This window comes from Lissotriton helveticus, chromosome 6 (assembly GCF_964261635.1).
Source record: "Lissotriton helveticus chromosome 6, aLisHel1.1, whole genome shotgun sequence".
Classification (NCBI taxonomy): domain Eukaryota; kingdom Metazoa; phylum Chordata; class Amphibia; order Caudata; family Salamandridae; genus Lissotriton; species Lissotriton helveticus.
Window position 1 is genome coordinate 662,651,951 of NC_136067.1, and position 72,089 is coordinate 662,724,039.

At 44.7% G+C, this 72,089-nt stretch overlaps 1 pseudogene; it reads left to right on the top strand.

Moving 5' to 3' along the window:
• The first annotated feature begins 13,981 nt into the window (after positions 1-13,981).
• On the top strand, positions 13,982-21,102 carry LOC144762438 (uroplakin-1b pseudogene; annotated as a pseudogene).
• Positions 21,103-72,089: the final 50,987 nt, after the last annotated feature.

Genomic DNA, 72,089 nt, shown 5'->3' on the forward strand with positions numbered 1-72,089 from the left:
CAGCCCACAGATCTCGATCTCCGTTGAAAGCCATGGGCATGGCATTCCTGTCGCTTTGATCTGCTTCAGGATTGGAAACAATGGGGCATATTATCACGAAAGGGCGTTACATTATCGCCGCTTTTATCGGCAGGAAACTGCCGATCAAGAGGCGATAATGTGCCTGATAATATGCTCTATGGAATTCCAATCGAAGCCCATGTTAGATGTCTTCGCATCTAACATGGGCTTCGATTGGAATTCATAGAGCATATTATCAAGCACATTATCGCCTCTTTTTCCTGCCGATAAAAGCAGCTATAATGTAACGCCCTTTCTTGATAATATGCCCCAATGTTTTTTGTGATCTCCACCCCTGTGTCTTGGACCTCCAGGTAGGTACTTGAGACATCTTGGTCAGTTTAAAAAATGTAAATCTGTATTTGTAAAGCACAAACAACTCACCCTTACAGGCCACAAGGTGCTGTGGGCCATCGTGGAAATTTAAGTGTGCTACTGCCCAGAGTCACATGGTGCTGAGCTGAGCTGCCGCTGGAGATGGGATTGAACTATGAACCCTGTGCTCCGACGTCAGCTGCCCTGGCCGCTGCAGCACACCTCTCCATAGTGTCATTGGAAGTTGTTTACACATATAGATTTCGTACCTGCAGAGTCCACTGCTGTTCTGTTATGGCATTTATTCCATCTCTAGAAGGGCTTGTTTTTTTCTTAAAATATCTCCGAAGCTCAGCTTGCTCCTGTTTAGCCAAAAATGTCTACTCCCAAGCATTACATTTCTCCACATACCATCTGCTCATACTGTTTATTTAGGAAACACAATTTAGATTTAGATCTTCCCTTGTTTTTTCTCGTTCTTTTCGACAGGCTTTTTGGAGTCTGCAAATCTTCTGGCTGTTATATGTGGCTTTTCTAAATTCTGTGAGAAGCTGGCAGTTGTTCTATAAGAGTAGGGATTATTCCCAAACTCATGGGGGCAGATTTATGTCGGACTTGCGGCACTTTTGCGCCGCCGTTGCGTCACTTCTGTGACGCAGCGTCGGCATAAACCCTGCGCCACATTGCGACATACTTACATCGTGACGCATCTTTGGAGATGCGTCACGGTGCAAGGCCCTGCGCCACATGAAACCTGCATCAGGTTTCATGTGGGCGTTTCCACGCAGAGGGGGGCGTTCCGTCGCAGGAACGCCCCTGAAAAGTGACTCAGTAAAATCTACAAGATTTCACTGAGTCACTTTCCCAACGCTGATGCGTCAAAACCCTGCGCCTGCTTGAAGCAGGCGTAAGGCTTGACGCACCACGTTAGAGATAGGGCAAGTTGGAACAGTGCTGGAGTTGCGTGCAGCACGCAGCACAACTTCAGCACGCAGCACAACTTCACGCCCTAGATGCGACACGCATCTGTTCATTCCTGCGCCATGGTGCGCCGCATTGTAAATGCGGCGCATCATGGGTGGCGCAGGGATGAACTTGAGTGCCGTATCTTTCCTGGCGCATCTCTGCCGATTTGCAGAGATGCGTCAGGCAACATAAATCTGCCCCTTGGTGTATTTCAATGAGGATTAGGGCCCACTATAGAAGCCCAGGTTAGATGTCCTGCACATCTAACCTGGGCTTCTATTGGAATTCTATAACGCATATTAGCAAGCCCATTATCGCCATTTTAGCGGCAGTTTCCTGCCGCTAAAACGGCGATAACTTTAACGTGGTTCTTGCTAATATGCCCCTCAGTTCTTCATCAAAAACTATACTCATCGGCAAGCCAAATTTTCACGTTGAAAACCTGTGTCCACACCAATTGTCTATAAAAACTCAAAATAATAGAAAAAAACTGTACTGCAGAACCGTGTGAGAAAGCAGCAGACACTTTGGAATGTATTCAGCCGTGTGATTTCCAATTTCAGGCTATGAGTGCAGATTCAAGCCAAAAGAAAAGCCAACAAATAAACACAACCGAAAAGCTGGCCGACAGCCTCTTGGGCTGCACAGATCAAAACATAAGTCGCTTATTTAATATAAAACTTTGAACAGTATAAAGCAAATTCCGCTATCTAAACATTTTTATTTTTTACAAGAAACACTCAGGAGACATAAACATATATTAGACTAGGAATTAGCAAAGGTATGCCAGGAGTATTCACAAAAACAGTCAAGTGGTTGGTTTCGAAGGTGGGAACTTACATGCAAGAGGTACATTATTAGCCACAAATGTTTGCTAGAAAAACCTTCCAAGACTGAAATTACTCTTTTTGTCAGAATGCACATATTGAAAAAAAGAAAAAAACATTTGAGTGGGTGAAATTAACCTGCATGTGGTTCTGTGCACCTGCAAATGAACATAAACTGAGCCCAGTAAGTTAGTCTGCTTCATTGTATCAAATTGAGAGCACCCAACTCCACTTTACAAGTAATAAACCAGAAATATAACTCAGCTATTTAAATTCTTTCAGTGGCTTCAACTCCTTACCCCAAACAGATGTAGGAAAAAAGTGTGATAACTTGCAATCAGTAATATTCCCAGAAATCATTAAAAATGCCCAGAGTGCATTAATGGAGATTAACTTCCTTTATCTTTTGTTTTTCCTTATGACGTGCCTTCTTCAAAATGCGGACTCTTACACTTTTGACATGGGTTATGCGTTATATATTATTTATCTATCAATTTGGATATTTGCGTTTGACTACAGCATGCAATTTGTTTGAAAGAAAACTAGTCACTGCAATTTCATTGTTATGTTCTGTAGCATATCTGAGATATTTGATTATAGTGCGTAGGGGCCCCGCATTACACATTTCTTACCCTCATATGAACAGCGTGCCATTTTTGCTTTTCATAATTAAAGGCTGAATCATGAATGCCAGCTTAAATTAAAATATTAAAAATATTAACTGGCTACGTGAGGCATGTTACCGACCATGAGCTGAACCATAGCCACTTTCACTAACTTTAGCAGTGGCATTCCTACACCAGCACCCATTCGGGTGGCACAAACATAAAGGTAAATCTATATGTACATTACATGTCTCTATCTATCAAAATATACCCATGCCACCAAAACAAAACCAAAAAACTGAAAACACGTTAAAGTGCTTTCTGAACCCATCCGTCTTTCCCATCACCTTCAAAAGCAGCTAAAAGAAATAAGCACACATCTAACCATGATATTGTGGATACTAACACCACGTACACAAAACAAATGGTACAGTGAAAAATGATACTCACTGGGTACAAATGCAGCCATGAACCTTGAATAACATCATGCTTATATGTGACAGAGCAAATTTATCAGAAAATAATATAAACAACCAATGTGTTCCCAAAAGAACATTGGGGTCTATTAGCAAGAAATAGCGATATTTATCGCTAAACGTGGTTAGCAACTTTTTTTTTATTGCTGGCTATCGCTGGATATTTTAGCGGAGAAAGCATGCCATTAGCAACGTTTTTCTCCATTGTGCTAAAATATCCAACGATAGCGGCGAAATGCAACAATATCGCTGGAAATCCAGCGATATTCTCGCATCGACGCCAATGGAGGCTTAATCTGATAATCCACCCCCCATTGACTATACAGTTAAGTCAACTTTTTAGCAGGCATTAGTTTATAGCGATAATTGCTTTGCCTGCCTTGCTAATTGGCGATAGATGTGTTAGCGACTGTTTCAGTCGCTAACAGTTTGGGTACGCACACTTTGCATGTCATTAGCGATAAATATCGCTGACATGCTAAGCAGTCCCCAAACCTGTAGCTATCGCCTAAAAGCTGTCACTAACTGCTGTTAGTGACAGCTTGCTAATAGGGCGATAAAAATATCGCCGCTTTAGCGGGAAAAAGTCTTGCTAAAGCGGCAATATTGCCCATGCTAATATGCCCCATTGTGCCTAGAAAGTGTCTCTGTGCAGAGAAAGTGTAAATGTAAATGTAAATGTAAATGTGCATGTATTTATATAGCGCAAATCACTGATTTCACACAGTATCTAAGCGCTTGCTTAGGGAACCCGTCCTGGTATTCCCCTGTGAGATACCCCGGCAGGGTATCCACAAGGTGAAAGCCAGGCATCCCGCCGCGAGGGGCCGTAGTGGAGATTAAGCAAGCTATTGCCCAGAGTCGCAGAGTGTGACCCCGTGAGTCGAGTAGGCACCAGAGCGAGAATTGTCAAGTCCGTGGAATTTTTTTTTTTTTGAGCCCGAGACCCGCCAAGGCGGGGAATCGGACCCTGGTCCACGGCTGATCTCTGCTTCCAGGTCTGCCGCCTCTAACCACTGTGCCACGCTTCTCCACAGACTCACAGGAATCTTGCAGTATAGCCCTCAACCTATAAAATCTCCAGAATGTAATGTAAGGTGAATCACACTGAAGTCAATAGAACTAGATATTTTACTGAAGGGCAACGCCGACCAAAACAAAGAACACTGCAAAGTAAGTGCACAGTGTCCCGAAATATATTTTAAATAAATATGTCATGCTTTTCTTTAAAGCTCTAAAATCAGCCCAGTGTAGAGACACTCCTACTCATTTAAACTGATCCTGCTGGGGATGATAGCAAAAAGGAAGTTCTGAAAAAAACAACAGTGGCTTTGGTTGGCATGAACAAACCCAATGGTCCCGCTAGTCAAATTTATCCACAGTTATCACTGTGAAACTTCATCAAGAGATCTAACAAGGTTCCATATTTATTCCATTGATGAAGTTTGCACCAAAGTGTACCTCTGTCCACCCTGTTGAAAACCACTTGGCAGTCAACTAAGCAGCAGCATAGGCCACCTACCGACTTCATTGACTTCCTTGCAACTCCCAACAGCATGAAACAGTGGCCCATCATTGAATGCTTCAGTCTGAAGCCTCCTAGTTCCACAGAGATGAGTCCATTGCCAAAAGCCTAGGCAGCCAGATGCTTTAATAATGTCTGCACAAAGAGTTTAGAATGGATAGCAAAAAGGGTAATCAGACAATAATTATCATGCTGATCCTTTTTGCCTTTTTTGTAAATGGGCTTCAATATGGCTCATTTCCATGAATCTGGGAGAATGCCTGTACAAGTTACCCACTAGAAAAACCCACTGAAAATGAGTCTCAATTTTCGGATATCTTTCTTGAATATTACAGATGGTAGCCCATCCGGACTACCAGAGATTTTCTTATAACTAATTATTCCGGACAGCATTTCTCCTGTCCAAGTGCTCGCAATATGCTCCTGCCTCCATTTCAGAGCTGACCCGGACCGCTTACAAAGTTTCAGAGTTTCGCCCACTGAATAAAGAATAGATACAAGTATATCAGTCTTCTTTGTCTATCTGGGCCTCCAAGGATGATGGAGATGAGAGAGTTACAGAGCTCATAAGTCGCCAGAAATGCTTACTAATATTATCGGCAATGGAAGCTAGTATTAACTCACAATTCACTGTATAAAACTCTCTCTTTTTATGGGCACATTAGTTTCAGTAGACAATTTTCAAGACCACCATAGCTGTTCTTAGGCAGGTAACACATAGATTTAACTTAAATCATCGATGACTCATGTTTACAACTCTTCTATGGCAATCATCACCAAACCATTTGGACCCTTTATTTCTTCCACCACTTGTTAAATGAGGCCCCCCTTTGCTTAAAATGGGCTTATTGTTGTTTCAATAACCTGTCATACCAACTCAATACATCTCAACCGACTTCTAGGTCTAAATGCTCAAATTGGAAAAAGAGCCGGGAGTGCATCTTCAGTGATTAAAACACATGTTCTGTTATAATATACTACCTCTAAGGATAGAGAGGCATTTGGACCAGGCAGAAACGCATCTTTAAACTCCAAAAATGAGGGCAAGATGGTCTCTCGGCCCCATGTCAAGAACTGTAAAGTTATTCACCCTCTGAAATTGGTGCATTGCGATCAACACATAATCAATCGGCAGACTGCTATTACCATAATCATAGGTTATCGCAGTGGGAATATTATCATTACACTGACTGTTCAGGTTGATCACATTCAATTGCACTGAACAGGAGAAGACCTTTGCCTCTCGTTCCCTGGGACTTTTCAAGACAATGAAGTCAGGGATGTTTAATGCAAGCCACAATTGTTTCATAGGCATATCAAACTCTTTAAAAAGCTGATCCTTCATTAAAATCCCCCATATCATCTACAAAGCATCTGGATAAGCACAAGAAAACGTTTTCACATCATTGACCAAATTCAACAGTTCACACTCAGACAGGAGTCGAGGTGAGGTAATATAAACGTTGAGACAAATCATTTGTTTTAAGCCCTCAACATTCGTAAACTAATCAATTAGGCAAGCAAGTACCTATGCACAACTAGTTTGGAGCTTTGTTGCCTTCCACCCACAGCGGACAGATACGAAGATTAACAATCCATCAACTGCTCTACCTCTAAACAAAGTCTTATCATTTTGGGATATGGCAATGAACCCCCTCCCAGTACAGGGCACTCCAACAACTAGATTTCCTGTAGGAACAGTATAGGATAATTCATTAAAACCTCTCTATAATTTTCCATTTCTAAAAATGATTTAAACGTATGTATGTTCCATACCAGGACACATCCTGACAGTAGATGGCCATCCTCCTACCAATCAATTTCTTCAGCACCTCCACCACTCCAAGGTGGATGTGGCAATCATGAATATATTTAGGAGAATGACCCTCCCCTCTCCAGGGCATTACCCCTGACGATCATGGCTGCTTTTCCTCCTAATCTCATCAAAGTCCAAGGGGTAAAACTGATTTTGTTTCCTCAAGTCTAGGGCGCTTTCCTGAAGGTGAGATAGTCCTGGGTCAGTTGTAGGTGTGCGGGGAGGGAGTTCCATGTCTTGGCTGCCAGGTAGGAGAACGATCTTCCTCCGGTGATGGTTCTGCGAATCCGAGGGACGGTGGCGAGGGCGAGGCTGGTGGAGTCGAGCTGGCGGGTGGGAGTGTAGAACGACAGGCGGGCGTTGAGGTATTCGGGGCCCGAGTCGTGGAGCGCTTTGTGTGCGTGGGTGAGCAGCCTGAACGTGATCCTCTTGCTGACGGGGAGCCAGTGCAGGTTTCTCAGGTGGGTAGATATGTGGCTGTGGCCAGGGATGTCGAGGATGAGTCGTGCGGAGGCGTTCTGTATGCGTTGAAGGCCTAGCAAGGGAAACCTGATTATGTTTTAATCCTCCATGTATGCATAAAAATGGGGTTATCTTCGTGCAATAGCCCTCTCCTAGTTTACCAGCAGTTTCATGCATTGCTTCACTTACTGCAAAAAGACTAGTGCCATTTGCTGGCAAAGCTGACTCAGAAGATTGCACTATATTTTCAACTCCTCAAATGCAAACAATACACTGGTTAGTTCTTCCTCTTTAACTTTCCTAAAACCAACCAGTGCAAAGTCCTTTGTGAAAATATTCCTCAATCTTTTAATATTGGGGAATAAACTCAGTAGTACGGATATATTAAGGGTTCTGCCGCACCTTCCTTTTATATTTCAACCTGAGGGATAACAGAGCCGGTGACTTAGATTTAAGAGGACCACTTACATGGGCTAAGGAAGCAACGTTTAAACTAAGGGTGGGCGTAGTGGGCGTAGTGGGGCTCCGCGGAGCTACGCGGAGAGGGCGAGAAGCTACGCCCACTCCCGCACTCCGCGTAGCCCCACTACGCACCTCCCTCCCGCTCTCCCCCGCATACATTATTTAAGCAATTAGCCTTATTAAAACAATATTAAAGCACCTACCTTGTCCGGGGCTCGTCCGGGGCTCCCTCTTGAATAGCGTCCTTTTCCTGGATACCAATGCGCATGCGCGGGTGGCCGCGCATGCGCATTTCTCCCGAGATTTTGCATCGGAAGGGTACCCTTCCAGTATAAAACCCATGCTGGACTTAGGGAGACACCCTTGTACCATGGCGCAAAGGTCTCTCCGTGGCACACAGCAGCAGATTTCAGCGCTGCACTAGTAAGAGGGGAGGAGAGTACCTTATTTTAGTAAATAGGACACTCTCTTCCTCGCTCCTTTTCATGTAGCGCAACACAGAATTTACGGCTGCTGCAGTGCGCTTTGTGAAAAGTTGGTAAATCTCCCCCTTGGTATTTTTGCCCCAAGAGGCCTCTTTTACCACTTTTGCACATTCCTTAATTTTCCCTCCCTCTTATCTCTGGAAGTTTTGTTAACCTGCCTACATCTTTCTTACCTGATTTCCCCATAATGTTTGTTTCTTTCCCATCGGAGGGGACACTAGTTGAGTTTGGGGCTTGAGAGGTTGCTTCAGTGGATCCGCCCACACAACTTCAGATGGCCCATATTCTTCCTACATCCCCTGCCTACATGAACACTCTTTGTCCTCCCCGATCCCAGTCACATGGTGAGACTAAACTTTTTTTCCAAATTCAGTCCCTCATTTCTTAAAACCTATGTCCCATCATTTCCTGTGCAAGTAGTTGACTTTGTCACTTCTTAGGAAATGGGGGAAGGACCAGAACAGCAAATACACCCTTTAGACCGTCCTTCCCTAGTCTCCCTAGACCCATCGCATAGTGATTTACTGACAGCTTCAAGCAACTGGATCAGCTTAAGTTGTTGAATATTATTCAGGACCATTGCTTTCATCATTCCCTGAAAAGTTACTTGCATTAGGTTCAACATTGGTAAGTCGTGGGCAAAGTCAGAATCATTTCCTAGGGAATTAGTCGAATTTGTTAATTCATGCTTGTTATCTCCTGTCCCCCTCGATGGTCCAACAGCTGATTCTTCACGCTGTTCATGCTTGGAAAAAGGTATACGTTCAGATTGAATACTGCCTGATAAAATAGACAAAACAATGCCACACTCACCTCTTGACTATTGGAGAGGATGAGGATCTTGGGGGTCTGTCTCCTAAGTCCCCCCACCAGCCTTGAAACCTCTCTAACAGGACTGAAAGACTTGACAACTCCAGGTCCCCAGACCTTAACTAAGACACTCAAGAGGAAGATTATGGCTTTCAACATCACTTTCTCTGTCAGTGGGGATACAGATTTTCTTAGATTTAGGGGTAAAAGAGTTAAATTGGGAGCTGTGGCAACAGGAGACATTTGTTTATCTAACTTTCCCACTCAGTAATCATGGCCCTGTTTATCACCCATAGGGCAAGTAACTCTAGAGACCGGCATTTTTTGCAGACTCAACAGGTGAGAGAGCATCAGATACATCAGGTATTGGAGATGTATTCCCCCTAGCCTTGGTTTCTGCCCCCCTTTTACCTCCTGAAGTATGTATTCTCTCCACACTGACAGATCTATTCTCACAATCCAATCACCATCAGCATTAATTTTAATCAAAATCATATTACTTTCCTCCTCCCTCAGGTTAGGCTTTGGACTTTCAGCCTTAAATTATTTTGTGACAAAGTCCAGCAGAAAAGATGGAAACCCAGCAACCAACCTGATAGATTTCTGTCTTGTCCCTAGAGACTGGGCCCTTTTTATCTCTGAGGGGAAAGATGCAGGGGTCACAGTAGTCTTGGTGCTGTATAAACTTGACAAAAATCAATTTAGGCTCCAGTGTTACTTCCATCATGGGGGCAAGAAACCCACCCACATGACTTTGGTTTAGCCATGAGGGGGAGGTGCCACAAAATCCCTTCTGAGGGGATGGTGGGGACACCACAGTGGAACAGTAAGTTAGATGGGATACCACATCCCTTAATATGTCTCCCACAGCCTACTTGGTGATGATACTGCCATAATTACCATTTTTGCCATTTTTCGGGGCAAGTGTGGAACAAAGATACAAAGCTTTCGACCCCCCCAGAGACTTCTTTGTAGTAGTCCGTTATGCCAAGTTCCCCTACATTAAAGGCCCCACCTTGTTCTTGTACAAGAACCTCGCAGGTATCAGTGGTGAAGAGAATGGAAGGGGCAGTCCCCGGTGAACGTAAAGGCTCCCTCTGGCCAGCCTCAGAGCATTCTTTGACCACACTTCCCCTCCCTGCTCTGATTGTGGCTATCAGCTCCACTACCCCTTCCTCCTGGCCTCAATATACACTCTGCCACTAAGAAAGGTGAAAACTAACACTTAAGAGTTACAGAGATTCAAAGGCAACAAATACTCAAGAACTTCAGTTGTCAACTACCAATTCCGGCAATTTCCAACAACTTCAGAAGTTCTGATAGAAGTTCTGACAGCTCCGGCAATTGCCTTGGTTAGTTGCCTAAACTGGGTGTCCTAAATATTCCTGGTAAAATTGATGAAAATAGCAGAGGTAAAACCATAAAGTAACACAGCATATAAACAGGCAAAGGTGAATAACAGAGAGCACCAATCCCAGCGTGCATTAAAAAATCTAGGAGGGTGCACAGGTGGTGCTCTCAGAACACCCCGCACCTGCTCTAGAGAGGCTGCCTCCGGGCCCTGGTCTATCAACACTGTAAATGCCTAACGCGTTCCACCTCTCTTCTTCCAGACATTCAGTGCTGACATTAAATGCTGCACTCCCTGTAACAAACAGCACTCTAGTGCACTCTGCTACAGCACCCACCTGATGCAGCTAATGCCGCCTTCAGCACCCTGTATGGGCGAGAGGTGTGGGGACATGAAGGTGCGGCACACTCACGGGTCCCACACTGTCCCCACCATCCACATGGGCTCAACAATGCCCTTGCGTCTCCATCTGCGAAGCCTGTGGTCACGATGCCGATGGAAAAAGCAGGGTAATGGGCAGTGTGGTAGACAGGATGGCAACAGGGTGAGTAAACTCCCCCCACCCAACCAGTACATCACTGTAGCATGTATCACCCTATGACACTTTGCAGTGTATACAGCTTAAAACACTGGCTGGTGGGCCAGTGTGCAGATTTATAGTGCACAGTAGTCACACAGGGGCAGATTTACAATTACTGGTGCATCCCTGCAAATTAGCTGGGATGCGCCAGTAATTGTGCGCCGCAGCTCCGTCACCCATGATGTGCAGCATTTACAATTGAGCAAATTAACCTTTGGATTGACTAAACATTGATCAATTCGCTTAGTGAAATATATTTCTTTATCAAATTTATTTCCATCTCCTTTTGAACGTGACTTTATCCTTTAAAACTTTCGATGAAACACAATGCAAAGATTGAATATTTGCTGCATAATAATGGTGCAATGTATATATAATGTGTATAGAATGAATTGTTGCTTTTATGTATAATGTCATCAATTATGTTTATGTGTAATGTCTAAATGTAATGTTTTTCTCATGCTAATTAATGTCTATTGAACAAATGAAAAAGTAAAAAAGTAAAGGGTATAAATAAACTATACCGAACAAATCTAGGAATAAGACTGATTTGTTGCTCAAATCTTTGAGCTCTAAAAAACGAACTGTAGGGCCAGCACCTTGTTTTTCAAAAAGTACTATATGGTGCAGCTGACCCTACGTCCCAGGACCTACCTTCTTATTTTTACAAAGCATTTACAATGCGGCGCACCATGGGGCCAAAACGGCACAGATACGTCACGCATCTGTGCCGTAAAGGCGGCGCATTGCTGGAGCTGCGCCGTACGCGCGACGCAGCTCCAGCAAGGCTCCGGGGGGCCCTATTCTTTCAATGCTGCCTCAAGCCTTACGCCTGCTTCAAGCAGGCGGAGGGTTTTGAGGCAGCATTGGCCTAAAAGTGACTAAGAGAAATCTTGTAGATTTCACTCAGCCACTTTTAGGAGGCGTTCCTGCTCAGGAACGCCCCTCTGCGCAGGAACGCCCCCTCTGCGCAGGAACGCCTCCTTATGGCGCAGGGCTTTACAACATGACGCATCTCCCAGATGCGTCACGTTGTTAATACCCCGCACCATGGTGCATCTTTTGCGCCATCACTGCGTCACAAAAGTGACGCAACGGCGGCGCAAAAGAGGCTCAAGGGGCTTGTAAATATGCCCCACGGTTCGCAGCTCATAAAGGCACAGGTGGACTGCAAACCTCCCATATCATGCCACCTCTCAGGCCACTCACTGCAGAATCGGAGTTCATTTAGTGATCGTTGAGAGTACCAGACACAGGACCTCAGCAATATAGCAAGCAATGAAGGTAAGGCTCTCAAGGGAAACAATGGGTGCCGCCACAGTCTGTCTCAAAGCTCCTCAAAGCTGCGAACTGTGGTGCCGCCGGTCAATGGTCTTTGAACCGAGGCTCAACCCTCATTCCTTCAGCACATCTCAGCATCTCCTTGCGGCACGTCTCAAATAGCATTTCCACCTCCCACAGCACATCTCCAATAGAGTCTGTATCTCTATACTGTCTCTTTCTACCAATGCAGGTTCTTGGAGCACACGTATGTAGATTTTACAAACATTTTTGCATTGGGTTAGCATCCCAAAAGTGACGCTAATCAGCACAAAATGCTTTTTACCAATTTACAAAGCAGCGCTCTCATTCAACCCCTCATGACGTTTGACGCGAAACCCTATCTACAAACAATTGTAGACAGGATTTAGCACCAAATGGTAATGCCATCTGAAAGGAGGCATTAAGAGGAGACATTTTTTCATTTCTCCTTTCTTTTCATACTTTGTATACATGCAGCACTATGCAGCACACATACAAAGGTGGAAAAGTGTTTGAACATATCTATGCATAGTATTTTGCACAGGAAGGGTACCCTTCCTATACAAAAGCTATGCTATACTCAGGCCAGAACCCTAGCGCTTTTGTGCTAAGGTGAGTGCGTGGCGTTTGGCAGCTGAAATCAGCACTGGTTCTAGGGAAAGGGGAGGATAATGCCATATCTCTGTAGATATGGGGCTCTCCTACTCCCTTCTGTCACACAATGCATCTCAGCCTCTTTGGGGGCTGCGCTGCGTGCATTTTTTGAAAACCTGGTCAGCAATGTGTTACTCAACTAGCCTAGGTGGAGTTCATATTCCAGCTGTCAGAGATAGCTTTGAAACACAATTATTTCATGTTAAAAATAAATTCTAACTTTAAACTAAAGGCGTTCATTTGGACCATGTTTTGCCAGGACATAGCTAAACTAGTGGAAGTTAAGGACCAGACCATATCCGCTCCAGAGAATCTATATTAGAACAACATCAGTGTCTGGCACCAGTATATAGATGATATGTTTTTGATTTGGTAGAGACCAAATGAGGAATTGGAATCATTTACTGGATGACTGATTGCCCAAAGCATGCACCTCAGGTTTACATGCAGTCACTGTAACATTGAAATTAATTACCTTGACCTGCTAGTAAAACACAAGGACAGAACCACATTGACAACCTTGTATCAGAATCCCACTGATAGGAATTCCTTGTTGTTATACAATAGCTATAATTCTAGGGCCCTACATGACAATCTGCCTTTTGGACAGTTCCTGCACATATGAAGAAGCTGCATAAACAAAGAGGACTACTAAAAAGAATCATCTATTTCAAGAGGTAAATTGCTGGAGATGGATTACCCTAACAGAATAATTGAATGGTTATGAGGTTTAACCATGTCAGCAATCAGATTCAAAAGATCATCAAGGCACAATGGAGATTTCTTGAGGACATCAATAATGGCAGTCCCATGTTCGTATTCAAATATCATGGGTAGATCAAAGATTCTGTGGTCTAGGTACACAGAGAGCAGTCCTCATGGAGAAGGTTTTGCACCAATTGTAGGAACTTTAGATTTGGCAATTGCACCACATGTGAGGTTACTTATACCACAAAGTATTTGAAGGAGGAAAATATGCCTTACAAACTCACTGACCATTCAAACTGTAACAGGTATAATGTTGTACATGCCATTATGTGTTTGGTAAAAGATTGAATATAAGCTACACGACCTAAATGATTAAACACTGTGTCAGCCAACACTGTAATGGGGCTCCCCTCATTAAACATTAACTGGAGTTTGGGCATATAGGACACCAGTTGTAGTGGAAAGTTGTCAAAGTAGCCAAATTGATTCCCGCAGGTGTTTCGCAGTCTATGGGGAGATGCTGGCAGAGGAGAGAGGTCTTGGGCAAAGAGCTTAGTATTGATAGTGGTGCTGGAAAATGGCGAAAGGCACTCTCATTTTTGGAAATGTAATTATTGGGATGGCTGCGATGGCATGGACAGCAAGGTGCATATCTTTTGTGTCAGATCAGAGCTCCCTTTACCCACTTCTTGAAGCTACAGATGATGACATTTTTGGCACAACTTGGATAGGCATCTTTATCAGCATCTGCCTTTTTGTCTGGTTTGTAGTGGCCGTAATGGGAGTTATGAAGTCTACCTATAGGATACTCTTGGTGTATCCGATTCTCATGATTATCACATACTGCTTTGAAGTGGCATCTTCCATTACGTCTGCAACACTGCATGACTTTTTTATTCAGAACTTCTTCCTGAAGCAGATGTTGGAGATGTACCAGAACCCCAACCCAATCAACAATAGCCAGGCTATTAAATCTGATGGTGTTGCAAAGACTTGGTATCTGTCTAGGTAGTGATTTTAACATTAGGATTTCAAGCAATAACAAACTAGATAGGGATTCCCATACCAATAAACGCCCATGTAACAGGGGGGTAGAGTTGTTGGACTACTTGTCCAACCATAATTTAACAATTGTATTGGAAATTGCAGCTGTACCCCATAAAGATAATCTTATTGTACCAACATATGGAGGGCTAGGTTGTGCTTCTATTATTGATCATGTGTTTATATCTGCTGCATTGGAAGACTGTTTGTTAAAGGCTGAGGTCATACCTACTTCCTTGGGCGATCACAATCCCATTGTTACAACACTAAGAGTCACCCCTAGGTCAGTATTTGTAAATGAATGTGGGGCCAGTAACTTAGTGCCCTCCACTGACAATCTAAGACTGGCTGGCGAGAGGTCGACATTAATGATCTATTCCCTAGAATGATAAAAACTCACTCACCACTTATTGATATTTGCATGTCAGCATGCGATCATAACCCTGTGGTTATTAACACCTTTTCTCAACTCTGTGGGGGTATTAAACAAATGATATCCAGACCGATAATGGAGCCCAATCGGGGTATACGGTGGTTCAATATTGCGTGCTCTAGAGCAAACATAGAGCTCCGCGAGGCCCTTGTGACAAGCCCAAGGGACCCAGCACATGTGAAGTCCCTGAGGCATCAATATAAGTGTATCACGAAACAGAGGAAAGACGAGGTTTTAAAAGAATGATGGGATAACCTTGCCTGTGCCGCTAGACTCAATAAAGGGCGTGGTGTCTGGTCAGCAGTTAAGGACATGAGATCTGTAGGCCTTATGTTAACACCAATAAGCTGTACCATTACTAGCGAATCCTGGGTATCCCATTTCTCAAAGATCTGTCAAGCAACGTCACGGAATGAGGATTTATATAACTACTGAGCTGCCTCAAGGATTGAGATATTCGTGTCAGAAGTTGAGGATGCTATATATTAAAGGTTGGGCAATAAAGCTCCTGGTCCTGACGGGCTAATGATAGATGTTATCAAAAATAAACCTGAATTCTGGGCGCCCCTTTTACTTAATGTTTTTAATTACTTAACTGCGGCTTCAATTCCCAGCACATGGTCGACTAGTATTATTGTTCCTATTTTTAAAAAAGGCGACTGTTCCAACCCTAGCTGCTACAGACCAATCTCCCTGATTGATAATATGTTAAAAATCCTTAGGAGGATCCTGTTTAACAAGATTAGGTCCTGGGCTGAAGAGGAACACATTTTAAATTCTTGTCAGTTAGGTTTCAGAAGTAAAATAGGCACAGTCGAACAGTGCCTAAACCTTAACCTGATCATTGGTAAATATACCGTAGCACGGAAATCCCCTATCTATCTAGCCTTCGTGGACCTCACTTCAGCCTTTGATTTTGTTAACAGGTCACATCTCTAGTCGATTTCACTTTCTGGCGTATCTACATAGGGATTTGAAAGCCCGGGTGCGAATGGTTAAGGCGGGAAGGTTTCTGAGGACATCATTATTGGCAGAGGGGTCAGGTAGGTGTGCATACTAGCCCCACTCCTATTTATCCTATATATCAATGATTTGCATGACTCCCTGAGTAAGCTTACCAATGAAGTCCTTGTCAATAATGGTGGTATCCTACCCGCCTTATTATATGCGGATGATGCGGTCCTAATGGGCCACACACCAAACGCACTACGTATTTTAGTACATGGCTTTGTGGATTTTATGTCCACCTTAGATCTCCGTACAAATTTTAACAAATCCTTTTTATTGGCATGCGATCCAAAAAAGCACCTTGTTAACTTTATTTCCATAGGTAACCAAAGTTTACATCGCACTTGTACTTTTCTGTACCTGGGGCTGGTATTTTCAGTCACTGGTTCCTGGACTGACCATGTGGCACATAGTAGGAGAATGTTTGCTAAAGCAATCTGTCCTGTCACTTCCCCAACCCAAAAAGGTTTAGGTGGTACTAGCTAGCGCTAAAATCTTTAAATCACAATGTATCCCTCCTGCTAATTATGGTGCGGATGTTCACAAGTTGCAGCGGCATACAAAGTAAGGAAAATAGATTCTTCAGGAAATTGCTGGGGGCCCTAATCACCTCATCACAGTACATCTGTCACAGGGAGTTAAAACTGACATATATTGAGGATTACATCAGGGCTCGGCCAGCTACATTCCGACTTAAAATCTGGCAGAATCCGGCAGCAACCCTCACTAGAAATATAATTTCCGACTGCCTTAAATATGAAAAGTATGTAACACAAATTGCCCGAACTACAAAATCTCCACAAGCTTCTTGAGAGGGAACGATCAATTTATTGTGATCACCCTCGACACTTTACTTAGTGTCAATGTTTTTTTAAAATCTTTTTCAAGTTATAGCAAGCTACTTGACAGAAAACGAACAATACATTAAATATTTACACAGCTATAAATACTTTGTACATACATAAAAAGCTAAATCTTTACACAATACAAAAAAGAAAATTCCTTGCATCAAACATTACAAAAAAACTAAGAATACATGGCAAACAACATTAGAACAAACATTACAATCAAAAAATGAGAAAAATATAGAGAAAACCAATCCAAGGGGAAATTATAAGCAAGTGAATGGCTCTTAAACAAATCAATACTGGACCAGCCGGTCCTAGTATCGTGAAGATGACATTTTATTCCACCCTATGAAAGTGCCGACGCGTTTCGAGATCAGGCACAATGTCGCTGATCTCTCATCAGGGCTGTTTTATTCTTTGTATCAAACTTGTTTGTAAGTAGAGCAGGGCATTAAGACGTAAAGGGGTTTCAAACCAATTATTTTAAGCGTGGCCAGGCAGGACAACCTTGCTATTGTCGACTGCCGCCAACCGGCGTACTTATATGTAGTCTACCACCATGCGGATAAGCTCCTTAATGGTGTGATTAAAGTTTTCTCACCAGTGGCGTGCTGTTATTTCAGAGCAGGACGGCCAATTGAGAGCATTTTTTCAAAACATTTTCAGAAATTTAAAAGGGAACAGAAATACACCATTAAGGAGCTTATCCGTATGGTGGTAGACTACATATAAGTACGCCGGTTGGATTGGTTTTCTCTATATTTTTCTCATTTTTTGATTGTAATGTTTGTTCTAAAGTATTTATAGCTGTGTAAATATTTAATGTGTCGAGGGTGATCACAATAAATTGATTGTTCCCTCTCAAGAAGCTTGTGGAGATTTTGTGGTTCAGGCAATTGGTGTTACATATTTTATAAAGGGTCTAGCCCCCACCACTTGTTTATGGACCTATCCCCTTTTGTTCATTAAATGTGAAAAGGGCATGGATATAGTATGGCTCGCTGCTCTAAGGGAAAGCCTAAATAGTGTAAACCTTGAGCACACTTTTTTAAACCCAAGTTACACGGGTAGAGTAAGTAAAAAATTGCTTCAAGAGGCGCTATATGATAAGTATAACAGGATAAGATACGAAGAAGAGCACCTGAAATCTTCAATAGCAAGGTATATGTCCTCAGATGATGTACGATGGCCGCCATCTCACTTGCCATCTAGTTACCTTCTAAAGAATACTCGCCATTGTGAAAGAGACCTCTTGTTCCGCCTAAGGGCAGGTACTATGAAATACATGCTTTGTTTTCCCTTGGGGTTTAATGTTAAGCTTGATCAAATGCTATGCCCATGTGATAACTATAGCAAAAATACAATGTTACATTTAGTATTTTTCTGTAATTTTTTATCAAATGTACACAAAAATGTTTTTAATTCCTTTTTTTAAGGAAACCGCAATTATTGATTACAAAGCAGCCTACAGGGAAATCCTCAAATTGGAGGACGATGCTCTGGTTTTCCGCATAGGTTCTTTTTTTTAAAGCAGCAGTTTGTTCACACACCTCCATGTGCACTCAATGATGGCTGATTTTTATTGAGTCTCTTGTTGCTTTAAATTAAAATTTGGATGAGTTGTAAAATACTTGGATGTCTACGTTTGTTGACTCATCCATATTTATAATTTATGAGGATGTTTATGCATACATTGCACATGTTATTTTCTTTCTTTGGGAAATACATGCAATTGAAGCACTTTATAGTGTATATATGGAAAATAATGCAGTTTGGAGTTATATTGCACTGTCATTCTGCTACCCCTTACTAATATATTATTGTACGGAAGTTGCCTTTCATAATGCTGCTGTTTTTATTTACTTGTGTTTTTAATTATTTTATGTATACTTATCTTTTTGACCTATGCTTTTATGGATTCACTCTGCATCCGAATAAAGATTAATTGAATTGAATTGAAAGACTTGGAATCATCTTATGCTGTTTAATCAGTGTTGTGGTGTGAATGGCCATTCAGACTGACAGAACTACCCTTCTACTTTCAGGACGGCGAACAGTGATGCACACTTCCCTTGGCCATGACAGTGCTGCGTGATGGCGCTGATATAGTACGCGAAGATAGCCACTCTAAGATGGCGCTGATATAGCGCACGATGTATTACAAGTGAAATAACTAGACAAAGATGGCGCCTACACTTCAGGACTACAAATAGCCATTCAAAGATGGCGCTGATGTAGCACGCGAAGATTTACCAATGGGTTTCCAAGATATACGGTGAGTGGAATGGGCAATAGATACTCATATTGCAGCAAGATTTAAATATAAAATAAGGATAAGACTCTTATTGTCGTTACCTTTGCTTCATAGAACTATGGACCAGAACTAACTAATATTTACGGGACCTGTGACAAGGCATAAACTACAGGTAAAAATATCGAAAATAAGATCTGATATAACTAATCTGCTACAGTTTGATTAGAACTATTAATTAAAATAGAGTGACAATCGATTTTAGTTATTGATAAAATTGTCTAATTTTGTTGCTTTATAATAAATGCCCGCTACGAAGGGACATTAGGATTTAACTATCAGGCTACACCTGATCTAGTAAGAGGTGAATGTAAGCTATGTTGAAAATATAATACTTCTCAGTAGGATAAATGTACTGTAATATTAACCACTTAGAACTGATAGTAAAATTAGATTAAACTGACACATAACTTATTACTTTAGAAGTACGAACGCAGGATAAGGATACTCAAATACCGAGACGCTAACGATACCGTGCTACCGAACTGTCCACTTCTTACTAAAAGGTGAGCAAGTGTGATATAACGTGAAATGCACTATATCATTTACTAGAATAGAATTTGGGCAGTGGCTCATGACAGGGGATATGTTGTTGTTTGCTATTACAGTCATAACGCCTCATAGGAAACAGTGGACAGAACCCCACGAATATGATTTAAACAGGATTTATACTGGTATGTTAAATTTACAATATATGGAATTCCTATTTTGCAATTACCTTCAGGTTCTTCCACTGATTATACTGATCTGTTTAGATTTACTTTTATTTCTATACTGTATCGCACTTTGGTGAATCTAGTTTTTTGCTTGGTAATAGGGTCTACAAATGATGACTTTACTATACCCCACAAATTCTTGGTGATCTTCTCTTGAAGATTAATTTATTAATATGAAAAATATATAAGTAACATTCTGTTACATACTGTAATTATTTACAGCCCTGAAGAAGTCTTAATGTCCAAGACGGTCTAGACGAAACACGTGTTGGCTGTTATATTGAAATTATTTTGGAAGAAGAATACTGTTTTGGTTTGGATGAAGAAAAGTATATGAATAAAGAATAAGAAAAAGTGAAGAAGAAGAATACAGATTTGTGGACTTTAATTGACATTTTGAATGCTCGGTGGATCATTGGTAACTGGTCAGACCACATATGTGGTCCTATTTGAAGCTGAGGCAACAGGCTCATATCTATCTGGAGCACCAAGTACTTTGTTATTAGAGAACTACTTCCCTAAATTTGCTGTGCACTCTAAGAAACTGTTGCCAAATGTGTGTTGTTCTTTTTTTTAAAGCAGCAGTTTGTTCACACACCTCCATGTGCACTCAATGATGGCTGATTTTTATTGAGTCTCTTGTTGCTTTAAATTAAAATTTGGATGAGTTGTAAAATACTTGGATGTCTACGTTTGTTGACTCATCCATATTTATAATTTATGAGGATGTTTATGCATACATTGCACATGTTATTTTCTTTCTTTGGGAAATACATGAAATTGAAGCACTTTATAGTGTATATATGGAAAATAATGCAGTTTGGAGTTATATTGCACTGTCATTCTGCTACCCCTTACTAATATATTATTATACGGAAGTTGCCTTTCATAATGCTGCTGTTTTTATTTACTTGTGTTTTTAATTATTTTATGTATACTTATCTTTTTGACCTATGCTTTTATGGATTCACTCTGCATCCGAATAAATATTAATTGAATTGAATTGAAAGACTTGGAATCATCTTATGCTGTTTAATCAGTGTTGTGGTGTGAATGGCCATTCAGACTGACAGAACTACCCTTCTACTTTCAGGACGGCGAACAGTGATGCACACTTCCCTTGGCCATGACAGTGCTGCGTGATGGATGCTCTAAAACAGCTATTTGATTTGAATGGCTGCAAGCTCAAGATTACAACAATGTGGGATTCTATGATCAAATTGCTGGTGAACTGATGCGCCAAGCCTCGGGTGTTGCCTGGTTTGGGTTTGCTATTCTGTGCTGGACTTCTGCATACTCCTTGGAAGCATGTTCTACTGGGGAAGGATTGAATACTAAAAGTGTTGGGCCAGTTTCTATTTCTCAAAGATAATAGGACTGCCTTTTTGTCTTGGATACCTAAACTAATATGGAGGACAAGCCCTAACCAATATAAAGAAGAATGCCTGTTCCCTCTGGATTATTGGTCCTTGGGACAATTCTGGGAAGGAAGGCTGCCCTAACAAGTACCTCTTCAGGATGTGTAGCTTATGTCTTGTTCCCAGTCTTTGTATTGCATGCCCCATCTTGTGACCTCTATGAAGGAGCTAATGTATGTAATGCACTTGTTTTGCAAGTAACCTCACATACTTTAGTTATGCAATCCTGAAAAGAGGTACATCTGATCGGACTGTTGCTCTCACGAAAGATTGTAAAGTATTGGAGAGATTTTAGAACTCCTCAACTGTATTGTATTGTATGTGGTACTTATAAAGCACATGCTGTCACCCTACGGGTATCCTGGCGCTTTAGATTTTACACCATCATCCTCAGATGGAAGGACGTGAGCACGAGGAACAACTCTCCTGTGAAGCACAGGTTTGTAGCTATATTTCTTTGAGAGAACTGTAAATTTTGAGTAAAACACCTTGGTGGTAGTGGCACTTGTCACTATCTGTAAAATATCTGCACGATTGTTTTAAAGAGTGTGTATTGACTCACTGGTTGATTCCCGCAGTCCCTTGATAAACTTTTAGAAATTGTTCTCTATCTTTCAAAGCGGCCAAAGCCTGGAATTCTCTCCCTCTTGAACTGAGCAGTACTCACGATCCATGCCTGTTCAAGAATAGACTAAAAACCCTGCTGTTTATTTAATCGGTAATCTCTCTCAGTTCCCTACTGTTTTCTAGTATGGCTCTTGCCCCGGGACACTAATGAGTAGCCGTACGCACTATAAATCACTGTACCACAACATAACATAATATAACAAATATATATTTTAATTGTGCATTAAAGCCTAATGTTTAGCATTGATAGTTTAACATGGATTCCAGTCGTAGTAACATCTCCACTCTACAGACAAGGATTGAATGACACTGGATAGAACAATAAAAAATGCCAGAGCTGAGGCTCAACAATATGGATAAAGTGAGAACCATGGCAAACATGCATCCACCTTGTACCTGAATAGCTGCTACCCCCGGGCCCTACAAGACAATTTGTCATTTGGACAATTCCTGCGTATCCGCGGAAGCTGCATGAACAGAGAGGACTATATTAAAGAAGCATCTATTTTAAGAGACAAACTCCTGGAGAGTTACTACCCGAGTAGAATAATTCACACATAGGTATTAATAGAGCTTGGTGTGTGCTTTCACTAAGGCACTGAATGTACTGCACTTATTGGCTTGAGGCAAAGATAATTCTGAATGCAGCATGACTGAGTTGGCTATGGTGGCAAGCCAATGGTCATGATTATAGGCCTGATCTATTTATTAGGAAATGTTATGATAAAGGCACTGTGCCTGATAAATGTATTTTGAGAAGTATATATTAGTGTTAATAGGTATTTTGGTGTGACTTGGTTTTACTCTATATTATAGCCCATAAATAGGTACAGATTACTGTAGTAGACAAGGGTTTAGAGGTTGACTACCCATCCTAACAAATCCAGGGGGGTTTCCTATGATGATTCTTGTTAGGGCCTGTTGAGCGGAGCTTTAGATAGTTTTGCAAGCTGTATTTTTCCCCACTGCTTGTAATTTTAGAAGCATATGCATGATGGTTGCCAGTTTATGGGTAATTGAATAGGCCTGTGTTTGGTAAAGCATAAAGCCAATGTTAAAGGGTAAAGTCTTCATTACTTCATTGGGAAATGCATGACAGATTTCATAGGTTTGATCTGTTTAATATGAAATGTTATGACAAGTCCAGTAGGCCTGACCTATTGATTGTAAAAAGCATGTGATAAAAATAAGAGGATTTTAAAGAAGGATGGGTTTGGATTACACTCTGCTAAAGCCTATAGGTAGGTAATTTGCTACATGCAGTTTCACAGATTACTGCAGAAGGCAAGGGTTTTGGTGTTGTTGCTCTACCCAAACAAACTGTCGCTATAGAAGATATGCACCACAATAATCCTTATTCAGCTATTTTAGGAGATTGTGTGTTTTGCTTTGCCAGCTGTAATTTTGTGTACATTGTACATTTATATCTGTATGCCAGATAGTTGAACTTGCGCTTAGAATAATGGTCTTCAGTTGGTTATGATGACAAGTCAATGATAAAGATTGTATCCCTGGGTGTTTATTGTGAAATCTTATGAGAAAGGCAGTAGGCCTGAAAAGCATATGTTAAAGTCAATATGCATTTAAGGGTGGATTGTTATTACTCTGAATTAAAGTGTACAAATAGGTTTTGTGTTACATGGAATTTTATAGATTGCCTTTATAAATATTTTGGTGTTTGTTACCCATCTAACAAATCATAAGCATAGAAGATTTTCACTTTAAGAATCCTTGTTAAGCCCTGTTAGGAGAGATACTATTTTGCTTTGCCAGCCGTAATCTTGTATATAATCTCAATTTTATGACTGTATGCCTGATGGTTACCTTGTGGAAAATCTTATTCTCAGTACAGTAGGCCTAAATTGGTTATGCTGACCAGCCAATAATAACAGCTGTAGAGCTGATTGGTGTGCAGGTAAATATTATGTCTGATGTCATTGATCTAACTGGTTTATTATAAACAATTATCACAAAGACAGTAAACATGACTCATTCATTGTGAAAAGCATATGGTAAGGCCAATAGTCCTCTAACAGTGCATTGTTGTCATATTATGCTACAGGCCGTAGAAAGGTATTTGGTCACAAGTCATCTTACAGATCACCATTGTAGGCAAAGGTAATGGTGGTGGTCACTCCCTCTGAAAAACCCTGGGAGAGGAATTTCAATTATGATTCTTGGTAGGCCCTATGGAGAGGGGCTCTAAGTTGTTTTGTGAACTGTGTTATGATAAAGTAAGTATGTCTGACCTACTTATTCCGAAAAGTATGTGTTCAAGTCAAATAACTTTTTTGGGTGGTTTGTTATTACACTGTGATGAAACTTGAACACATGGATTTTGTCCCTGACAGTTTGCTGTAGTATGCAAGGGTTTTGGTGCTGGTTAACTACAAATGGGAATAGACGATTTGCACTCTATTGTTTTGATAACCGTATTTTGTACATGTTTGTAATTTTATTACTGTATACCTGATGGTATCCTTGATGAAAATCTTGTGAACCAACACAGTAAGTCTGAGTTGCTCAAAGTTACAAGCCAATAATGAAGCTTATAGGTTTGATTGTTTATACAGAAAAGATATGATAAAGGTCTGACATAGTGATTGTGAAAAGCATATATTAAAGTCTATAGGCATTTACGAGTAGATTATTATTACTCTGTATTACAGCCTACAGATGGGTATTTTGTTACATTGTATCTCGCAGGCTTTCATGGTAGGCAAACATTTTGCTGCTTGTCACTCCATCTGACAAACTGTGGATATAGAAGTGTCAGAATCCTTAGAAGAGATAGCATTTTGCTTTGCCTTTGCTTTGCCAATTATTATTTTGTATACTATGACATTTTATGGCTATATCTGATGTTTGCTTTGTGGGAAAGCCTACGGTCAGTACAGAAAGACTCAGTTGGTTATAGTGATAAGCCAGTGAGAACAGCTACTGGACTGATTAGTTTACTAGGAAGAATATTTCTGTTACCATAGGTATGATTTGTTTATTATTAAAGATTATAACAAACACTTTTGGTTTGACATGTTGACCGTCAAAACCATGTGTTAAAATCAACAGTCATTTAAGGGTGGCATTTTATTTTTCTGTATTAAATACTACAGATATCAATTCTAATATGCAAAATGTAAAATTACCTTTGTAAGAAATAGTTTTGGTGTTCGTTACTGCAGCTGAAAAGAACTTGTAGGGAGACGATTTACACTGTAATAATTCTTGCTAGAACCTCATCCTAGATGTCTGCCAGGATCTTATAAGGCACTTGGGTATGCTACGTTCTGCTATTGATCTGTCTGTCATGTACACTCTGCTTTCATTTATGACAGTGAACTACATTGGGTAGTGGTTCAGCCTGCATTTGTCATTGGCTATCTTGCCCTGTGAATGATGGCATTTTCTGGTCAGGTGTATACATTCACCTGAAAATGAGTGCGCTTCAGTATCAGAGTTGATGGGAAAGTCCTTTAGTTTTTATTTTTCTCCTTTTATAGTTGCCCTTTCATCTCTTTGCTTCTCTTCTTTTTATTTTAATGTTTCTTACATGAATACTACAGCTTTCAAGACTGTGCTGATTGGGTTGCTTTCCTGCCGCTCATTTCATCTGCAATTTGCCACATTGCACTTGGCTAATTCCTCGAGACCAGGAAGGCTGTTGTCATTGGTGTATCATTGATTACCATTCCAAGATGGTCAACACATTGGTTCTATATGTGGTGGCGATGCTTGAACTTTAAAATATCTATACACTGTTTGCACTACATTTGCAATACATTTGCAAAACAGACACCTGCTGCTTTGGTTACTTTTGTTATTGCAAACATATGCCTACCTGATGATCAGTGGTTATCAACACTGAAATTGCCCTGACCAAAATAGAAGAATTTGTATGAGACTAGACAGCCCCTCAGCTACGTTAAGCAGTGACATTTTCCCAGGCTCTTTAGAAAACTCCCTTCCTGCTATTTCTGCTGCTATACCTACCCAGCCTACTACATAGGGATTACTGAAAGTCTCCTTTCACTGCCTCACAAAAGGAATAAGTAGGGCCCCCTAATAAAGTAGAGAGGAGCCTTGCCAGATGATATCCTTTGACAGCGCTTCTAACCCTCAGTTCCTTCCAGTTGAAGCCCCAAGTGCCTTAATGCCAACTTCTGTCTGTCCAGAGCGCTTCATTGATGACTGCTGTACTAAATTTGTAATTGAAAGTTTAAAAACCATAGAGTCAAAGATGTATGCTTTTTCACAGCAGATATGGCAGTCACTTCATAATGATTTATCTTCATCTTTCATCATTGCAGTCAATTCTCCTCCACCCATTGCTTTACCTAACCCATACAATAAAACTTTGCCTCAAGACTCCAGGAGCCCCTTACCAAACAAGGGCCACATTCACTCTGCTTCCTTGGCTCCTGGGCTACACAGACCGATTGAACTGCACAGACTGCATAGTATCCAGGCAGCTTGAAGGAGAAAGTCATTAAGATCCCATCGAAACCTCTCAGAGCAGAACAAAATGCGAGGGGGGCTACCCTGAACCCTAGTTGTGTTATCAATAATCTTTCTCCGGCAGCCTGCCCCTAAATTGCAGTCCTTATTGGTGTAGCCCCACTTGGTCATAACCAGGGGTATTCTGACAGGGAGATATTTCTTTGAAAAGGGTTGGTTGGATTGGGGCCATCCTGCGGATATTGACAGTGACTACATTATTCCAAACTTTACATCTCACCTGGTACAGAACTTATTATACACGCCTGCGTGAAAAGTACCAGAGGGTGGAAATATAGTCCTCATTCAGCGAGATTTTATACCCTTTCAATTCATAACATCAGCGTAATCACTGTGTCTAAACCACATTGTTCTAATTGTGCAATGGAAAAAATCTCAATGTACCCAGTGATTTCTGCCCGGTGTACGACCGAACCAACTCCACACATACACCCATTTAGTTCTGTGGAGAGGTTCTCTGTATCAGTTGGCTATTTTGGAGCCTTACCTGATTGCTGTCAAGTAGACTGACTTCCTGACTTCTCGAAGGAGTCATCCCCTATCGACAAGCCCAACTAGGAACAAAAAAGAAGTAGTCCTTTAGATACAACTATAAATCATGCCTTTTCCCTTTTGAGTTGGACTGTTGAGGCCTCATGGCCAAGATAAACAATCCTGTCCAGCCTGCTTTTATTGATAAATATGATTTTATAGCACTTCAAGAAACTTGGGTCACTAGTCCCTTTCTCTGGTTTGTTTCACTTATTATTCCTTCCCCGCAATTTCCTCCCGTTAAGGCAAGTCCTCTCTATCTGGATTTGTTTGGATCTTAACATAAATGTTCTTGCTTTTGACACCCACAGCTCCACTTTCCAAGCCCTTCTTATCAAAGACAAACTGAGTTTTATGTTACTTTTTCTTTTTTCTTTAAATATATTTTTATTGTTTTTCTTTGACACAAGATACACATATACATATAACAATAAGAACAATTTGCTGTTTCGTTTGGCATACATAAATTATCTAAAAGCGTTATATAGATGGTTATTGAAAGGCTGTTCAGGTGGCCTTATGGGCAGGCGGCTTTTATGGCTAGGTTGCAATGGACCCCTTATCTTTCGGTCCTCTGCCTAGTTATAACATATAACGTGAAACATATAACATACAAGCGTTTGGCAGCTGGTTGTGGATCGAACACTGTGGATGGGTTTAGCTGTTTTTGCTTTTTTCGCAGCTGTCTAGGTTGGTTTGTACGGGTCTAGGAAGCTATCTAGAGATGACCACATCTCTCTGTTGGGCTTTCTCCAAGGTGTGTATCTTAGTGCAGTGGTGTCGGCTCCTCTTAGGTATGTCACCCAATTCAGCCACCCTTTGAAAGTGGCCTTGGTGGTGTTTTTCCACTTGGTTAGCACTGTTTTTGCTGCACTAGTTGGGAGGAAGTCGAGAAGGTTTCTGTCTCGTTGTGAGGTAACGTCCGTGTTGTAGTGTGCTGTGGTTATAGTGCCAAATTCTTGTTTCAGGGTGCAGCCTAGGACCTTGTTAGTAAAGTCGAACACCTTCCTCCAGAATTTGCTGACCTTGTTGCAATAGAAGAGGAGGTGGACTAGGTCTCCTTTTTCTTTTCCACAGTTCCAGCAGCTGTCATTCTCTCTCAGACCTAGCTTCTCTAGTCGCACTGGTGTCCGGAGACTCTGTCAAAGGCCTTTTCTGCGTCAAGTGTGATTGTGACTGCCGAGTTGTATGAATTCGATCAGTGTTTGATGTCTTATGTTGTCACTTGACATTCGAGTTTTCATGTATCCTACCTGTGTGTTCTCTATGAGCTGTGGTTGTATTCTGTTGAGTCTTGTTGCTAGCATCTTGGCGTATATTTTGCAGTCTAGATTTATGAGTTATATTGGCCGGTAGTTTTTCGGCCATTGTGGGTCTTTCCCTTCCTTGGGGATGACTATGATGTTGACCTGCGACATCGTCTCTGTTACTACTCCTTCTCCCCCGCAGTGATTAAAAACTTTCGTAAGGATCTAGCTGGTCTTGGAAGGATTTGTAGAATGGTGCTGTGTATCCGTCTGGTCCTGGGGCTTTTTTGTCTTTTAGGGCCTTAATGGCTGTCCTAACTTCGAGAGTTTTGATGTCTTGATACTTGATGCAGCAGACAGAATTTTGTTTGTGCTAGTACCAGTGATATCATGTTACGTGTTGGGGACCTGCACATGGTATGTAATTCTTGTTCTGTGAGTTTCGAGCCTATCTGTGTTTCCCAGTAGCCTGTACTTTTAGCGTTGAGCTTTGAGTATGCTGGGTGGAGGAGTTTGTACAGGTGAGAAACGTGGTGGTCGGTATTGTTTATGTTTTCCATTTATTGGAATATTGAGGGAGTCAGCCTGTTTAGTTTTGCTTTTGTGACTGCCGATTTAATAGCCAGGAAATTGTATAGCTCTATGTCTGGGAGGGCGTGCTTTTCCTTCATGTTGTTGAACGTGAGGTGCATGCCCTTCTCCTCCAGCTTAGCTGGGTGCGAAAGGCCTAATTGTTTCCATGTTGTTATGTCTAGGGGTCTGCCTCTGTATATGATTTTTGGATTTGCCCAGAGTGCAACCCACAGTGAGTTTTTGATGGTAATCTCTAACTTTTGATCTACCTTCAGAAGGGCCTGTTTCAATAACTTGAATATCGGGTTCCCTTTTAGTGACTGTTTGTTGGTGGTGAGGAGGGTTAGTGGGTCAGTATTGTTACGGATGGCTCTCTCTAGTAATAGCCAGGTAGGAGTGTATTGCTGATTTTGGAGTACCCAGTGCATCCCCTGCCTGGCCACAAAGGCAGTCTGGAAGGTTCTCAGGTCTGCTACGTTAAGGCCCCCTTGTTCTTTCCTCAATCTCAGTTTCGGGAGGCATATTCTCGGCTTTTTGTCTCTCCAGATGAATTTGTTAAGTATTTGGTCTATTTTTTTGTGGAAGTCGTCTGTTAGTGCTAGGGGAAGCATGCTGACTAGGTAGTTGACAATTGGGGTGATCATCGTTTTAACTGTTTCTATTCTTCCCCACCATGTGATAAACTTGGGCAACCAGTTTTCCAGCAGCCCTTTTATCTTGTCTAGGGTGTTCTTCTCGTTTTGTTCGAGGATGATTCTTAGGGTCCTCCCAAAATTGATTCCTAGGTATTTGACAGATCCCGTTTGCCTAGCTAGCCCTGAGTCTCCCATTACCTCTTTAGTTGTGTGTATATTCAGTGGCATACATTCTGATTTATCTTGTGTTTAATTTGTAACTCGAGTGAGATACGTAGGTGTTGATGGTGTGCATGAGAGCCGGTATGGACTTGGCAGGATCTTCTGTTGTAATTAGTAAGTCGTCCAGCTAGTTTGGCTGTTGTGTTGTTGATGGTTATGCCAGCAAAGTTCTTATTTGCTAGGATGTCCCTGATCAGTGGCTCTAGTGCTAATAGGAACCACAGTGGGGATAGTGGGCAGCCTTGTCTAGTCCCTCTTTGGAGGTTAAAAGGGGTCGAGGTCGTACCGTTGATAGCAATCTGTGCTTTGGGATTTTTGTAAAGGGCCATGTCCTTCTTTGTGAAATTGTCACCCAGGTTGTATGCCTGCATGCATTTCTCTAGGAAGTGCCAGGAGACTCTGTTGAAGGCCTTTTCTGCATCAAGTGTGATTGTGACTGCTGAGTTGTATGAATTCGATCAGTGTTTGATGTCTTGTGTTGTCACTTGACATTCGAGTTTTCATGTATCCTACCTGTGTGTTCCCTATGAGCTGTGGTAGTATTCTGTTGATTCTTGTTGCTAGGATATTGGCGTATATTTTGCAGTCTAGATTTATGAGTTATATTGGCCAGTAGTTTTTCGGCCATTGTGGGTCTTTCCCTTCCTTGGGGATGACTATGATGTTGCCCTGCGACATCGTCTCTGTTACTACTCCTTCTCCCCCGCAGTGATTAAAAACTTTCGAAAGGATCTAGCTGGTCTTGGAAGGATTTGTAGAATGGTGCTGTGTATCCATCTGGTCCTGGGGCTTTTTTGTATTTTAGGGCCTTAATGGCTGTCCTAACTTCGAGAGTTTTGATGTCTTGGCCTAGCGCCAGCGCTTCTTCTGTCGATATCTTTGGTACGTTTAGGTTCTCAAGGTAGGTTTTTGTCCCCTCTGTATCTAGGTTATCGTCTTTATTGTAGAGTTCTTTGTAGAATTCCATGAAGGTGTGTAGGATGTCCTTGTGACGGGTGTGTGTTTTACTGTTAGAGTCTGTGATTGATGTCATGTAGTGTTGCCTTTGCTTGTGCTTAAGGTATGACGCTAGGGTTTTCCCCGCTTTGTTGGCTTCGCATAGGTTGATTTGTTTATATTTTTTTATCCATAGCCCCGCCCGTTCGCTAAGGATTCTGTTGAATTCGTATTTTCTCTTTGTGAGTTCTGTCAGTATGTGTTGGTTTGTGGTGTCTCCGATGTGTCGTGTTTCTAGCAGTTTGATGTCTTTTTCTAGCTGTGACAGCTGGGCCTTCGCCTCCCTGTCCCTCCTGGACTTGATTTCTATTAGTACGCCTCTGATGGTTGCTTTGAGGGCCTCTCACAGTGTTTTGGGGTCTACGTCCGGTGTATCATTGTCCTTGATGTAGTCATCTATGGCTTTCTGGATTCTGCTCTTATCTTCTTGTTTGGCGATGGTAGTGAATTTGAGTCGCCATCTTCGAGTTGTATGTTCATTATGTCTCCCTGTAAGGTGTAGGCTAATGCAGGCATGGTCTGATATTGTTCTGGCAGCAATGTCTGTGTGTTCTATTAGGTGCGTGTGGGTTACTGAGATGAGAATGTAGTCTATTCTGCTGTATGAGTTGTGTGGGTTCGAATAGAAGGTGTAGTCTCTGGTGTCGGGGTGCTGTAGTCGCCACAGGTTCACTAAGTTGAATCTATTGCATAAGTTTGTTAACGTCTTATGGGATACCGGGGTACCTGCTTGTGTTTTGCCTATCTAGGGTTTGGTCTAGCGCCATGTTGAAGTCGCCCTCCACAACCGTCATGTTATGTGAACTGTAGGTCTCTATTTCCTTAGCTACCCCCTCCCAGAATGGTGTGTCGTCGGTGTTTGGTGCATAAATGTTTGTCACTAGTATTGTCTCCTCACCTCTTTTCAGCTGCGTGATCAGTAGTCTCCCTTCGTTATCTTGCTGCACATTCTCGATGGTTATGTTTGATTTACTATTGGTCAGGGTAATGACCCCTCTCTTTTTACCCACCGCCGGTGAGCAGGCGACCTGACCTATCCATCTAGCTTTAAGCTTGCTTGCTTCAACTGTGGAGAGTTTTGTTTCTTGCAGCAACATAATGTCCCCCCTAGTCTTAGCTAAGTAGTCTAGTACCTTTTTCCTCTTGATAGGGTGGTTAAGACCTTTAACCTTGAGGGAGATGATCTTAAGGTCTGTTGACAGTGTCTTGTTATTAGACTGCGTCATTTTTAATACTGCATTGGGCTAAGCTTTTTCTGGCAGTGGCTAACCTATCCCTGACAGTTCTGTGCAGTGAGTTAGCTGCGTGTTTAGGATCTGGTTTTCTCAGTGTTGTTGGCAGTCTATCTAGTATATTTGTATTGGCAGCGGCGAAGACTATGACAGGACGTACACAATGAACAAGACATACATGACAAACAGGTTGAACACCCCCACCCCTCTTTCATTTTCCTCCTCCCATCCCACCCTCTCCATCCCCCCTCCCCCTCTCACTACGACTTTGTGCTGTGGGAGTGCGACAGCAAGGTCCCACCCGCCCCGTCTTGACCCCGGGATATTAGGGTTAAGATAGTTAACAGCATTCTGACATAAATTCTCAATCTGGTATAGTTAAAGGATATATTGATCAGTGATACAGTAATGATTCTTTTGAGGTAGATTTTGTTGCAAGTCTTTGCCATGGAAAGTCTTTTATCTGAGGGAGCTTTAGGAACCTATTTCCTTCGACCATGTGTGAGTTCGGTGAGGCACTTCTTTTGGTCGATGGGGCTGAAGCTTACATGTCCTGTGTGGGTGGACCTTTAAGGTAAAGGGACAGTTCTCTTGGATACTCGAAGTTTGTATGACCCCCTTGTTGTTTATTCGGAATTTTGTGGGACCTGTGAAGGAAAAGATGATGTTTTCTTTTCTCAGCTTGTCTCTCTGGGCTAGAAAGCCCTTTCTAATATCAACTGTTGTTTTAGAGTAGGCCTGCGTGAAGATGATCTTGTGTCCGTTCCATAGCAGATTAGGGTTCTTCCTCACTACTCCAAAGATGGCGTATGTTTGGTGCGAGTGAATAGGTTTGCATATTATTGGTCTGGGACAGGCTCTACCCGTTTGCCTGCTAGCCAGGACTCTGTACGCCTTGTCTAGTTCGAAAGGGCTGTCAAACTTGAGTTTTGTCAGGTCGGGTATAAGGTTCTGAATGAGCGTAACACATGATCCGGCTTTGTCTTCCTCTCCTTCAGGTATCCCTAGGATTCTTATGTTACGTTTTCTGTTGCGATCTTCGAACTCAGCTGCTTGTCTGCATAGTTCGGCCGTTGCCTTGCGATGTTGCCTATGGCCTTCCCTGTGAGTTGGGATCTGTCCTCTATGTCGCTCACTCTTTGTTCCACCGCTTCTAGCTTGTTGTTGGTTGAGTGGATGTCTGCCCTTATTGCTGCAAGTTCCAGTTGTATCGTATCTGTTGGTTTTTTTTTTGGACTTTGCTAGATCGTGTACTTCAGCTAGCTTTTTGAGGATACTGTCCAATGTGCTACTGATGTCCGCTTTTTGTTTGATCGGGGATTCCGCATTGCTCTCCAGTCTGTTTTTCTTTTGCTGTTGTGCAAGTTTATCTTCTCTTCCTGCCATTTTCTTCAGCTCTTTTTATGCCCCGTTGAGGTGCCACGTCTGTTGTCGCGGTCTGCGTACTCTTCGTGCTTCGACCTCCTTTGCCTCCTTTGTTTCCTTCACGACCATATGCTAGCTGGACCTCTCAGCAGCTTTCGACACCGTCTGCCACCGCACCCTGAAACAGCGCCTCAGCAACACAGGAATCCAAGGAGCGGCCCTGGAGTGGATCATCTCATTCCTCGCCGGAAGAACCCAGAGTGTCCGCCTCCCCCCGTTCCGATCCGCGGCCACCGAAGTCATCTGCGGCGTCCCGCAAGGATCCTCACTCAGCCCAACCCTCTTCAACGTCTACATGAGCCTTCTCGCAGCCATCGCCCGCCGACACAACCTCAACATCATCTCCTACGCCAACGACACCCAGCTGATCCTCTCCCTCACCAACGACCCCACCACCGCCAAAAGCAACCTCCAGGAAGGAATGGGAGACGTCGCAGAATGGATGAAGATCAGCCGTCTGAAACCGAACTCAGACAAGACGGAAGTCCTCATCCTCGGACCATCTCCCTCCGCGTGGGACGACTCCTGGTGGCCCCCCGCCCTGGGCAGCGTACCCAGACCATCGGACCACGCACGCAACCTGGGCTTCATCCTGGACTCCTCCCTCACGATGACTAAGCAAGTGAACGCAGTCTCATCATCCTGCTTCAACACCCTGCGCATGCTCCGTAAGATCTTCCGATGGGTCCCCACAGAAACCAGGAATACGGGCACCCAGGCCCTCGTCACCAGCCGTCTGGACTACGGGAACACCCTCTACACTGGAACCACAGCCAAACTCCAGAAAAGACTCCAGCGCATTCAGAACGCCTCAGCACGACTCATCCTGGACATCCCTCGCCGCAGACACATCTCTGCCCACCTGAAAGACCTGCACTGGCTCCCCGTCAACAAGATGATCACGTTCAGACTCACACAAGGCTCTCCACGACATGGGCCCGAAGTACCTCAACAGCCGCCTCTCTTTCTACACACCCACCCGCCAGCTCCGATCCGCCAGCCTCGCCCTCGCCTCCGTCCCACGAATTCGGAAGTCCACCGTCGGAGGGAGATCCTTCTCCTACCTGGCAGCCAAGACATGGAACTCCCTCCCCACTCACCTACGGCTGACCCTGGATCACCTCTCCTTCAGGAAACAACTCAAGACCTGGCTGTTCGAGCAATAGTGACCCCCCCCCCCTCAGCGCCTTGAGACCCTTACGGGTGAGTAGCGCGCTAAACAAATTCTTGTGATTGATTGATTGACAGGAAAATGCTGACAGCATATGATAATAAATGGAATGAGCTAGGGCAGGATATTGCAGCTGTCAACCTAGTTCACTTGGTTCAGCTGTTTGCAGGGGGCAGACACACCTTGCCATCTTTTAGAGGGAATGGCCTGGCTTCAGTTATAGATTATATATTTGCCACAAGATCTCATACTTTATTTCTTTCATAATGCTTTAGCCATAGTGGGGGACTTCCCTATGCTTAGGGTCAAAAAGATAGATACAATTCCTTCACCTTTGCAGCCCTTCAGTGATGGTCTTAGGCATTTCTGTCATCGGAAGCACCCTGGGGTTACCCTCAGCTCCCTCTTGCAGAAACACCTAGTCATATTTTTTTATTCTTTGGCTGCTGAGCGTGGTTAAGTCATGCTAGCTCACAATGAAGCATTATGTGTGTGCACCAAAACAGTCTGCTTTAACCAACGCAAGAAGGGCAGGATGGCCCTAGATGATTTGATTAGCAATGATCTTGATCCAGCGCAAACCCAATAATTTGGACAGGGACAAACATTCAATCCTCTCATTTACTGTGGCCCATACACATACACCCAGCATCCTTGTTGCGCCGGAGTCAAGTTTGTGATTTCCTTACCAGATCATATGTCCCTAATTCAATAGTTGAGGATTTCCACAAATTCACATATAATCATCATGTATCAATTCTTCATCTACTTGATCGATGGATCAATTAGTTGAATAATTGAAGGTAAATAGTCCTTTCAAATCATTGACATGCGCAAATAACCACAAACTTTCGTTGTAAATTATAAAATTTTATCTAACTCAATGCATTAATTTGGAAAACACCTCATGAGAGAGAGCACAATCTAATAATCATCTAGCAAATATTCAATCTCAACAAATACATTTGTCGCATGGAGGGGATAGATGAAGAGACATCCGACAATAGGCATCAAATCAAATTCTAATTTCTGGAAAATAGATGAAGAGACAAAGCACAAAATGAAATCACAAGTTATCAAAGATGCCAACCCAAGGAAATAAGAACGAGGAAAACCACCACCCCCTCCTAGCTAGCGATAGGTGACCCCTGAACAAAGTGTCAGGGATCAAAGTCTTAGGATCAGGATAAGGATAGAACTGGATCAACTAGACTTCTCTGCAACCCGACAATCAGCAACGCACCCTCACCCCTAAATCACCTAACCTTTATACCTTTTTGTACATGTCCATCCCACTAAAGTTGCTAATGTCAGCTATTCTAGCTATGGGATTGTGTTAGACCTGGCATCATTGGCATGAGTCTCTCCTCCATTTTTTCTGTTTGCCTCCTCTGTTTACGATGTTTTTGCTGGGAAATGCTTTGGGCACTGTGCCACTGCTGATCAGTGCCACAGTGCAAGTGCTCCCTATGTGAAATTGCTGTATTGATTGAATTCCATGTTTGGCCTATTTGGTTTACTGTCAGTCCCTAGTAGAGTGCACCAGGAGTGCCAGGGCTTGTAAATACAAATGCTGCTAGTGGGCCTGCAGCACGTGTTGTGCCACCCACAAGAGCGGCCTAGTAAAAGTATGTCTGAAGGTCTACCATTGCTAGACCACGTGCAGTCTGGTACTGTCACGCAGACTGTGCGAGTACACCTACTTGCCAGTCCCTAAACCTTCCCTTAACGTCATGTTAGTCACCCCTATGGTAGGCCCAAGGGCAGGGGGCATTGTAAGCATAAGGTAGGACAAGCCTGACAAGGTTGGCATGTCCTAATAGTGAATTACAGCCATATTCGTTTTTCACTAGTGTAAGGTAACCTGCTCTCCATCAGTTAGAATGGGCTGCCAGGATTATTAATGTTATAATCCTAGCGGTCTCGGGGAGCATGGTGCAATGTCGAGTTTGGTATCCCTGAACTCAGGGTTTAATAACGCATCCGTTTGTGTGGATGGTTTTTGGACTCTGTGTTTGAAAATAGCACTTTTAGAAAGTAGCTATTTTCTTGTCTAACTGTCTACCGGTCTCTGCTGGTTCTGGTGTGCGTGTCACAGGAGCTGGGTGGCTCCAGAGGTCTGAATGAGTCAGTGTGGGATGAGTGGGGCATTTGCATTGAGAGTAGGGGAAGAGTAGCTCCTGATAGCCTGCCCTGCCTGATACAATGCTGGCTCCGCCCCCCTGCCGGGCGGCTGATGACTCTGTGCCTGCCTGGGACTTTCCTGGCCCACCTCCTGCCGGGCACTTGATGGCCCTGCCCCTGCCATTGACAATGCTGGCTCCGCTCCTGCTGGGCGGCTGAAGACTCTGCCCTGCACAGTGAATAGGCCAGGTGCTTCGGCCTGGCAACACCCACAACAAACCCAAGATGGGGGGAAATTCCCCTGCATGGACAAAGGGATCAAAGCCAAAAAGGGGTATAAGAGAAGGACCCCTGAACCAAGAATTTAGATCACTTCTGACAAGGAAACCTGAACCAAGGACAAGAAGCCTGCTGATCTAAGGACTGCCTACCTCTTCTGCCAGAGTGCTGTTTTTTGGGGGAATCCTGCATTGCTTCTTTATTTTTGCCAAGGAACCAGGAGAGAGGAACTGTGTGTGTACTCTCAATCTTTGCTAAGAAAATCTCCAAGGGCTGGAAGAGTGCCAGTCTCCTGTTGAAGTCACAGGGCTAAAGGACTTCATCTGCTTAAAGTGCTGTTTGCTGGAACTTGTGAATCCAGCACCTCTGAAAGAATCCAGCAATCTCGACGCCGACGGACGCCGCCGAATCCAGCTCGACATCGTGAGTAACGGCTCCAGTGTCCCGCTTCCTCGACGCCGGCCGCCGGGCCCGATCGACGCCAGCAACAACGCCAGTGAGTAGTGAGTTCGGCTCCAGCTCCAAGTGACCTCGTGTCTGCACCGCTGCTGATCGCATCGACTTCGAGCCCTCTCGACGCCGTGAGGGCTGCTCACTCTTGCAACATCGACATCGACGACGCCGTATCCTGCTTCATCTCGTGAGCGCTGCTCCCGCCTGACTTCGGTCGACGCCGCTGCAGATCGCCCCGACTCCGAGGCCCGATCGACGCCGAAGACGCGACGCCGGACATCTCGACGCCGCTGATCATCGAGTGCTTCACTTTTCCAAGGTACTGTGTTGTTGGGGTCTGTGCGACTCCGGGCTCGACGTAGCGCTCCTTGCGGTCGACGCCGAACCTTTGGATTAACTTTGCCTCGACGTCGTGTGACTCCCGTGTGGGTTACATTGTTGCCAAGAACTGTGTTTTAGAGAAGAAGAGTTGCTTTTGATACTAAAGACTTTGTGCTAAGAAGAAACTACGCTTGAACTATTATTTTTCCTTCCAAGAGTATTTATTAAGATTGTGGTATATTTTTGTCGTTATTTGGTCTTGTGCTAAGCCTTATATAAAAATCCTTATTTTTATAATACTACTGTGTCGTGTCCATTTGTAGTGTATTCACTTTATTACTGTATGTGGTCATAAATGCTTAACGCACTGCCTCTGAGATAAGCCTGTCTGCTTTGCCAAGCTACCAAGGGGGTGAGCAGGGGTTATCTAAGTGTGTGATCCCCTTGCCCTGACTAGAAAAGGTGTGTCCCTATTTGTCAGAAGTGTATACCTCTGCCAACTAGAGACAGCCGCTTCTAACATTGGTGGGTCAGCGGTGAGGATTTGAACTTTGCATTTATGACCTATGTGCAGTGATTAGTGTACGCTACATAGTGAAAGCAGACCATAGCGCAGCCACAATCTAATTTGGAAGGATTCTATTTTTGTTCTCCGCTTTCCTGAAGCTTGATTTTTGAAACTGCCAGTTTTGACCATGAGTGATGCCGGAGTCACTACCCCTGCTGTTGTTTTGGAGGAATTTGATAGGAGTAAGATGAACGACTACCCGTTAAAGAAGCTGAAATCCTTTTGCAAGCAGTTGCAAGTTCCTACCCCAGGCATTTCAAGGAGGCCAGATTATCTCAAAGCATTGCAGGCCTGGTTAGAGGCCAGAGATTCCTCTGATCCGGTGGTGGTACCGACAGGGGAAGGGGAGGAGGAGGTGCCAGTGAATGGGCCCGCATCCTCTCCTGGCAGCAGTGTTTCCTCCAAAGGTCTTTCTCCTGAAGAAAGAGAAGAAAGGGCGAAGGAGCGAGCATACAACATGGAGATGGCAAAACTTAAGATAGATGGGCAGTTGGAAATAGAGAATGCAAGAGGCAGGAGAGAAGCTGATATGGAGATCAAAAGGTTAGAGTTTGAAAGAGAGAAGTTAGCTTTTGAGCGTGATACCAGGATGAGGGAGTTGGAGCTCAAAGCTAAAGAGTTAGAATTGAATCCCTCTGGTGGCAGCATCCCATCTGTGCCTGCAGAAAGTAGGTTTTATTTTCCCAAAGATGTGATCAAAGATTTTCAGAAGAGTGAAGATATTGGTCAATGGTTTAAAGCATATGAGTTAGCATTGTTGGCCCACCGGGTCCCTGAGAAGGATTGGGGAGCGGGGTTGTGGGGTCGCTTTGTGAATGAGGGAAGAGATACCCTGTTAGACATGCCTGTTGAGGATAGGATGTCTTATGCTCATATGAAAGATGCTTTAATGTTAAGGTATGGCCTAACCCCAGAAAAGTACAGACAGGCCTTTAGAGAATGTAAGAAGTTGCCTGGTACGACGTGGGTGGAATATGTGTCATATTTTTGCAGAGCCATGGATGGTTGGGTAAAGGGTAGCAAAGTGGAAAGTTATGATGCTCTTTATGATTTTTTTGCTTGGGAGCACTTGTCTAATAACTGTTTTCCAGAGCTGCGCCAGCACCTTATTGATAGCAAGATATCTAACCCTAGAAAACTTGCTGAGGAGGCGGACCGCTGGGTCAGTACCAGGGTCCACAAGGGTCCAGTGGGAGACTCAGCCAAAGGTGGGTAGGGTCCCCAGCAGAAGAGTGGGGGGGACAAGGGTAAACAGAGGGAGTTCCAGAAAGGGCCCCAAAGTAATCCCCAAGGGAACCAAGGGAAGGGTTCCCAGCCTCCCCCAGAGAAGAAATCAGAGGCCCCGACAGGTAGACCTGTTCGTAGGGGCCCAATGACCTGCTTCGCTTGTAAGCAGGTGGGACACCGGTTTTATGATCCCCAGTGTCCCTTGAAGAACTCTAGTGCACCACCCAGTGCACCACCACGTGCCGCCCCCGTCAGTTGGCGAGTGTAGCCCTGGGAGGGGAGGAGATGGTTGCCCATGGTGGGGAGGGTCCCGCAGAGATGTCCCTGGTCTCTCTAGGAGACATGGAATTGGTCCCTCCACCCCCTCTGCCTAGTAACACTAAGAAATATAGGCAGTGGGTGACCATTAATGGCCATAGAGTGGAAGCTCTCAGAGACACCGGAGCGAGTGTGACAGCTGTCAAGTGTCACTTGGTGTCCAGAGAGCAGGTTGTTCCCCACGCATTCTACCCTGTAATAGCTGCTGACAACTCCCAGAGAGAGTGTGAGGTAGCTCAAGTTTCCTTTGAATGGGGGGGAGTTTCAGGTACTCTTCAAGTTGCTGTAAGGCCCGCCATGCCTGTTGATTGTCTCCTGGGCAATGATTTGGAAGACTCCCCTTGGGCTAAGGTGGAGAGGGAGACACATTTGAAAATGTTGGGTGTGCCAGAGTGGGTGTGTGCTACCACTCGATCCATGACAGCAAGTAAGGGTGTTGATGGGGTTCTGGAGCCTGAAAGTATGGCCCAGGATCCAGCTGTGAAGAGAAGAGGCAGGGGGCGCAGGAAACCGTCCCCCGTAGTTCCCGTGGTCCAGGAGGAGGCAGACCTTGAGGGGTATGCCCTGGAACCCACAGGTGAACAAGTTGCTGAACTGGGAGACCTGCCCGAGCTGACCCACTGGCAGCAGGATGGTGGTCCCTCCAGGGAGGAATTCTGTGCAGAACAGAAAGTGTGCCCTTCTCTTGTGGGTATGAGGCAGCAGGCCTCAGCCCAAACCTCAGGTGATCAGTCAGGGTCACATTTTGTTTACTGGGAGAACGACCTCCTGTATAGCGAGCCTAAGGCTGCTGAGCCTGGGTCGGCCCGTGTGCTGGTGGTACCCCAGCGCTTCAGAGCCTTCCTACTGGGTTTGGCTCATGACGTTCCGTTAGCTGGACATCTGGGGCAGGACAAGACCTATGACAGGCTTGTCACCCATTTTTATTGGCCTCAGATGAGAAGGGATACAGATATCCATTGCAAGACCTGTCAAACTTGCCAGGCAAGTGGGAAAAGCAGGCGGAAGCAGAAGGCTCCCCTCCAACCTTTTCCCGTGGTCAGTACCCCCTTTGACCGAGTGGGATTGACATTGTTGGGCCCCTGGAACCCAAGACAGCCCTGGGCAACAGGTTCATCCTGGTCTTGGTGGACCATGCCACACGGTACCCGGAAGCCATCCCTCTCAGAACAGTGACGGCCCCCGTGGTGGGACGGGCACTGATGGGTGTTTTCTCCCGAATGGGGTTCCCCAGAGAGGTGGTGTCAGACCGGGGCACCAACTTCATTTCCAACTATATGAAGTCTCTGTGGAAGGAGTGTGGGGTAACCTACAAGTTCACCACTCCTTACCACCCTCAAGGTAATGGGTTGGTTGAAAGATTCAACCGTACCCTTAAAGGCATGATTATGGGTCTTGAAGAACCAATGAGGCGTAAATGGGACGTCCTCTTGCCATGCCTGCTGTTTGCTTACCGTGAGGTGCCACAAAAGTCTCTAGGGTTTAGCCCCTTTGAGCTTTTGTATGGTCACCCGGTAAGAGGACCTTTAAGTCTGGTCAAAGAAGGCTGGGAGCAATCTCCCAGGAAACCTCCCCAGGATGTATACAGTTACATGCTGGCCTTTAGGAACCAGACTAGGCGCTTCAGAGATCTTGCTCAGGCAAATCTGGAGGCCAGCTAGGAGGAGATGAAGCGGTGGTACGACCAGAAGGCCACTCTGGTAGAGCTTCAGCCTGGACAGAAAGTTTGGGTCATGTCCCATGTGGAACCTTGTGCGCTCAAGGACAGGTGGACTGGACCATTTGAGGTTGTGGAGAAAAAGAGCGATGTCACCTACATGGTGGACTTGAAGTCTCCCAGGAACCCCTTGCGGGTCCTGCATGTCAACCGTTTGAAGCCCCACTTAGAAAGGTCCGAAGTGGGCATGCTCCTAGCTACAGATGCTGGAATGGAGGAGGAGAGTGAGCCTCTTCCTGACCTTCTGTATGCAAAAGAGCAAGATGGGTCAGTGGATGGTGTTGTCCTCTCTGACACACTGACCCCTGAGCAGCAGCAGGATTGTCGCCAACTGTTGGGACAATTCCCTGATCTGTTCTCCTTGATTCCTGGTGTCACGCAGTGGTGTGTCCATGATGTGGACACCGGGGACAGCACTCCTGTGAAGCACAAGGCTTACAGAGTGACTGACAAGGTCAGAGCATACATCAAGGAGGAGGTCTCCAAAATGTTTGCCTTAGGGGTGGTTGAGTCCTCTAGCAGTCCTTGGGCCAGCCCAGTGGTCTTGGTCCCAAAGGCTGCAGTGCCTGGTGCTTCACCGGAACTTCGGTTCTGTGTGGATTACCGAGGACTCAATTCAGTCACCAAGACTGACGCGCACCCCATCCCCAGAGCTGATGAGCTCATAGATCGGTTGGGGGCTGCCTGGTACCTCAGTACGTTTGATCTAACGTCTGGGTACTGGCAGATCGCCTTGAATGATGGGGCAAAAGAGTGGTCAGCATTCTCCACACCAGATGGGCACTACCAGTTCCGGGTTATGCCCTTTGGGATGAAGAATGCCCCTGCCACCTTCCAGAGGTTGGTCAACCAGGTCTTGGCTGGACTGGAGGATTTCAGTGCCGCCTACCTGGACGACATCGCAGTGTTCAGCGCCAGCTGGGAGGAACACTTGCGCCACCTCCAGGAAGTGTTGTTGGCCCTGCGCAGAGCAGGCCTCACAATCAAAGCCAGTAAGTGCCAGATTGGGGAGGGTTCAGTGGTGTACTTGGGGCACCAAGTAGGGAGCGGCAAGGTGGCCCCCCTGCAACCCAAGATTGATACTATCCTGGCATGGGCACCGCCCAAAACCCAGACTCAGGTGAGAGCCTTCTTGGGTCTCACGGGTTATTACAGGAGGTTTGTCAAGGATTATGGTAACATTGTGCACACCTTGACTTCGCTGACTTCCAGGAAGCAGCCACGACTTGTGATCTGGACTGACGCCTGTCAGACGGCCTTTGACACCCTGAAAACTGCAATGTGCAAAGCACCCATACTCCAGGCACCCGACTTTTCTAAAGAATTTGTTGTCCAGACGGACGCTTCAGAGCATGGCGTGGGGGCTGTTCTAGCTCAGGTGAATGAAGAGGGCCGAGACTTACCTGTAGCCTTCATCAGTAGGAGGTTACTTCCCAGGGAACAGAGGTGGAGTGCGATAGAGAGAGAAGCATTAGCTGTGGTCTGGGCGCTGAAGAAGCTAAGACCCTACCTGTTTGGGACTCACTTCCGGGTTCAGACAGACCACAGGCCCCTCAGATGGTTGATGCAGATGAGGGGTGAGAATCCAAAGCTGTTGAGGTGGTCCATTTCCCTACAGGGGATGGACTTCACGGTGGAACACCGCCCTGGCACAGATCACGCCAATGCTGATGGTCTGTCCAGATTTTTCCGCCTTAGTGATGAGGACTCCCTAGGGTAAGGGTAGTTCTCCCCACATTTCAGCTGGAGGGGACACGTGTTAGACCTGGCATCATTGGCATGAGTCTCTCCTCCATTTTTTCTGTTTGCCTCCTCTGTTCACGATGTTTTTGCTGGTAAATGCTTTGGGCACTGTGCCACTGCTGATCAGTGCCACAGTGCAAGTGCTCCCTATGTGAAATTGCTGTATTGATTGAATTCCATGTTTGGCCTATTTGGTTTACTGTCAGTCCCTAGTAGAGTGCACCAGGAGTGCCAGGGCTTGTAAATACAAATGCTGCTAGTGGGCCTGCAGCACGTGTTGTGCCACCCACAAGAGCGGCCTAGTAAAAGTATGTCTGAAGGTCTACCATTGCTAGACCACGTGCAGTCTGGTACTGTCACGCAGACTGTGCGAGTACACCTACTTGCCAGTCCCTAAACCTTCCCTTAACTTCATGTTAGTCACCCCTATGGTAGGCCCAAGGGCAGGGTGCATTGTAAGCATAAGGTAGGACAAGCCTGAGAAGGTTGGCATGTCCTAATAGTGAATTACAGCCATATTCGTTTTTCACTAGTGTAAGGTAACCTGCTCTCCATCAGTTAGAATGGGCTGCCAGGATTATTAATGTTATATTCCTAGCGGGCTCGGGGAGCATGGTGCAATGTCGAGTTTGGTATCCCTGAACTCAGGGTTTAATAACGCATCCGTTTGTGTGGATGGTTTTTGGACTCTGTGGTTGAAAATAGCACTTTTAGAAAGTAGCTATTTTCTTGTCTAACTGTCTACCGGTCTCTGCTGGTTCTGGTGTGCGTGTGACAGGAGCTGGGTGGCTCCAGAGGTCTGAATGAGTCAGTGTGGGATGAGTGGGGCATTTGCATTGAGAGTAGGGGAAGAGTAGCTCCTGATAGCCTGCCCTGCCTGATACAATGCTGGCTCCGCCCCCCTGCCGGGCGGCTGATGACTCTGTGCCTGCCTGGGACTATCCTGGCCCACCTCCTGCCGGGCACTTGATGGCCCTGCCCCTGCCAGTGACAATGCTGGCTCCGCTCCTGCTGGGCGGCTGAAGACTCTGCCCCGCACAGTGAATAGGCCAGGTGCTTCGGCCTGGCAACACCCACAACAAACCCAAGATGGGGGGAAATTCCCCTGCATGGACAAAGGGATCAAAGCCAAAAAGGGGTATAAGAGAAGGACCCCTGAACCAAGAATTTAGATCACTTCTGACAAGGAAACCTGAACCAAGGACAAGAAGCCTGCTGATCTAAGGACTGCCTACCCCTTCTGCCAGAGTGCTGTTTGTTGGGGGAATCCTGCATTGCTTCTTTATTTTTGCCAAGGAACCAGGAGAGAGGAACTGTGTGTGTACTCTCAATCTTTGCTAAGAAAATCTCCAAGGGCTGGAAGAGTGCCAGTCTCCTGTTGAAGTCACAGGGCTAAAGGACTTCATCTGCTTAAAGTGCTGTTTGCTGGAACTTGTGAATCCAGCACCTCTGAAAGAATCCAGCAATCTCGACGCCGACGGACGCCGCCGAATCCAGCTCGACATCGTGAGTAACGGCTCCAGTGTCCCGCTTCCTCGACGCCGGCCGCCGGGCCCGATCGACGCCAGCAACAACGCCAGTGAGTAGTGAGTTCGGCTCCAGCTCCAAGTGACCTCGTGTCTGCACCGCTGCTGATCGCATCGACTTCGAGCCCTCTCGACGCCGTGAGCGCTGCTCACTCTTGCAACATCGACATCGACGACGCCGTATCCTGCTTCATCTCGTGAGCGCTGCTCCCGCCTGACTTCGGTCGACGCCGCTGCAGATCGCCCCGACTCCGAGGCCCGATCGACGCCGAAGACGTGACGCCGGACATCTCGACGCCGCTGATCATCGAGTGCTTCACTTTTCCAAGGTACTGTGTTGTTGGGGTCTGTGCGACTCCGGGCTCGACGTAGCGCTCCTCGCGGTCGACGCCGAACCTTTGGATTAACTTTGCCTCGACGTCGTGTGACTCCCGTGTGGGTTACATTGTTGCTAAGAACTGTGTTTTAGAGAAGAAGAGTTGCTTTTGATACTAAAGACTTTGTGCTAAGAAGAAACTGTGCTTGAACTATTATTTTTCCTTCCAAGAGTATTTATTAAGATTGTGGTAAATTTTTGTCGTTATTTGGTCTTGTGCTAAGCCTTATATAAAAATCCTTATTTTTATAATACTACTGTGTCGTGTCCATTTGTAGTGTATTCACTTTATTACAGTATGTGGTCATAAATGCTTAACGCACTGCCTCTGAGATAAGCCTGTCTGCTTTGCCAAGCTACCAAGGGGGTGAGCAGGGGTTATCTAAGTGTGTGATCCCCTTGCCCTGACTAGAAAAGGTGTGTCCCTATTTGTCAGAAGTGTATACCTCTGCCAACTAGAGACAGCCGCTTCTAACAGATTGGTTAAAAAGGAGGGTGGAGGGTCATCCTACATTAGATCATGCTTTCTTTGACTACCCCAATGTTCGTCTTCTTTCCCACCTGTTTGGTATACATCCCTACTCACTCATGAGAGAAAAGTGTCATGTTAAGGACAAAGTTTATTCATTTTATAAATTTGCAGACTTTTACACAGAAGCACAGAAGTTGGCCACTCATCAAGTGTCATGTCCTTCACTACATCACATCCATTCAGCTGGCTCAGCAAGTTTATCCACAGTATGACATGTTTTGTGCGCCCTGCAAGTTTCACTCATCACAGTTTGGTCATTTTAAGAACATGGTGATTTGTCCCATTTACTAAAATAACTGAAAGCAGACATTTATTAATAATGTGGTAATGAAAAGTTCACTTTTAACCACCCTCCTCTACTCAGATGCAAGTTAGCAGTTATTCTAGCATAGCATAAGTCAAAAGCAACGTTAATTAGCACTTCTTAAGGATCACATGTCATGCCTTTTAATACACTATGCACACAATTTGCTGTACAAACCATTCACAACACATTCTACTCACCATATTATTACATCTTCGATTATTTAGGTTTTGTTAAGATTAGTTTCATACATTTTACGAAGCGGCTTAACCTCATGTGATGTATAGGTGCATGTTACCATTCTATCTACTTAACATTAGTATGTGTTACGGGGGATATTCAAATCTCCACTCCATCACTCTCTTTCTAATCGCCTATTAAGGAAGGCTTTGTCAGCAAAACCAAGAGACACTTCTAAGATCTGCATAGCACGCAAGCAATACAAATACACCTTACAATCCAGGTGGGAGGAATTGAACAAAAAATATTGGGAACTCCTAGAAACCGCCACACTTTCTAAGAACAGTAAATTCTTCTGGGATTTGGTTAAAACAATCAGACTAAGTAACAATTCTGAGTAGTAACGTCCCGACCCAGAATTGGTTAGACAATTTAAAGCTATTTGCCAATTAGTAGAAGGGAAAAATGAACAGGAGTCACTCATTTTTAACTTATGTAATCCTACCAACTTTTCAATCAGCTAAATGGAAGTGGAGGAGGCAATAAGACAACGTCTGGCTGGTAATGCCCCATGGCTGGACCGGGTCCCTATAGGGTCCCTATAGATCTTATCAAGTGCAATCATTACTTATGGGGCCCGTTGCTCACAAACTTATTAAACAACTCTTTATGCAACAGAATCCCTAGCTCTTGAGCACTTTTAATTAAAGTGTCCATTTAAAAAAAAGGAGATTGTATGTCTCTCAAATGTTATCAACCTATTTCACTTATTGATAGCATTGTAAAGATCCTGGGAAGAATCATTTTCAATTGTCCAAGGGTTTGGGTAGATCAAAACAATATATCATGTCCTCATCAATGTATTTTTTTGATCTGGGTGGGGTACATCTCAGCAATGTTAGAATTTACACCAGATTATTGGAACGTATACTATTGCCATGAAGTGCCCTCTGTGCTGGGTACAACTCAGCAATGTTTACATTTACACCAGATTATTGGAACGTATCCTATTGCCATAAAGTGCCCTCTGTGCTGGGTACAACTTACCAATGTATAAATTTACATCAGATTATTGGAAAGTATAATATTGCCATGAAGTGCCTTCTGCACCTCGCCTTTATCAACCTTACAATAGCTTTTGACTACGTAATTCGCAGTAAGCTTTAGCTGATGTTGTTAGACATTGGAGTGGATAAGGCTTCGGTGAACATTTTGTTCACCCTGAATCGGAATCCCACAGCTAAGGATTGATTTGGTCCAATGTGTGAGCTGACCGATCCTTTCCCCCTTGAGAGAGGGGTGTGCCAGGGTTGTATCCTGGCCTCTCTGCTGTTTATTAAATATGTTAACAACCTGAGGTCTTGCCTGGCCACTGCCTCGCATGATGTTCCAAAGATAGGAAATACATCTATACCCGTATTACTTTAAGCAGATGACACAGACCTTATGACATCGACTCCAAGAGCACTTCGAATCTTGGTGGGTCCTTTGTATCAAATTATCAATCAACACTCATTTGTTGGGGCTTGAAATAGCTTTTGCTATCTTAGATTTGTCTCTGCCACTTCGGGTTCATTGCAGTGGCCAGTGGAAGATTCGAATCTCCTGTCTAAGACTTAGCAAGTCAACAGGATTTATTTCAAATCTCCCTCAAACTGTGCATAAGGGTACTATAATCCCTCAAATTAACATGTATAAGTCCCAGCATCTTCCCGCTCCCTGTTATGGGGCTGGAGTCTAGGGGTACTCCAACTCCCTTCCTTGAGACTGGGGAAAAGCAGATATGTAGACGGCTCCTCTGCCTTCCCCCACTATCTCTCAAGAAACACTTTTTTATTCGCAAACTATGCGAATCCCAAAATTAACGTGTTTGTGAATGCAAAATAGCATTTCATGATGTATGAAAGGTTTTGCAGTTGCAAATATAGGTAATAACAATTTTTTGCGATTACCTAAAATTGTGAATGCAAATAGGAAATCGCAATTTTTGTTTCTGTAAGCACATGTATGAAGCATTTTCCAAATGCAAAATGTGCATTTAGGAAATGCAGTTACCATCGACTTTAAGTCGATGATAACCATGTGCAAACTTTGGAAAATGCAGAAAACTGTGTTTTTCAAAGTTTCATGTATCAAACACATGCCCCTAGGGTATGTGTGTGCTTTACATGTGCACATTTTTTATTTGTGGTGCTTCCAGGGGGCTTAGGCCCCCGGGCACGTTTGGCTTTGCATTTGCTAATTCGTGATTGCCAATTAGGTAATCAAAAAATAGCTAATGAAAAACGATTCGCACCTATGGATCTTTCGGCACATAGGAACAAATGGAGTACGATTACCTAATAGTGATTTGCTATTTACCGAATCGCTATTAGATAATATTAGGAAATCGCAAAATCTTTGGCGAGTCCTTACATACATAGGGCCCGATTCACAGAAAGAACTTATGACTAAATCCTAAACTTACTACTATTTTGGTATTCACAGACTGCACTTACTACTTTTGGCATTCACAGAATGAACTTACTACTTTTGCTATTCACAGAATGAACTTGCTACTTTTGGTATTCACAGAATAGACTTACGACTACTAACTTTACGTCTGAACCTGCGCCGGGATTTACGGCTCTGCAGCGGAATTTCCGATTCTGGGCCAGAATTTCCGATTCTGGGCCGTAATATAAGATCTGTGGCCGTTGATCATTTTAGCCAAGGGTAAACACCTGTCCAAGTGCCTACCATCCCCCACCATGGATCAGCTGACACACTGCAGCAAATAGCAGCCAATAGCTCCATTTTGCCATGATGAATGTTGCAAGTGCCTACCATCCCCCACCACGCTCCAACTGAAGCCAATTAACACTAATTGACCAGCACCACAAAACACATAAAAGCAGCACACATTGAAGGAGCAGGTTTGGCCACAGAGAGTTCATGTTCACAACGCTCACATTGCCAGAGAAAAATGGAACTAATGAGGAGAAAGAAGAACTTCACTGCAGAGGACACCACCATACTTGTGGAGTTTATAGTGAGGCACCACAAACGCCTATATGGACTCCCACCCTACTGAACCAGTGGGACATAGAAGGCAGCCCTATGGCAGCAATTAGCCACCACTGTCACAGCATTGGAGGAGGAGAGGCGCACAGTACAGGACATCAAGAAGAAGTGGCAGGATGAAAGGCAGAGGATAAAGGAGAAGTACTCCAGAATCGAATTAAGCAGGATCCTCCCTGCTGCATACCCTGGACCCCGCATCCATCTCACCCCACTGGAGGAGGATATCCTTACCACAATACACCCCCACTTGGTCCATCGGCTGCCTGTCAGTGACTTCCGCTACGTGATACCAGGTAAATGGGATGAAAAGAAAAAGTGAATGAAAAGATTGTCTGTGTTGCACTGTCATTGTGAGTAAGGAACTTGTCCAAAGTGTATATAAAAATATAATCAGTCAGAGACTCATGTGTCACCCTCTGTATGTAGCACCACAAGTCCCAGAATCCTTAGCATTAGATATGGCAAATCCCTCCCCCCCCTTTTGAAAACATGGGGGCACAGTACTGCTGTCGTACCTACACATCTCTGGTAAGTATCAATTGACAAATATTAGCAGGGATGCGCCAGTACCAATGCGACATGCAAATCAACCATTGCGCAACCACGGATGCATTTACATTGCGATGCACTGTGGCGCAGGGATAGACAGATGTGTGTTGCATCTGATGGCATTAGTGGAGTGCTTTGCTTGAGTCGTGTCGCAAGTGTGATGCAACTCCAACAATGTCCATGGACCGCCCATACCTAACGTGCTGCGCCACTCCTTACGTCTGCTTCAAGCAGGCGTAAGTTTGCCTCGCAGCGGCCTCTGAAAAGTGACTCCGTGAAATCTTGTAGATTTCACTGCATCATTGTTACGAGGCATATCCCAAAGGAATGCCCACCCTGCCTACATCAAAGCTGCCGCAGTTTCAATGTTGCGCAAGGCTTCACTTTACAAATAATTCAAAATGTGTTGTCTGTTGTACACCACTTCTGTGTCATAGGAGTGATGCAACAGCAGTGTGAATCATTTTCAAGGGGCTTGTAAACCTGCCACAAAATATTCAAGAATTAAATCACGCTGTCCCAGCCTAAATCACAAAGCAGAAGGTGAGAGAATCATCAGATCAAAATATGTCATACACATATTCTGCTGTTCATTTCCCACTCTACCACGCCATTAAATCCCCAATGCACCACTGCTCCTACCTGCCCCGTCTGCGGCAGTACTTCACAACATTGTTAGCATGCAGAAGATATGGGGAAATCCCCGAAAAGTTCAAGAAGCACATTTCCAATTTGGTTACTTTTCTCTCTTCTCACCCATTGACACATTCAGCCAGAGCACAGACAACTGCAGTAGCAGAGGTCCCTGCATCTACTGGGAGGAATCGACAACGTACAGAGAAAGGCATTACCACCTCACTAGTAAGTCAAACTGTCCAGGAGATGGTCAAAATGCATACATTGTCAGGAGACGACAGAGGGACATATAGTGCCCACATATGAAAGTCAGCCAGAGATGAATAATTTGCTTCATTACAATTGGAGTTGTCAATGGACTTTCACCTTTAGCATATGACATTTGTGAACAGCGAAAGACAAAATATAACATGTCTTGGCTCATCATACCTTTGTAATTGTGGAACATAACATGTATTTCACCAACAGTCCCAGATCTGGGAATCCAATCCTGTAATCGAGTGCCACAACTAGTCAAAAGGGTGTCTCCACTATATTGTAATAGTGTCTGTAGATCTAATCAAGAAATCCTATTTGCACAAATATGGTAATGATGAACAAGCAGTGAGATACCAGTCTCAGTAGTATTGACAATGCATCCACTGTCCAACTTCAAATCTTTCCAATTTACGTTAAATTTCACAGTCCACACAGCTGGTCCTTTACTTCTTACATTGGGTGGAATATTTGTTAGGCATCAACAAAACACGATAGTGGACCTTACCTCTGGATTCGTAGGCATGTAATTGTGATATAGGTTGCATCTAGGTAGTCGGCCTATTCTAAGTCATATGGGGGATCACTCATGACATTATGTATAACACACTTCTGCAACAGTTGTGCCCACAACTACTTGTGGTTGTCCTTTGTGCCAGAAATTGAGTGCATCACATGTGGCAGCAGAAATGTAAAGTTGCAAAACGCACTTATCATTGTAGGTACAATGCGGTCCTCCCAGGATTAAAGACACACACTGACTTCTGCTACAAGGTTGGACGTAACATCTGTTCAGGGACCACACACTGTTCCGGTGCCGGGCCAAGGTAAGTCAACCTAGAATAATTCTGGCAGAATGATCATTAATTGGGCCTTTCACCTCCACTGTATTTTGTATGTGTTGTACAGCACTGTTGTCCTGCATCACAATATGTTCACATATGGCATTTGAACACATGGCAGCTCAGACCCTGGTGGCAAATGAGAGGCTGACACAAACAGTATGCCAAGTGAGTGCAGAATGGACATACAATAGAACAATGTGTCATATGAACTGACCAAAACACATCAGGCTTGCAATTCAATGATAGGATAAATCCCAAGCAAAATATACATGGTTAAATCAAAATGAAATTGGTATGGATGAGGCACACACTGATGCCAGTTGCGTCCCTTTGAGATGGGTGTAGGGGCTGCTAAGGTGAATCTTCATGCAGTTACACCTGCACAATAACTTGGCTGAAGAGCAACACAATAATCCAGTGCAGGCGGGAAGCCTCACAGCTTCTCAGCTTATCCGCAATGTGTGATCATAACCAAATGTTGTTTTCTGCTTGCCTCCTCTTCTACCGTAGTCACATGTATAGGTGAGTGTTTGGCATATGAGTTTTTGATGTCTGCTGTACAGGATACCATCAGTTGTCAGCTAAGTAGCACCATGATATTGGAAATAGAGTATGGGAACAGAGGATACTCAAAGGATGGACATTAGAAATCTGTGTTTTCTCATTCAAAAATGAGGTGTGTGACCTCATGGGTAGGGAAGCACAAATGAGCAAAATCAGGCCCCTGACTACTGCACATCTCACACATGAACTCCTTTCTGACTTGTCAACAGACAACATTACACTCATGAAAAATGTTAGTCTTAATGGTAAAGGTGAAATCAGTGTAATGCGGATGAGTCCGGGTCATTTATCCCCTTCCTTGAAATATCAGTAACCTTCTCATACAAGTTTGTCAGTTGATGTGTCATCTTATTGATGTCAGTGCTGCATGGAGGTAAAAGCTGGCGAATTCTGCATGTGAGCAGATGCCCACATGTAAACCCCATGAGGTAAACATGCTGCACATTGTCCTGGATCATCCGCAAATGGTTTTTGAGAATGACATGGTGGCTCATAGCTACCATCTGTTGAACTAAAATATGGACATGTATGTCTCATCACAGGCGCTGACAGGATGATACCACTGCAGCAAACAACATCCTGGGGGATGCATGACATCCTGGCTGCAGCAGTGAATCCCTCGCGCACCTGTCCTTCAGGTAATTCTGGCATGAGGTGTGTCACTAGCTCAGATTACTAAGCCGTGACAGAGATCGAGATCCCCTTCTGCATGGAATCAACAGTTGTTGTTTACAAAGTGAAATACAAAGCAGGAGTGTCATATGTGCCTCTCTGTCAATTGGTGATGCAGATCATTGAGAATGTTGTCTCTACCCTCTACAGCTATATCTGCAACATTTATGAGGAGACAGGTTCAGCAGGTCATACCAGGGGGAACGCGAAGGGACAGAAGTTGTGGCTGGAGCTGGTGAGTTTGCTAGTATTATGTACATCTCCGTGTAACACCTCAGTTCTATGGTGTGTGCGGTCATTTGTGGTGGTACCCTAACCAGGTCACATGATACTTATCTGCTGATGCAAAGTACAGTTAATACAACCCTAGTGTTGTACCACATGTAATACCAGGTCAATCACTACTACGGTTGCAACCTCTGTGTTCCAGATGATGCTGAGGAAGAGGATGACAGACCTACGACCAGTGCTAGCCAACGGGTAATTAGAGGGGAGAATCCCCTGATCCTCCAGGTAGTTTATTTATTTATTTATTTATTTAAAACATTTGTAAAGCGCGAACGAAGGCCCGAGGGCATCTCGGCGCTAGAGAACTGCTGTGTTTAACCCAGGGAGGCAGGAAGTACGAAGGTCAAAAGGGATCAGAGGTTAAAAAGCCAAGTTTTAAGGTTTTTTCGAAAGGACCAGAGGGAAGTGCTGGTCTTAATTGAATATGGGAGTGTGTTCCACAATTTCGGTGCAGCTACTAGGAACCGCCTGTCACCCCAATTAACAGTTTTGGTTCGGGGGACCGCCAGATCAGATGAATTGGAGGAGCGCAGTGTTCTAGAAGGGCAGTAGGGAATCAAATTTTGAGTAAAGAACACTGGTCCGGCATTATGTAAGGCCTTGTATGTCAAACACAGTGCCTTGAACTTTATCCTCTTTTTCACTGGGAGCCAGTGAAGGCGCTTTAGAGTTGGTGAGACCGAATGGTATTTAGGGATTTGCCCTAGGAGCCTTGCAGCGGCATTCTGGATAGCCTGCATTTTAGCTAGCACTCTCTCCTGGGCACCTAGAAACAGGGCGTTACAATAATCCAGGGTAGAGAGAACCAGGGCGCTTACCAATGTTTTGGCATGATATTCAGGTAAAAACGGCAGAATTTGTTTTATAAGCCGGAGTTTGTAGAAGGCAGAGGAAGAGATCTGGTTGGCATGAGGCATGAAGTTCAAACGATTGTCGAACAGTACACCCAGGTTCCTAACCTTGTCAACCGGGTCTGGAGGCTGGCCCATAGACGACGGCCACCATAAGGAGGACCAGTCTGGGGAGAGATTGCCGAAAATTACAACCTCTGATTTTTCAGAGTTCAATTTCAGGCAATTATGGGCCATCCAGCTGCCTATTGCCTGCATGCCTTGGTTAAGCATGTTGGCTTTTTGTGGCCCATCGTTCTTGACAGCTAGGATCAGTTGGGTGTCATCTGCGTAGGACGTTAGGCTCATCCCAAATGCCCTGATGACTTTGGCAAGGTCCGACACATAAATGTTAAAGAGTGTCGGACTGAGGGATGAGCCCTGGGGAACTCCACATGGTAATGACAATGGGGAGGACTCGAAAGGTCCCACAGTGACAACCTGGGTCCTGTTAGCCAGGAAGGAGGCAATGAGATTTTTGGCGTTGCCTCGGAAACCTATACTCTCGACACGGTCGACCAGGGTGGTATGGTCGACCGTGTCGAAGGCCGCAGATAGGTCCAGTAGAATCAGAATGGCAGAGTCTCCTGCATCCCGGATGGATCTAATATCATCTGCCGCCTTAACCAGAGCGGTCTCGGTTCCGTGACATCGGCGGAAACCAAACTGCGATTCGTCGAGCCTTTTGTTCTCCTCGATAAAGAGGGAAAGTTGAGTGTTCATAATTTTTTCCACCACTTTCGCTAAAAGTGGCAGACTGGCAATGGGCCGGTAACTTTTGGGTTCTTCTTTATCAAGGGAAGGTTTCTTCAGAAGTGGTTTTATAAGTGTTTTCTTTAAGGTGTCCGGGTAGATGCCTGTGGAAAACATGGAGTTGCAAATCTCAGTTGTAGATGGGAGAACTGTGTCCATAATTGGCCGCATAACCTTCAAAGGACATGGGTCCAAGGCTGACCCCGATTTAATAGAGGATATGATATTAAGTACCTGTGAACAGGTCACCTCTCTAAACTGCTGAAAAGTTGGTCCTTCAAGCTGGGTAAAGGCCTCGTGGGGACTGATGGCAGTATTGGCAAAGTTTCGATAAATATCATCCACTTTGCTGAAAAAAAATCTAGACAAGGTGTCACAGAGGGCTTGGGAGGTGTGGAAAAGTAAATTTTGCCATGTTATATGTGCCTACGTGTTCCCCATGTTATGTTATATGTGCATGATCGATATGCATGTATTCCCCTCTGATCGATTAAAGACGCAATTACAGTTGTGTCCATCTCTAGTATGTCAGTTTCCAGTTATCGTGAATACAACGAATATCAGGCCTATGTAAAGCTACGTTGCCACGTTTTTCAGTGTGCACGTTAATTCATTGAATTGTCCCCGTTTCTAGGCCTCAAAAGGGCCCGGACTCAGATTCAGCTCCTGTTTCCTGAACCCTCTCCGAGGAGTGATACAGCCCCCACCTGTATCCCTGACCCTTAGCTTACTTTCATGCTACGCAGTGCCCGGCTCGGCCTGGCTCTGCCTCCGAGTCTGCCAAGAGTATGTTATGATTCTAGTTATCAGTCCAGCCCTCCTTCTCTGCATTCCTAAGCTACTGAATCGCATCAATAGTTTCCGTCATGGTCTAGCCTTTATGTCTCCATGTAAGAGAAATACTGTATTAATATTCATAGAATATTCCTCGCACACACACTACATGTAGAATTATGCATGCACCAGTCTTAGTGTCTGTTAGCCTTTGCCCTGATAACTCTTGGATTCTATCAACATGTTCTCTAAACACGAGATACTAGATAGGCTTTAGGTACATGTCGCTCTGACACTCCAGACTTTCGTCTCCTCTTCTAGCACAGAAGTCAGAGCCCCCCAGTTCTCCCTAGTAACACGTCATTGCCAGTTTGCGCGCATCACTAGGTAGGAGGTCCCAGCTGCTCAGGTAGCCCCCTCCATGTTTCCGCCCCGTTTATGACATATTCTGTTACATTTGCATCACATGTCTATGTATACGCCCTGTACACACCTCTTGTTACACCCACTTTATGCCTTATCTTTCGCGACTGCTACAAACTCCGCCTACTGCTACGCCTACTGTATTGAATACAATGTATTTTGTTTAACTATAAATATTGTGCACTGTTATTAAAGTTTGCTAGCCATTCCCAGATCCTGCCCCGGCAGCTGCCGGGCCCTGCCAACCCATTCCAGTACAGGCTGTCCTGTTCCTGTCCTTTTATGCTTAATTAAAGCCTGTATACTCCAGCTACCTCGTATCTTGACTCTTATTTATTGAGCTATCTGTTTATATTGTATCCAGTCAAAAATAGAACCGGTAATTAATTATTTATTTACCACATAATGGCGCCCGAATAGGGACTTGCCCTTTCCCCACGCGCCGGAGAAGCCACGCAGGCCCTCTGATCCTCTGCAGCCGTGACGGAACCATACCGTGCACGTGCAGATATTTCTGCTTCAAGTATCCCTCAGGCCCACGGAGGAGACGGAGGTTGCGGTCCAGCGTCCAGACGAGGCGGTGGAGGAACGCGGCGAGTCCCGACCAAAGCCCAAGCCGAGAGTCCAAGGTCCGAGGTATCCGGAGGCCCACCTGTAACTGAAGTCCGAAGTTCGTCTGTCCGTCGTCGAGCAGTCCAGTCCAGTCCGAGGCCTTCCGTTCTTGCTGCCCGGTGAGTACCGTTGCTGGGGTAGTATCTAGACAGGGTCAATTGAGTTGTCTCTGGTCCGTGGGTTTGGGTACACAGATCCAACACGAAGTGTCCATCTAGGTGGATGCGGGTCCTGACGTGTCTCTTTATGAGACCGGTAAGTTTCGTACTGTTTTAGCAGTGCATCTAGTCATTCCAGTAAGTTCTGTTCTGTTCTCGAGAAATCCATGTGTTCTGTTCTCAGTATTTCAGGTAGTATTCTGTCCGAACCGTTATTTTTAAATGTTATTTCATGTGTTTTCAATGTCGTGGTATGAGTGATTTGTTTTCTTAAAGTTATTATTGTGTTTATTGTGTATTGTATTGTTTCTAGACTCCAGTCTAGTCATGCCTCTGTTCTCTAAGTTACGTCAGTTAAAAACTAGAAAAGGTCTGCTCGAGGAAGCAGTTCCTGTCCCGCCTAGGGACAGTCCAGGTCATTTTATGTATCATAAACATGGCATAAGTGCCATATTATATCTAGATTTATGGGTCGAGCATACTAAAGATCTAGAAGAGAAATATAGATGGCCTGTATCAGGTACGTGGGATGCCGAGTGCATCATGCGAGTAGAAGAAGCATTATGGAAAAAGAAATCCAGACAGTCCCAGAAAGATGCCATCGAGTTATGGCGCAAAGAATCTCACAAAAGAACAGAGAAAGAAATCAGAAAGTCAGAGTTAAGTAGAGAATCCTCAGAAAGAGCCCAAGAAAGGGAATTGATCGAAATAGGTGAACGAGTTAAAGCCGAACAGTCAGACAGACAGAGAAATGCCCTCATTAAGGGTATGTATCCTCTTCTTGCCGAGGGCTTGCCAAAAGCAACCCCGGAAGCACCATGTAATTTTCCGCCGCCATTAGTTCCGATTAAGCTACGTCACAAACCGACCGCAGCTGATATTTTTCTCTCGTCCTATTTGGACGACACAGTCCCAGAATATGCAAATCCTGCTCCGCCAGCTCCTGTAAATAATGTAATTCCTGTTCCTCCAGCCACCGGGGCACCTGTTACAGCACCTGTTACGGTACCCCCGGTCCAGCCCGTAGTACAAGTTCCCGCTACATCGGTCACTCTGCCAGCACGAAGAGTATCAGTCGACGATTCCAGTTTAGGGGCCGCGGGGGGAGGTCCTCCTGGTACCCCGCCGCCACACAAACGTGTAACATTAGTCGAGTTACATGAACGTGCGTTACAGCGTACGCCCAAATATCAGTCCGTTGCAGATATCAGACGAGCTCTTACCGAATGCCGTTATGATCCAGTCCCAGGCGATGATAATATGGTTATATATTCATTGCGCGTAAGACGGGTGACCGAGTATTTGGACACCCTACCGAATATGAAAGAAGATCTAGACAGAGTATATCGTTTCATCCGTACAGGAGACGATCCAGAAAGTATTGGCGAAATCATGTCTCTAAGGAAAGCTGAGACCCAGCTCATGCTATTAAAATTTCTAATTAATTGTTTAGTAAGGGAACAAGATTGTCCGACTAAAGACCCGACCGAAATGAAAGTTCTGACAAGGTGGAGTGATAATATAGCCGAGGGTAGACACAAGACACTCAGTAGTATAGAGAGTATGTACAAGAAAATTCGTAAGGAAATAATAAGGTTACACGACAAACGCAAAGCAGCACAAGTAAGCGAAAAAGAAGACAACACTGATACTGAAGAAGTAGAAGACGAGAATACCGCCAGAATAGCGTATGTAGGTAGATCTAGACTTCCAGACCGACATTCACGCCTAGAACACAAGAAAGTTTTTCATCTTCCAGCACCAGAACAAGGTTCTCTTGAACAAGTATTTCAAGCTACCGATCACATTCTGAAATCACGAATCGGTTATAGTGAACTTAGTACCATGCATGAACAAGAACTAGCCCGATCAGCAGTCCGATGGGTTACTGATTCTACCACTTTTCCAGACGAAATAGTGGCACAAATGTTTCTGAAACTGCCCCCAGCCGAGCGGCGACTGGTGGGTATGTATATGATCCAGCACCTCATTACATTGTATGAGGGTCAACATTCTGATCCAGGTCCGTTACATGATGTCCTGAACGAGTTACTCCAGTATAAATGGAAAGGTTTAGGTACCGATTTAATTAGTGTCATTCTAGAACAGCGCCACAAATATAGAACGTTTTTGAACCCGCATTTTGTTCACGTCTCACCTCCAGAAAGTAAACCATTCTATATAGACAGACAGCATCCGTTACGAGAAGTACATCCAGTTAGGACACCGGATGGTGAAATGCAACGAGTATTTGTTTACACCCCAGTTACCAAGATGGAACTCTTAGAGATGAAGAAATTAATTCCCTGTCACGACAAAGATCCAGCAGGGTTCCATCGAGAATTAAAAGACATGCTCCGTATGGGAGAATACACGTATCCAGATATTATTAAAATGTTAAAGGTCCTGTTGCCCGCAGGGGTATATGAGAAACTCAAGGAAAAAGAATGGGAGGTGGGAGAGAAAAAGATCGATTGGGCAGTTCTAGAAGCTGAAGATAAGATACGAGTACCAGGTACCGGTCTTGGGGACAAATGTAAAGAATTGCCCGAGTTATTGATTCAAGTTTTGCCAAGATTACTAGCCACGAAAAAGGAAGATTGGGATGCAATTTCAGCATGTAAACAGAAACAGGATGAAGACACTAGTGATTTTTATTCTAGATTTGAAAAATGTTTTATAATTAACAGTGGTCTGAAGACAGGTAGTGAGTCATACCCTCATCTTTTTGTTACTAAACTAGTCGAGAATTCAAGCCCACAAGTTAAAAATCGAGTTTTGAAAGTCGAAAGTACCTGGCAAGCTAGTACCCCGTCACAAATGCTTCAGATGCTCCAGTATCACCAGAATAGAATCAGGGAAGAGCAAGAACACGAAAAGAGACGTATGAAAGACACGAAAATGAAGGTACTAGTTGCACAATCTGTTCCACAAGACAGTCAGAAGAGGGGTCCGAATCAAGCCAGTCATCCTGCAGCTCCCGTTAAAGGGACATGCAATTATTGTAAACAGCCAGGTCATTTTATAAACGAGTGTGCAGTTCTGAAACACAACATAGCCACTGGTAAGACTAAAGAAAGGCCACGTCCGCCTAGACAAGAACAAGTTTCGCAGACTTCTCAGTCACCACAGAATGCACAACAGACAGCTCCAGCACCGCAGCCTATCGCTGCAACACAGCATGTTACACAGCAGATGTACCAGTATGCCCAGACAGAGTATCCAGAGTATCAACCGTATTCATGAAACAGCCTAGAGAGGGAGGTAGGCTTGCCTCTCATCGAGATACCTGTAGATCAAGAGGGTCCCTATGTACACAGTCAAGTATTAGGGAAAGACAGAAAGTTTCTGATTGATACAGGGGCAAGTAGGACTACTATCAGTCATGACGAGGTTCCAGGGGCTCCGCTCTCAGGCACTAGAAATGTTTCCCTTGGATTTTCAGGAAAGCCTATTGTAAACGAGATATCAAAGCCAGTTACTCTAGAAGTTGGTCCATTGTCCCGAACTACTGATTTGTTACTTACGAAGTCATGTCCAGAAAATTTGTTAGGTATTAAAACATTGAAAGAATTAGGTGCAGTTATTTGCTGTTCCCCAGAGGGAATACGCTTGTTTTTGAGGGATTTTAAAGGTCACTATGTTTTACGTGATTTTGATCCACGATTGTCCAATGTACCGCAGCATTTATGGACGCAAGGTCCAACTGATGTAGGATTTATGCAAATCACACCCCATCGTGTGACTCTCAAGCAAGGTATAGTCTTGCCAAGAATCAGACAGTACAGATTGCCACCTGAGGCTGTAACAGCCTTATCCAAAATTATTGACGAGCTTATTGCTCAAGGAGTGGTTGTAGAAACTGACTCCAATGTATGTAATTCTCCTATCATTCCAGTCATGAAACGTACTGATCCAAATGCACCTCCGGTATATCGATTAGTGATTGACCTTCGAGAACTTAATAAATGTATCATACCCCAGTATCCAGTAGTCCCAGATATTTCTTCCTTATTGACAGCTATAGATCCCGAAGCTACATTTTTTACTGTAATAGACCTCAAGAATGCATTTTTCAGTGTTCCCATTCATCCAAACAGCCAGTACCTTTTCGGTTTTTGTTTAAATGGAAGGAGCTATAAATTCACACGAGCTCCTCAAGGTTTCACAGAAAGTCCTAGTATTTACAGTCAAGCACTTAAAAGACAACTAGACAATATTCACATGCCAGCTGACACTGCCCTGCTCCAGTATGTCGATGATCTACTGATCACAGCCCGTTCTGAACGTGACTGCGAGCGTGCGTCACTTACAGTTCTGTATTTCCTAGCCGAGATGGGGCACAAGGTGTCCCCTTCGAAGCTTCAATTCTGTGTCCAGCAAGTGATCTACTTAGGCCACTTACTGTCCAAGTGGGGTAGGCAGTTGACACCAGACCGTATCCAGTTAATAGCGAGTCTTCCACAGCCCAAGACACAGAAGGAGGTACGTGCTTTTATTGGCCTCACTTCTTACTGCAGACAATGGATTCCTCAGTATGCATTTCTAGCCAAGCCACTGATACAGTTAACGACACAGGAGGCAGCCGTATCGACTGTCCTCCCTTGGACATCTGAACATACACTTAGTTTTAATGAATTAAAGAAAGCCTTATGCCAAGCACCTGTTCTAGCTACACCGACCTACAGTAAGCCTTTTACACTTTTTGTCACAGAACGTGATGGTACTGCATTATCTGTTCTCACACAAGATCAAGCCGGACAGTACAAGCCTTGTGCTTATTTTTCGAGCACATTAGATCCAGTAGACCAGGCTTTGCCTGCGTGCCTCAAGTCAGTTGCAGCCACAGCTCTAGCAATCAGACAAAGTGATTCCATAGTATTAGGACACTCCCTGACAGTACAAGTTCCACATTCCGTGGAAGTTCTTTTAAACCGAACACAGACTCAGCACTTGACAATTGCACGTTTAACAGGTTATGAACTGACACTGTTCCAGCCACACATAGAAATCAGACGCTGCAACGTTCTAAATCCTGCTACTCTGTTACCGTCAGTTACTTCAAATCCTGCCACACATGACTGCGTGGAAGTAGTTAACACTATGACTAAGCCAAGACAAGACCTGACAGACATTGCATTACCTAATCCCGACCTGACACTTTATGTGGATGGTTCATGTATGAGAACTAGTACAGGAGAACTAGTAGCCGCGTATGCAGTGACTACTGACACTGAAGTTATAGAAACACACCGTATTGACACCCTGTCTGCTCAAGCAGCAGAGCTAGTTGCTCTGACCCAAGCCTGCATACGTGCCAAGAACCTGAAAGTAAACATATATACAGATTCACGTTACGCATTCGGAGTTGTACACGACTTCGGAGTGCTCTGGCAGGAAAGAGGTTTCATGACTTCTCATGGAACCAAGATTCAGCATGGTCTCCTCATTCAAGCTCTGTTAGATGCAATACATTTACCGACATCTATCGCTATTATGAAGTGCAAGGCACATACGAAAGTTATTGACATTATTTCCCAAGGTAATGATCTAGCAGATCGAACAGCCAAGCTTACAGCTCAGACACCAGATATTCCAGTTAACAAGACACAGACATCCAGTCCAGAACAGACTACTTGTATGACAGTTAAGGACCCTACACAAGATGTCATAGACATACAGTTACATGCTACTCCTGAAGAAATCAAGAAATGGTCCGAACAAGGAGGGGTCCAGACAGATCAGGGATGGGTGACGAAGGGAAAAGCCACATGGTTTCTCCCCGACTCTATGGTTCAAGTCATTATCAATACCGCACATAGTCCAGCACACCTAGGAGAAAAAGCCATGTTAGACAGTATTCAGAACCTTTGGTTTAACAAGCACTTACGAGCTGCAGCCAAGCAGAAAGTCCGTACTTGTATGATATGTTGCCAGTTCAATCCAGGTAAAAGTGTCCCGGTGGAACAAGGTGGATTCCAGCCCCCTGACCACCCTTTTGAAGTCCTCCAGATGGATTATATTCAGATGGAGCGATGTCGAGGTTTCAAGTATGTTCTTGTAGTTGTATGCGCTTTGTCCAGGTGGACAGAAGCATATCCAGTTCCAGATTACACAGCCGCGACCACTGCTAAGCAGCTGGTTCGTGAATTCTTCCCCCGTTATGGACTCCCTAGGGTCGTGTATTCTGATAACGGCCAGCCATTCTCATCTGAGTTAATGAAGCATGTTTCCCTTTTGTTAGGGTACCAGTGGAAGTTCCATTGTGTGCGCCATCCTGAAGCAGCCGGTCTCGTAGAGAGACATAATCAAACCCTGAAAATCCGTATTGCCAAGACATGTAAAGAGAAAGGTGTAGACTGGCTAGTTGCCCTGCCAGTTGCTTTATTCTTCATGCGCATTATCGCACATTCCAGATCAGGTCTGTCCCCTTATGAGGTCGTATTCGGCCGCCCCCCAAATATGTGGGGTACACCTAGACCCCGCAGTATTACAGATGTTTCCAGTAATATGTTGACAGATTACCTAGCTTCCTTGATGTCTGCCCTACACTCTTGTCGTTCACAGGTTGCCGCCGCATTTCCAGACAATACTGAAGTGAAACCACATGAGGTCATTCCAGGCGACCTCGTGTTGGTCCGGAATTTTGATCGTTCAAGTCCGCTGGAGCCTCGCTGGAAGGAGCCGAGACTAGTCCTTCTGACCACCCGCACGGCCGTGAAGTTGGAAGGCCGCAATGGTTGGGTCCATCTGTCGCATATCAAGAAATTTCATGGAGTCCGGAAAAAGACTTTTAATGACATTTCTAAAGACTGTTCCATTTCTAAGGACTGCCTAAAAATTGACTCTGAATTCAAGCCTCCCCTGTTAGAGGCAACTCCGCAGCAGGAGTATAAGTTAAAACTCCGGTCTAGTAAAATAAGTCAGCCAGTTTAATTGTCTAAGTCCCTCTCGGGTGAAACGGTTAGACAGGTATCTGACATGTATGAGATAGACCCCCATAGTGAGAGAGTTAGTCAAAACTCTATTAGATGTATCGTTTTTCTAAGTTTTCTATTATTCTTAAGTTTGATGGTTACCTGCACAAGTTATGCATTGCATTTATGTTTTCCAATTTCTCATGTAAATAAGTTTTCTAATGCCACAGTAGAGCACACATTTAGTGATCTGCCTCCTCACGAGTTATCCTATCGTCTTGCTATGAGAAATAATACATTCATCCGAATGTTACACTATTCACACCAGACCAGCAATGCTACTAATTGTTGGGTGTGTGGTCGACTCCCCCCTTTCCAGACACCGAAGGGAGTTCTGCCACTCTTTCCTTATCCATTTTCACATAATGGTTCGTGTGGAGCATGGTCCACGTTAACGTCATCTTCAAATGATATGACCCTTCTGAATAGAACATGTTTTCCAGACAAGCAAGGTCTCTCCCATAGAACAGGGTTAGATCTAGAAAATGAAGTTTATAATTTAGGTAATTATTCTTCGAATTTTATGGTCCTGAATGTTAAGTCTGATACTACTCCAGACGTACCTGCTATTTCAGTACTACCAATCAAAGGCGAATTATGTGTCCGAAAAAATGGTTCCGCACATGTAGGACATAGTGATTGTACTACTACTGTTGAGTATAGTGACAGTGGGAAATCTATTTTCAAAGCTTCACGTCATTCTTATTTTGTTTGTGGTCAGACCGCATATGTTCGTCTGCCCCTCGATTGGGATGGAACATGTTACATTGCCTTCCTACTGCCACCAGTTTTTCTAGCCCCATCTGATTATCACAGAAACACACATCTAGTACACGTCAGACCTAAAAGGGAGATCGAGTCCCCAATTGTCGATCAAACTGAAACTGCTCTAGAACAATATCAAGATTTCAATAAAGGTTTCTTCTTCTTTATAGGACCTGTCCAGAATAGTAAGTTAATACGTAGGTTAACCAGAACCCTCGAAGCAGTAGTGAATGAGACTACTTCTGCTCTAGGTAACTTAACCGAAGAGCAATCTGCTATGAGATTTGTCGTGCTCCAAAATCGTCTCGTTCTTGACGTCATACTGGCCGATAGAGGAGGAGCATGTAGAGTCATCGGATCTAGTTGTTGCATTTTCATTCCTAATAACGCGCCGTCTGTTTATTCAGCTATAACCAGACTTCATAAAATTGCCCATCAGTTACACCAGAATCCAGGAACCTGGACATGGTCCGGTTGGCTCTGGAGTATCATATCTGCCTGGGGATGGAAAGTATTGTCATTCCTAGGTATTGCAGTAATGATCATTTTCAGTTGCTGCCTCTGTATACAATGTGGCCCTGCGATTTGCGGCATGTGCGCTACCTCTTGTACTCCTAGTCCTAAATCCCGTCCCAAGACAATTCGAGACGAGCAAATGATGCTATATGAAGTGATAGATGGTATCATGAATATTGATGTTTCCTGATGGAAACGTAGGGCACAAGGAGGGAATGTGGAAAAGTAAATTTTGCCATGTTATATGTGCCTACGTGTCCCCCATGTTATGTTATATGTGCATGATCGATATGCATGTATTCCCCTCTGATCGATTAAAGACGCAATTACAGTTGTGTCCATCTCTAGTATGTCAGTTTCCAGTTATCGTGAATACAACGAATATCAGGCCTATGTAAAGCTACGTTGCCACGTTTTTCAGTGTGCACGTTAATTCATTGAATTGTCCCCGTTTCTAGGCCTCAAAAGGGCCCGGACTCAGATTCAGCTCCTGTTTCCTGAACCCTCTCCGAGGAGTGATACAGCCCCCACCTGTATCCCTGACCCTTAGCTTACTTTCATGCTACGCAGTGCCCGGCTCGGCCTGGCTCTGCCTCCGAGTCTGCCAAGAGTATGTTATGATTCTAGTTATCAGTCCAGCCCTCCTTCTCTGCATTCCTAAGCTACTGAATCGCATCAATAGTTTCCGTCATGGTCTAGCCTTTATGTCTCCATGTAAGAGAAATACTGTATTAATATTCATAGAATATTCCTCGCACACACACTACATGTAGAATTATGCATGCATCAGTCTTAGTGTCTGTTAGCCTTTGCCCTGATAACTCTTGGATTCTATCAACATGTTCTCTAAACACGAGATACTAGATAGGCTTTAGGTACATGTCGCTCTGACACTCCAGACTTTCGTCTCCTCTTCTAGCACAGAAGTCAGAGCCCCCCAGTTCTCCCTAGTAACACGTCATTGCCAGTTTGCGCGCATCACTAGGTAGGAGGTCCCAGCTGCTCAGGTAGCCCCCTCCATGTTTCCGCCCCGTTTATGACATATTCTGTTACGTTTGCATCACATGTCTATGTATACGCCCTGTACACACCTCTTGTTACACCCACTTTATGCCTTATCTTTCGCGACTGCTACAAACTCCGCCTACTGCTACGCCTACTGTATTGAATACAATGTATTTTGTTTAACTATAAATATTGTGCACTGTTATTAAAGTTTGCTAGCCATTCCCAGATCCTGCCCCGGCAGCTGCCGGGCCCTGCCATCCTATTCCCATACAGGCTGTCCTGTTCCTGTCCTTTTATGCTTAATTAAAGCCTGTATACTCCAGCTACCTCGTATCTTGACTCTTATTTATTGAGCTATCTGTTTATATTGTATCCAGTCAAAAATAGAACCGGTAATTAATTATTTATTTACCACAGAGGGGGGGGGGGGGGGGGGGTGTAAGATCAACAGAAGAGCCAGCTAACTGTCTGGTAGTCTCGAATAGACATTTATTTGAGTTATGTGCATTTTCTATTTTGTGACAGTAATATCTTTTCTTGGCGTCTATAATGAGATTTTTATATATTGTTACCGACTCTTTGTAGAGGGATTTGGATTCCTGGGAATAGTCTTTCCGCCAGTGTCTCTCTCTGTTCCGGCACTGTTGTTTTTGTGTGCGTAGTTCGTCCGTGTACCATGGGGCCGAAGGGGTAGCTCTATTGCGTGACCGCTGCTTGACTTGAACCAGATCTCTGGCTGCTGAACTGACCCAGTGGTAGAATTGAGAGGTGGCTGTATTAGGGTCAGTGGATAACAACGGAGTGGTATCTATGAGCAGATTTTTTAAGGTACATTCATCTATGTTATCCCATGCCAGGTATGATTGACGAAGGTTACAGTTGGATTTATTGATCGAGAGATCATGAGTTTGTAGCGATGAAAGAATAAGATGGTGGTCAGACCATGTTAGAGGCAATATTTTTGTAACTTGAAAGCCAGTGGCATTGGAAAAAATGCCATCTAATATATGACCTCCTTCATGCGTGGGGGCATGAACCAAAGTGGCCAGGCCAAAGGTAGATAAGTCGGCTAATAGCGTGGCTGTGTCAGGATTGTCATGGACATCGAAATGAAAGTTAAAATCACCTAAAATGGTGAAAGAGGTATCTAATGCAGATACTTCCAGAAATGACCTAAAGGCGCCAATAAAGTCACTTCTAGGCCCTGGGGGGCGGTAAAGAAGAATCCCTTTAAAGGTATAAGATGGAGACATTTTAATAGAAAACTCAATGGCTTCACACGAGGTCTGTGCAATAATGGTGAACCTTACAGTGTAGGTATCACGGGCGATAATGGCGATAATGGTTATGTTGGCAGCAAATCATGCTCAAGAGGAGGAGGAAAATCATGAGGACGTTGACTTTGGGGATGATGATGACTACATATCCATCCAATCCGTGGATGACGATTCTGATGTAACGGCATCACATCCTACGCCAAGCAACGTTCGTCAGCCTCCTCCCAAACAAACAATTCCCTGTCCTCAGGATAAATCAAACCAGCCACCGCGCCCACGCATCCCAACACAGACATCACTCCCTCACAGCCCTCACATCTAGGACTGACATGGTGGTTCCTCTACCCACTCTTCCCTACACAGTGTATCCCTGCCATTCTCTCCACCATCTGTGGGAAGTACCAGCTGTGTTGTGGTGCAGGTATCCCCTCTGCATCATTCTCCTGCCCACAGGCTTCCACCTGCCACCCCGTGGGTGTTGGACTTGCTCATTCCATCTCTGGCAGACACCTGCAGAGGTACCTGGCCAAGGTGGCCAGTGGGAGAAGGACTTCTTCCAACAGCAGGCAGATGTGAGGCAGGACATGTGTGCCATAGGGACTAACCTGTTAGACATGTCTGAGTCCCTGCAGGACAAGGTCCAATTCCCTCAGGTGGTGGACAGGGTGAGACAAGCTTTGGATAGGATGGATAGAACTTGGCAGGACATGTCCAGGAATATGAGAGACCTGATATCCATCCAAAGGGAGGAGAGTGCAAGACACCATGCCTTGGCCATGAAGATGATGGAGGGCATGTGGAAAGTGATCTAAAGTCTCCCTTCATGCCCAACGCAAGGAGGGGAGCCATCATATCTGCATGCAGGACAGCACATCCACACACCTGTACCACCAACTGCACAGCACCACAGCAAAGGTACACAAATACACCAACACCCTGAACAGGCACCCCCACAACCTCCACAACCACCACCAACCCATGTACCGTCACTCCCACCACCTGCACAACCACCACCAACCGCTGTACAGTCCCTCCCACCACCTGCACAACCACCACCAAACTCTGTACAGTCCCTCCCACCACCTGTACAACCACCACCAACCTCTGTACAGTCACTCCCACCACCTGCACAACCAGCTCTTGTCCAGGCACAGACACCAAATGTGCAAACACCATCTGCACCTGCACTTGTAGATCACCCTGTACAACACCCACATACACGTAGGCCACACGCTCAACCTGACCCATCACAGCGATCATTACCTCCAAAATTGAGGAGTCGCAAGCACGATCGCCAGTGACATTCACGTTGTCAATTTGTCTTGGGGTTCTTATGTGTATAGTAAAAATAAAGATCTACAAAAGTAAGATTCAGTTGTGTATCATGTCCTGTCTAATGATGTAGGTATGTGTTTGTGTGTGTGAGACGCAGTTAAAAGTGTAACCCATCATTGCAACAAGCTATAGAGAAGTGTGGCTCAATGGTTGGAGCGGCAGACCCTGATGCAGAGGTCTAGCCCGGGACCAGAGTTCAATTCCCCGCCTCGGCGGGTCTTGGGCTCAAAATTCCAAGGACCTGATAATTCTCGCCTCGGTGCCTATTCCAATCATTGAGTCCCACTCTGCAACTCTGGGCAATAGCTTGCCTATTCTCCACAACGGCCCCCACAACGCTAAGGATGCCTGGCCTCCACCTTGGAGATGCCCAGGAGTGGACACCTCACAGGGAAAGCCAGGATGGGTTCCACAGCGGTGTTCGTACAAGCGCCATGAGACCCTTGCGGGTGAGTAGTGCGCTATACAAGTATCAATTTACATTTTACATTTTACATTTATGTGCATAGCATGTGACTAACAAAATATGTGTCCATATTCAGAAACAGACATTCAACATGAAGTCAAACAAGTTAAACTAAGTAGAATTACTCAAAGATATTTATGTAGGAACAGAAAATAACCGTCTGTTTGGAAGGGAGAAAGGAAAACAAATGATGATCTTAATGCAGAAGGAGAAGGGAACTTGGATTGGGGTGGGGCACAAAAAGTATCATACGTCAGGGAGCGTCAGGGAAAACAGTCTATTTACAAGGGGAAAATGAAATCTGTGTCCACAGCAACGTCTCAGTCAAAAAGTCAAGGGTCCTTCTGGTCATCCTCCAGGACCACAATGTCCGGATCCTCACTGTCCAATGGCGGCACACGGCTGGCTCGTGCAGGAACAGGCACCGCATGGGATCGTGACACACGAGGAGTACGGGGAAAACAATGTGGGTCAATGGACAGGGGGAGACATTGACAGTGGTATGGGAAGGGATTTGGGAGAGAAAAGACGACATGGCTGTGGCCATGGAATTGACACTGATGATGAGGGTGTCCAGAGATCGGGGAATGGCCGCTCGCATCATGCGTATCTCTAGACACACTTGTAGCAAGTTACGAGCGGACATTTCTGGTTGACCCTCAACCATCCAACTTAGGTCCCCTGGCATAGCCACAGGAGGAACAACACCGGAGGGGCCTGAGGGGGACAGGAGGGATGTGGTGCCCCAGGTCCAGAGCAGATGTTGCATTTGGCTTGGTCGCTACGAGGAGGGGGACAGGTTGCAGGGGATGCAGCTGGAGCCCCCGATGGCATGGGTAGGGAGGGGCTGATGACAGACCCAGATTGAGTGTTGGCCTGCCCCGGGGACACCTCTTCAGGACCCACTGGTGAAGAGTGTGTGGGAGAGTAGCTCTCCACCACATCATGGTCAGAGGTGTTGGGTCCTTCCCCCCTTCAATGTACACAGCCTCCACCCGGGACATAGCACCAGAGTGCTGTTCTTCCTCATTCCGGGTGGGCACAATCCCCTTGCCTCCTGATGTTGAGGGCCCCTCTTCCTCCTATTCTTCCTCGCTGGTGGAAAGAGTGTGTAGCTGCCGGTGAACTGATGGCCTCCTTCTCCAGATTTGTTCCTGCAGTTCTTCTATATCACCAACCGTGCCTGCTGAATTGTAAGCAAAATCCTGATGTGGTGGTTCTTTCATGCAGGATGAGACACATACATAGATGAGCCAAAGTCAGAATTTGTTTTCCTCTGATCACACTCTACAGCTGTCAGGGGCAGATTTACAACTTCTGGCGCATCTCTGCTAATCAGCAGAGATGTGCCAGAAGAGTTGCGACAGATCTGCCCACCCGTGCACCACCACTGATGCGCCCCATTTACAATGTGGCGTTCTGTAGCACTCGGATGGGCAGATGCGTGACGCTTCCCCAACGTAAGCTCGACGAAGCTCGGTGGTGCCCTATCTCTAACATGATGCTTCAATCCTTACGCCTGCTTCAAGCAGGCGCAAGGTTTTGACGCAGCTTGGCCCTAAAAGTGACTGAGTGAAATCTTTTAGATTTCACTCAGCCACTTTTAGGAGGCGTTTCTGTGCCGGAACGCCCCCCCCCCCTGCACCAGAAAGCCTACATGTGGCACAGGGCTTTACAACGTGACGCATCTCCCAGATGCGTCACGTTGTAATTACCCCACAGCATGGCGCTGGCTTTGCGCCGTCGCTGCATCACAAAAGTGACGCAGCGGTGGTGTAAACGAGGCTCAAGGGGCTTGTAAATCTGCCCCTCAGTGTTTATGAACTTACATTACATGTATGTTCACTGTCATTTTCTGAATTGAGTCTGACATGGGCATCCAATGTGTATTTTTCTGGCTTACGCAACTGTATTGGCCAACCCTCAACCTTGGCATTCTTGTGATCTGTGTGTCCTGTCACTGCTACATGTGCCAGTTCGAAAACCAGTCCACCAAAGGGGAACATGAAGAGTCTAGATTTAATTGAATTTGGACATTGATATGGAGTTGCAGCTATTTAACGTCTGGACAAGTGTCATCTGCTTTGTAGCACTGTATGGGACGAGACAAATGCCGAATGTGGGTCTCACATCCACATAGAGTCTGGGCTACTTCTCTAGCTACATTGTGATTCTAGCCTTTTGCCGTCCCCACACATCATAGGACAATCCAGTGCCACATATTGGCTTTGTTGACTTAAAAGGTAGTGCAGTACACAGGTGAACAGTGGTGGATCGTTCTGACAGCTACCTGTACATGTGAAATGTCATGGAGGCCACTGAGGGTGAGACGTCTGTCAGTGGACACACCTTGCAAATTTAGGAACACTTAAGAGTGATGCAAGGATCTCAAAGTCTGTCTTGACTTTATGGCACCTGATGATCTGTCTCAATTGGAAACTAAACTCTACAAATGCAGTGCAAGTCACAGCATCCAATACCCTTTGGCCTGCCATGCACACACTGGACAGTGTCTGTACCATTGCTCATCCAATGCACACATCAGTTATGATTTCCTTGGTTCAATGGTAGTGGTGCTGGCAGAGCAGACTTCAATGTGAATGCACAAGTGTGGGTCATTTACCCATTTGTCACGAAGAAACTACAACTCCGCCCTGTACAGTCCATATGCCATAGTGTGCCTTTTTAATCTTGGTGACTGCTACATGGACACGGAATTGGTGAATGAAGGCATGGGACACACAATGGTACAGCACTGTTTCACTCACATCATACTCTCAGACACATACTGCATATGATGCACTTACTAGGTCCCTGCTGATCATGCTCCTCCAGCTGAGCATGGAGGGTCGTCCAAGCTGCTTGCAGGACTGTCCTGTACAGTGGGGAGAGGTGAGCAATATGCACATGGTGATGGTAATACAGGCTCACCAGCTCCGTAGCCTTGTGGCGGGACCAGTGTTTTAGGTCCTCCTAGCGTTTGCGGCATGCCCTAGCACTCCTGGTGTAGACTCCCACTCTACTGCAGCGCTAACCGGTGTTGGCCCATAGCCTGGCCTGGGCTGCAGTGCTCAGCTGGTACTTGGGGTCCCGATATAGCTGAGGAATTTTGTCCAGCACCACCTCTACCAAGATGTCTAATTCCCTTTCTGTGAAAGGGGGTGCTCTCTCTTCATACTCCTCAGCCATTTTGGGGAAAAGAAGTGTGATGAAAGCAGCAGGATGTCTGAGGATCTGAT